The sequence below is a fragment of the Engystomops pustulosus genome, unplaced genomic scaffold, assembly GCF_040894005.1.
Source record: "Engystomops pustulosus unplaced genomic scaffold, aEngPut4.maternal MAT_SCAFFOLD_108, whole genome shotgun sequence".
Classification (NCBI taxonomy): Eukaryota; Metazoa; Chordata; class Amphibia; order Anura; family Leptodactylidae; genus Engystomops; species Engystomops pustulosus.
The window spans coordinates 89,697-161,785 of record NW_027284990.1 but is presented as its reverse complement, the minus strand read 5'-3'; the positions used below and the strand labels follow the sequence as shown (position 1 = coordinate 161,785).

At 48.3% G+C, this 72,089-nt stretch overlaps 1 protein-coding gene across 1 annotated transcript; it reads right to left on the bottom strand.

Moving 5' to 3' along the window:
• Positions 1-29,805: 29,805 nt before the first annotated feature.
• LOC140107058 (cilia- and flagella-associated protein 337-like) lies at positions 29,806-69,153 on the bottom strand. Its single transcript, XM_072131627.1, has 6 exons — positions 69,038-69,153; positions 68,821-68,958; positions 68,460-68,648; positions 68,190-68,381; positions 67,745-68,005; positions 29,806-30,294 (listed from the first exon to the last, which is right to left on the bottom strand). Exons 1-6 carry the CDS (start codon positions 69,116-69,118, stop codon positions 29,806-29,808), a joined length of 1,350 nt encoding a protein of 449 aa, XP_071987728.1. The 5' UTR covers positions 69,119-69,153.
• Between the last annotated feature and the right edge of the window lie 2,936 nt (positions 69,154-72,089).

The following is a 72,089-nucleotide window of genomic DNA, read 5'->3' as shown; positions in this document are numbered from 1 at the left end:
GGATACAGTATATTACTAAGCTGGGGGGATGTATATCGGATACAGTATATTACTAAGCTGGGGGGATGTATATGGGATACAGTATATTACTAAGCTGGGGGCATGTATATCGGATACAGTATATTACTAAGCTGGGGGGATGTATATGGGATACAGTATATTACTAAGCTGGGGGATGTATATGGGATACAGTATATTACTAAGCTGGGGGGATGTATATGGGATACAGTATATTACTAAGCTGGGGGATGTATATGGGGTACAGTATATTACTAAGCTGGGGGATGTATATGGGATACAGTATATTACTAAGCTGGGGGGGCTGTATATGGGATACAGTATATTACTAAGCTGGGGGGGCTGTATATGGGATACAGTATATTACTAAGCTGGGGGGATGTATATGGGATACAGTATATTACTAAGCTGGGGGGATGTATATGGGATACAGTATATTACTAAGCTGGGGGGATGTATATGGGATACAGTATATTACTAAGCTGGGGGGTGTATATGGGGTACAGTATATTACTAAGCTGGGGGGATGTATATGGGGTACAGTATATTACTAAGCTGGGGGGCTGTATATGGGATACAGTATATTACTAAGCTGGGGGATGTATATGGGATACAGTATATTACTAAGCTGGGGGGATGTATATGGGATACAGTATATTACTAAGCTGGGGGATGTATATGGGATACAGTATATTACTAAGCTGGGGGGTGTATATGGGGTACAGTATATTACTAAGCTGGGGGCTGTATATGGGGTACAGTATATTACTAAGCTGGGGGGATGTATATGGGATACAGTATATTACTAAGCTGGGGGGATGTATATGGGATACAGTATATTACTAAGCTGGGAGGGGGCTGTATATGGGATACAGTATATTACTAAGCTGGGGGATGTATATGGGGTACAGTATATTACTAAGCTGGGGGGCTGTATATGGGATATAGTATATTACTAAGCTGGAGGCTGTATATGGGATATAGTATATTACTAAGCTGGGGGGCTGTATATGGGATACAGTATATTACTAAGCTGGGGGGATGTATATGGGATACAGTATATTACTAAGCTGGGAGGATGTATATGGGATACAGTATATTACTAAGCTGGGAGGGGGCTGTATATGGGATACAGTATATTACTAAGCTGGGGGATGTATATGGTGTACAGTATATTACTAAGCTGGGGGGCTGTATATGGGATACAGTATATTACTAAGCTGGGGGCTGTATATGGGATACAGTATATTACTAAGCTGGGGGGCTGTATATGGGATACAGTATGTTACTAAGCTGGGGGATGTATATGGGATACAGTATATTACTAAGCTGGGGGATGTATATGGGATACAGTATATTACTAAGCTGGGGGGATGTATATGGGATACAGTATATTACTAAGCTGGGGGGCTGTATATGGGATACAGTATATTACTAAGCTGGGGCTGTATATGGGATACAGTATATTACTAAGCTGGGGGCTGTATATGGGATACAGTATATTACTAAGCTGGGAGGCTGTATATGGGGTACAGTATATTACTAAGCTGGAGGATGTATATGGGATACAGTATATTACTAAGCTGGGGGCTGTATATGGGATACAGTATATTACTAAGCTGGGGGGCTGTATATGGGATACAGTATATTACTAAGCTGGGGGCTGTATATGGGATACAGTATATTACTAAGCTGGGGGCTGTATATCGGGTACAGTATATTACTAAGCTGGGTGGATGTATATGGGGTACAGTATATTACTAAGCTGGGGGCTGTATATGGGATACAGTATATTACTAAGCTGGGGGGCTGTATATGGGATACAGTATATTACTAAGCTGGGGGGCTGTATATGGGATACAGTATATTACTAAGCTGGGGGATGTATATGGAGTACAGTATATTACTAAGCTGGGGGATGTATATGGGATACAGCATATTACTAAGCTGGGGGATGTATATGGGATACAGTATATTACTAAACTGGGGGGATGTATATGGGATACAGTATATTACTAAGCTGGGAGGGCTGTATATAGGATACAGTATATTACTAAGCTGGGGGATGTATATGGGGTACAGTATATTACTAAGCTGGGGGATGTATATGGGATACAGTATATTACTAAGCTGGGGGGATGTATATGGGATACAGTATATTACTAAGCTGGGGGGATGTATATGGGATACAGTATATTACTAAGCTGGGGGGATGTATATGGGGTACAGTATATTACTAAGCTGGGGGGCTGTATATGGGATACAGTATATTACTAAGCTGGGGGATGTATATGGGATACAGTATATTACTAAGCTGGGGGGCTGTATATGGGATACAGTATATTACTAAGCTGGGGGATGTATATGGGATACAGCATATTACTAAGCTGGGGGATGTATATGGGATACAGTATATTACTAAACTGGGGGGATGTATATGGGATACAGTATATTACTAAGCTGGGAGGGCTGTATATAGGATACAGTATATTACTAAGCTGGGGGATGTATATGGGATACAGTATATTACTAAGCTGGGGGCTGTATATGGGATACAGTATATTACTAAGCTGGAGGATGTATATGGGATACAGTATATTACTAAGCTGGGGGGCTGTATATGGGATACAGTATATTACTAAGCTGGGGGGATGTATATGGGATACAGTATATTACTAAGCTGGGGGGATATATATGGGATACAGTATATTACTAAGCTGGGGGGATGTATATGGGATACAGTATATTACTAAGCTGGGGGGATGTATATGGGATACAGTATATTACTAAGCTGGGAGGCTGTATATGGGATACAGTATATTACTAAGCTGGGAGGATGTATATGGGATACAGTATATTACTAAGCTGGGGGGATGTATATGGGATACAGTATATTACTAAGCTGGAGGCTGTATATGGGATACAGTATATTACTAAGCTGGGAGGATGTATATGGGATACAGTATATTACTAAGCTGGGGGGATGTATATGGGATACAGTATATTACTAAGCTGGGAGGCTGTATATGGGATACAGTATATTACTAAGCTGGGGGGCTGTATATGGGATACAGTATATTACTAAGCTGTGGGGCTGTATATGGGATACAGTATATTACTAAGCTGGGGGGATGTATATGGGATACAGTATATTACTAAGCTGGGGGGATGTATATGGGATACAGTATATTACTAAGCTGGGGGATGTATATGGGGTACAGTATATTACTAAGCTGGGGGATGTATATGGGATACAGTATATTACTAAGCTGGGGGGCTGTATATGGGATACAGTATATTACTAAGCTGGGAGGCTGTATATGGGATACAGTATATTACTAAGCTGGGGGGATGTATATGGGATACAGTATATTACTAAGCTGGGGGGCTGTATATGGGATACAGTATATTACTAAGCTGGGGGGCTGTATATGGGATACAGTATATTACTAAGCTGGGGGCTGTATATGGGATACAGTATATTACTAAGCTGGGGGCTGTATATGGGATACAGTATATTACTAAGCTGGGGGCTGTATATGGGATACAGTATATTACTAAGCTGGGGGGCTGTATATGGGATACAGTATATTACTAAGCTGTGGGGCTGTATATGGAGTACAGTATATTACTAAGCTGGGGGGCTGTATATGGGGTACAGTATATTACTAAGCTGGGAGGCTGTATATGGGGTACAGTATATTACTAAGCTGGGAGGATGTATATGGGATACAGTATATTACTAAGCTGGGGGGATGTATATGGGATACAGTATATTACTAAGCTGGGGGGATGTATATGGGATACAGTATATTACTAAGCTGGGGGGATGTATATGGGGTACAGTATATTACTAAGCTGGGGGATGTATATGGGGTACAGTATATTACTAAGCTGTGAGGATGTATATGGGATACAGTATATTACTAAGCTGGGGGATGTATATGGGATACAGTATATTACTAAGCTGGGGGATGTATATGGGATACAGTATATTACTAAGCTGTGGGGCTGTATATGGGATACAGTATATTACTAAGCTGGGGCATGTATATGGGATACAGTATATTACTAAGCTGGGGGGATGTATATGGGATACAGTATATTACTAAGCTTGGGGGATGTATATGGGATACAGTATATTACTAAGCTGGGGGGCTGTATATGGGATACAGTACATTACTAAGCTGGGGGGCTGTATATGGGGTACAGTATATTACTAAGCTGGGGGGATGTATATGGGATACAGTATATTACTAAGCTGGGGGGATGTATATGGGATACAGTATATTACTAAGCTGGGGGATGTATATGGGGTACAGTATATTACTAAGCTGTGAGGATGTATATGGGATACAGTATATTACTAAGCTGGGGGGCTGTATATGGGATACAGTATATTACTAAGCTGGGGGATGTATATGGGGTACAGTATATTACTAAGCTGGGGGGCTGTATATGGGATACAGTATATTACTAAGCTGGGGGGATGTATATGGGATACAGTATATTACTAAGCTGGGGGATGTATATGGGATACAGTATATTACTAAGCTGGGAGGGGGCTGTATATGGGATACAGTATATTACTAAGCTGGGGGGCTGTATATGGGATACAGTATATTACTAAGCTGGGGGGCTGTATATGGGATACAGTATATTACTAAGCTGGGGGATGTATATGGGGTACAGTATATTACTAAGCTGGGGGGGTGTATATGGGATACAGTATATTACTAAGCTGGGGGGATGTATATGGGATACAGTATATTACTAAGCTGGGGGGGCTGTATATGGGATACAGTATATTACTAAGCTGGGAGGATGTATATGGGATACAGTATATTACTAAGCTGGGGGGATGTATATGGGATACAGTATATTACTAAGCTGGGGGGCTGTATATGGGATACAGTATATTACTAAGCTGGGGGGCTGTATATGGGATACAGTATATTACTAAGCTGGGGGGCTGTATATGGGATACAGTATATTACTAAGCTGGGGGGTGTATATGGGATACAGTATATTACTAAGCTGGGGGATGTATATGGGATACAGTATATTACTAAGCTGGGAGGATGTATATGGGATACAGTATATTACTAAGCTGGGAGGATGTATATGGGGTACAGTATATTACTAAGCTGGGGGATGTATATGGGATACAGTATATTACTAAGCTGGGGGGATGTATATGGGGTACAGTATATTACTAAGCTGTGGGGCTGTATATGGGATACAGTATATTACTAAGCTGGGGGATGTATATGGGATACAGTATATTACTAAGCTGTGGGGCTGTATATGGGATACAGTATATTACTAAGCTGGGACGGGGCTGTATATGGGATACAGTATATTACTAAGCTGGGGGCTGTATATGGGATACAGTATATTACTAAGCTGGGGGCTGTATATCGGGTACAGTATATTACTAAGCTGGGGGGCTGTATATGGGATACAGTATATTACTAAGCTGGGGGGCTGTATATGGGATACAGTATATTACTAAGCTGGGGGCTGTATATGGGATACAGTATATTACTAAGCTGGGGGGATGTATATGGGGTACAGTATATTACTAAGCTGGGGGGATGTATATGGGATACAGTATATTACTAAGCTGGGGGCTGTATATGGGATACAGTATATTACTAAGCTGGGGGGCTGTATATGGGATACAGTATATTACTAAGCTGGGGGCTGTATATGGGATACAGTATATTACTAAGCTGGGGGGATGTATATGGGGTACAGTATATTACTAAGCTGGGGGGATGTATATGGAATACAGTATATTACTAAGCTGGGGGCTGTATATGGGATACAGTATATTACTAAGCTGGGGGGCTGTATATGGGATACAGTATATTACTAAGCTGGGGGCTGTATATGGGATACAGTATATTACTAAGCTGGGGGGATGTGTATGGGATACAGTATATTACTAAGCTGGGGGGATGTATATGGGATACAGTATATTACTAAGCTGGGGGGATGTATATGGGATACAGTATATTACTAAGCAGGGAGGATGTATATGGGGTACAGTATATTACTAAGCTGGGGGGATGTATATGGGGTACAGTATATTACTAAGCTGGGGGGCTGTATATGGGATACAGTATATTACTAAGCTGGGGGCTGTATATGGGATACAGTATATTACTAAGCTGGGGGATGTATATGGGATACAGTATATTACTAAGCTGGGGGCTGTATATGGGATACAGTATATTACTAAGCTGGGGGGCTGTATATGGGGTACAGTATATTACTAAGCTGGGAGGATGTATATGGGATACAGTATATTATTAAGCTGGGGGATGTATATGGGATACAGTATATTACTAAGCTGGGGGGATGTATATGGAATACAGTATATTACTAAGCTGGGGGCTGTATATGGGATACAGTATATTACTAAGCTGGGGGTGTATATGGGATACAGTATATTACTAAGCTGGGGGATGTATATGGGATACAGTATATTACTAAGCTGGGGGGATGTGTATGGGATACAGTATATTACTAAGCTGGGGGGATGTATATGGGATACAGTATATTACTAAGCTGGGGGGATGTATATGGGATACAGTATATTACTAAGCTGGGAGGATGTATATGGGATACAGTATATTACTAAGCTGGGAGGCTGTATATGGGATACAGTATATTACTAAGCTGGGGGGCTGTATATGGGATACAGTATATTACTAAGCTGGGGGCTGTATATGGGATACAGTATATTACTAAGCTGGGGGATGTATATGGGATACAGTATATTACTAAGCTGGGGGCTGTATATGGGATACAGTATATTACTAAGCTGGGGGGCTGTATATGGGGTACAGTATATTACTAAGCTGGGAGGATGTATATGGGATACAGTATATTATTAAGCTGGGGGATGTATATGGGATACAGTATATTACTAAGCTGGGGGGATGTATATGGGATACAGTATATTACTAAGCTGGGGGGATGTATATGGGATACAGTATATTACTAAGCTGGGGGTGTATATGGGATACAGTATATTACTAAGCTGGGGGATGTATATGGGATACAGTATATTACTAAGCTGGGGGGATGTATATGGGATACAGTATATTACTAAGCTGGGGGGATGTATATGGGATACAGTATATTACTAAGCTGGGGGGATGTATATGGGATACAGTATATTACTAAGCTGGGAGGATGTATATGGGATACAGTATATTACTAAGCTGGGAGGCTGTATATGGGATACAGTATATTACTAAACTGGGGGGCTGTATATGGGATACAGTATATTACTAAGCTGGGGGGCTGTATATCGGGTACAGTATATTACTAAGCTGGGGGGCTGTATATGGGATACAGTATATTACTAAGCTGGGGGGATGTATATGGGATACAGTATATTACTAAGCTGGGGAATGTATATGGGATACAGTATATTACTAAGCTGGGGGGGGCTGTATATGGGATACAGTATATTACTAAGCTGGGAGGCTGTATATGGGATACAGTATATTACTAAGCTGGGGGGCTGTATATGGGATACAGTATATTACTAAGCTGGGGGCTGTATATGGGATACAGTATATTACTAAGCTGGGGGATGTATATGGGGTACAGTATATTACTAAGCTGGGGGGCTGTATATGGGATACAGTATATTACTAAGCTGGCGGATGTATATGGGATACAGTATATTACTAAGCTGGGGGATGTATATGGGGTACAGTATATTACTAAGCTGGGGGATGTATATGGGATACAGTATATTACTAAGCTGGGGGGATGTATATGGGATACAGTATATTACTAAGCTGGGGGCTGTATATGGGATACAGTATATTACTAAGCTGGGGGGCTGTATATGGGATACAGTATATTACTAAGCTGTGGGGCTGTATATGGGGTACAGTATATTACTAAGCTGTGGGGCTGTATATGGGATACAGTATATTACTAAGCTGTGGGGCTGTATATGGGGTACAGTATATTACTAAGCTGGGGGGATGTATATGGGGTACAGTATATTACTAAGCTGGGGGGCTGTATATGGGATAAAGTATATTACTAAACTGGGGGGCTGTATATGGGATAAAGTATATTACTAAGCTGGGGGCTGTATATGGGATACAGTATATTACTAAGCTGGGGGGATGTATATGGGATACAGTATATTACTAAGCTGGGAGGATGTATATGGGGTACAGTATATTACTAAGCTGGGGGGCTGTATATGGGATACAGTATATTACTAAGCAGGGAGGATGTATATGGGGTACAGTATATTACTAAGCTGGGGGGATGTATATGGGATACAGTATATTACTAAGCTGGGAGGATGTATATGGGATACAGTATATTACTAAGCTGGGGGGATGTATATGGGATACAGTATATTACTAAGCTGGGGGGCTGTATATGGGATACAGTATATTACTAAGCTGGGGGGATGTATATGGGATACAGTATATTACTAAGCTGGGGGGCTGTATATGGGATACAGTATATTACTAAGCTGGGGGCTGTATATGGGGTACAGTATATTACTAAGCTGGGGGGCTGTATATGGGATACAGTATATTACTAAGCTGGGGGATGTATATGGGATACAGTATATTACTAAGCTGGGGGGATGTATATGGGATACAGTATATTACTAAGCTGGGGGGATGTATATGGGATACAGTATATTACTAAGCTGGGGGGATGTATATGGGATACAGTATATTACTAAGCTGGGGGATGTATATGGGATACAGTATATTACTAAGCTGGGGGCTGTATATGGGATACAGTATATTACTAAGCTGGGGGGATGTATATGGGATACAGTATATTACTAAGCTGGGGGGATGTATATGGGATACAGTATATTACTAAGCTGGGGGATGTATATGGGATACAGTATATTACTAAGCTGGGGGCTGTATATAGGATACAGTATATTACTAAGCTGGGGGGATGTATATGGGATACAGTATATTACTAAGCTGGGGGGATGTATATGGGATACAGTATATTACTAAGCTGGGGGATGTATATGGGATACAGTATATTACTAAGCTGGGGGATGTATATGGGGTACAGTATATTACTAAGCTGGGGGATGTATATGGGATACAGTATATTACTAAGCTGTGGGGATGTATATGGGATACAGTATATTACTAAGCTGGGAGGATGTATATGGGATACAGTATATTACTAAGCTGGGGGCTGTATATGGGATACAGTATATTACTAAGCTGGGGGATGTATATGGGGTACAGTATATTACTAAGCTGGGGGATGTATATGGGATACAGTATATTACTAAGCTGGGGGATGTATATGGGGTACAGTATATTACTAAGCTGGGGGATGTATATGGGGTACAGTATATTACTAAGCTGGGGGATGTATATGGGATACAGTATATTACTAAGCTGGGGGATGTATATGGGATACAGTATATTACTAAGCTGGGGGGATGTATATGGGATACAGTATATTACTAAGCTGGGGGGATGTATATGGGATACAGTATATTACTAAGCTGGGGGATGTATATGGGATACAGTATATTACTAAGCTGGGGGATGTATATGGGATACAGTATATTACTAAGCTGGGGGCTGTATATGGGATACAGTATATTACTAAGCTGGGGGCTGTATATCGGGTACAGTATATTACTAAGCTGGGGGATGTATATCGGGTACAGTATATTACTAAGCTGGGGGATGTATATGGGGTACAGTATATTACTAAGCTGGGAGGATGTATATGGGATACAGTATATTACTAAGCTGGGGGCTGTATATGGGATACAGTATATTACTAAGCTGGGGGGATGTATATGGGATACAGTATATTACTAAGCTGGGGGATGTATATGGGGTACAGTATATTACTAAGCTGGGGGGATGTATATGGGATACAGTATATTACTAAGCTGGGGGATGTATATGGGGTACAGTATATTACTAAGCTGGGGGGCTGTATATGGGATACAGTATATTACTAAGCTGGGGGGATGTATATGGGATACAGTATATTACTAAGCTGGGGGGATGTATATGGGATACAGTATATTACTAAGCTGGGAGGGGGCTGTATATGGGATACAGTATATTACTAAGCTGGGGGATGTATATGGGGTACAGTATATTACTAAGCTGGGGGGCTGTATATGGGATATAGTATATTACTAAGCTGGAGGCTGTATATGGGATATAGTATATTACTAAGCTGGGGGGATGTATATGGGATACAGTATATTACTAAGCTGGGGGGATGTATATGGGATACAGTATATTACTAAGCTGGGGGGATGTATATGGGATACAGTATATTACTAAGCTGGGGGGATGTATATGGGATACAGTATATTACTAAGCTGGGAGGATGTATATGGGATACAGTATATTACTAAGCTGGGAGGGGGATGTATATGGGATACAGTATATTACTAAGCTGGGGGATGTATATGGGGTACAGTATATTACTAAGCTGGGGGGCTGTATATGGGATACAGTATATTACTAAGCTGGGGGCTGTATATGGGATACAGTATATTACTAAGCTGGGGGATGTATATGGGGTACAGTATATTACTAAGCTGGGGGGATGTATATGGGATACAGTATATTACTAAGCTGGGGGGGCTGTATATGGGATACAGTATATTACTAAGCTGGGGGCTGTATATGGGATACAGTATATTACTAAGCTGGGGGGGCTGTATATGGGATACAGTATATTACTAAGCTGGGGGCTGTATATGGGGTACAGTATATTACTAAGCTGGGGGATGTATATGGGGTACAGTATATTACTAAGCTGGGGGGCTGTATATGGGATACAGTATATTACTAAGCTGGGGGCTGTATATGGGATACAGTATATTACTAAGCTGGGGGGCTGTATATGGGGTACAGTATATTACTAAGCTGGAGGATGTATATGGGATACAGTATATTACTAAGCTGGGGGCTGTATATGGGATACAGTATATTACTAAGCTGGGGGCTGTATATGGGATACAGTATATTACTAAGCTGGGGGCTGTATATGGGGTACAGTATATTACTAAGCTGGGGGGCTGTATATGGGATACAGTATATTACTAAGCTGGGGGGCTGTATATGGGATACAGTATATTACTAAGCTGGGGGGATGTATATGGGATACAGTATATTACTAAGCTGGGGGGATGTATATGGGGTACAGTATATTACTAAGCTGGGGGGATGTATATGGGATACAGTATATTACTAAGCTGGGGGATGTATATGGGATACAGCATATTACTAAGCTGGGGGGATGTATATGGGGTACAGTATATTACTAAGCTGGGGGGATGTATATGGGATACAGTATATTACGAAGCTGTGGGGCTGTATATGGGATACAGTATATTACTAAGCTGGCAGGATGTATATGGGATACAGTATATTACTAAGCTGGGGGGATGTATATGGGATACAGTATATTACTAAGCTGGGGGGATATATATGGGATACAGTATATTACTAAGCTGGGGGGATATATATGGGATACAGTATATTACTAAGCTGGGGGGATGTATATGGGATACAGTATATTACTAAGCTGGGGGGATGTATATGGGATACAGTATATTACTAAGCTGGGGGGATGTATATGGGATACAGTATATTACTAAGCTGGGGGCTGTATATGGGATACAGTATATTACTAAGCTGGGGGGATGTATATGGGATACAGTATATTACTAAGCTGGGGGATGTATATGGGATACAGTATATTACTAAGCTGGGGGGCTGTATATGGGATACAGTATATTACTAAGCTGGGGGCTGTATATGGGATACAGTATATTACTAAGCTGGGGGGATGTATATGGGATACAGTATATTACTAAGCTGGGGGGCTGTATATGGGATACAGTATATTACTAAGCTGGGAGGCTGTATATGGGATACAGTATATTACTAAGCTGGGGGGATGTATATGGGATACAGTATATTACTAAGCTGGGGGGCTGTATATGGGATACAGTATATTACTAAGCTGGGGGCTGTATATGGGATACAGTATATTACTAAGCTGGGGGCTGTATATGGGATACAGTATATTACTAAGCTGGGGGCTGTATATGGGATACAGTATATTACTAAGCTGGGGGGATGTATATGGGATACAGTATATTACTAAGCTGGGGGCTGTATATGGGATACAGTATATTACTAAGCTGGGGGGCTGTATATGGGATACAGTATATTACTAAGCTGTGGGGCTGTATATGGAGTACAGTATATTACTAAGCTGGGGGGCTGTATATGGGGTACAGTATATTACTAAGCTGGGAGGCTGTATATGGGGTACAGTATATTACTAAGCTGGGAGGATGTATATGGGATACAGTATATTACTAAGCTGGGGGGATGTATATGGGATACAGTATATTACTAAGCTGGGGGGATGTATATGGGATACAGTATATTACTAAGCTGGGGGGATGTATATGGGGTACAGTATATTACTAAGCTGGGGGATGTATATGGGATACAGTATATTACTAAGCTGGGAGGGGGCTGTATATGGGATACAGTATATTACTAAGCTGGGAGGATGTATATGGGATACAGTATATTACTATGCTGGGGGATGTATATGGGATACAGTATATTACTAAGCTGGGGGATGTATATGGGATACAGTATATTACTAAGCTGGGGGGATGTATATGGGATACAGTATATTACTAAGCTGGGGGGCTGTATATGGGATACAGTATATTACTAAGCTGGGGGATGTATATGGGATACAGTATATTACTAAGCTGGGGGGATGTATATGGGATACAGTATATTACTAAGCTGGGGGCTGTATATGGGATATAGTATATTACTAAGCTGGGAGGATGTATATGGGATACAGTATATTACTAAGCTGGGGGGATGTATATGGGATACAGTATATTACTAAGCTGGGGGGATGTATATGGGATACAGTATATTACTAAGCTGGGGGGCTGTATATGGGATACAGTATATTACTAAGCTGGGGGGCTGTATATGGGATACAGTATATTACTAAGCTGGGGGGTGTATATGGGATACAGTATATTACTAAGCTGGGGGATGTATATGGGATACAGTATATTACTAAGCTGGGAGGATGTATATGGGATACAGTATATTACTAAGCTGGGAGGATGTATATGGGGTACAGTATATTACTAAGCTGGGGGCTGTATATGGGATACAGTATATTACTAAGCTGGGGGGATGTATATGGGGTACAGTATATTACTAAGCTGGGGGCTGTATATGGGATACAGTATATTACTAAGCTGGGGGATGTATATGGGATACAGTATATTACTAAGCTGGGGGGATGTATATGGGATACAGTATATTACTAAGCTGGGGGATGTATATGGGATACAGTATATTACTAAGCTGGGGGGATGTATATGGGGTACAGTATATTACTAAGCTGTGGGGCTGTATATGGGATACAGTATATTACTAAGCTGGGGGATGTATATGGGATACAGTATATTACTAAGCTGTGGGGCTGTATATGGGATACAGTATATTACTAAGCTGGGAGGGGGCTGTATATGGGATACAGTATATTACTAAGCTGGGGGCTGTATATGGGATACAGTATATTACTAAGCTGGGGGCTGTATATCGGGTACAGTATATTACTAAGCTGGGGGATGTATATGGGATACAGTATATTACTAAGCTGGGAGGATGTATATGGGATACAGTATATTACTAAGCTGGGAGGATGTATATGGGATACAGTATATTACTAAGCTGGGAGGATGTATATGGGATACAGTATATTACTAAGCTGGGGGGCTGTATATGGGATACAGTATATTACTAAGCTGGGAGGATGTATATGGGATACAGTATATTACTAAGCTGGGGGGCTGTATATGGGATACAGTATATTACTAAGCTGGGAGGATGTATATGGGATACAGTATATTACTAAGCTGGGGGGCTGTATATGGGATACAGTATATTACTAAGCTGGGGGGATGTATATGGGATACAGTATATTACTAAGCTGGGAGGCTGTATATGGGGTACAGTATATTACTAAGCTGGGGGGCTGTATATGGTATACAGTATATTACTAAGCTGGGGGGATGTATATGGGATACAGTATATTATTAAGCTGGTGGGATGTATATGGGGTACAGTATATTACTAAGCTGGGGGGGGCTGTATATGGGATACAGTATATTACTAAGCTGGGGGGCTGTATATGGGATACAGTATATTATTAAGCTGGTGGGATGTATATGGGGTACAGTATATTACTAAGCTGGGGGGGGCTGTATATGGGATACAGTATATTACTAAGAAGGGGGCTGTATATCGGGTACAGTATATTACTAAGCTGGGAGGCTGTATATGGGGTACAGTATATTACTAAGCTGGGGGGGGCTGTATATGGGATACAGTATATTATTAAGCTGGTGGGATGTATATGGGGTACAGTATATTACTAAGCTGGGGGGGGGCTGTATATGGGATACAGTATATTACTAAGCTGGGGGGCTGTATATGGGATACAGTATATTATTAAGCTGGTGGGATGTATATGGGGTACAGTATATTACTAAGCTGGGGGGGGCTGTATATGGGATACAGTATATTACTAAGCTGGGGGCTGTATATCGGGTACAGTATATTACTAAGCTGGGAGGCTGTATATGGGGTACAGTATATTACTAAGCTGGGGGGCTGTATATGGTATACAGTATATTACTAAGCTGGGGGGATGTATATGGGATACAGTATATTACTAAGCTGGGGGGATGTATATGGGATACAGTATATTACTAAGCTGGGGGGCTGTATATGGGAGACAGTATATTACTAAGCTGGGGATGTATATGGGATACAGTATATTACTAAGCTGGGGGGATGTATATGGGATACAGTATATTACTAAGCTGGGGGGATGTATATGGGATACAGTATATTACTAAGCTGGGAGGATGTATATGGGATACAGTATATTACTAAGCTGGGAGGATGTATATGGGATACAGTATATTACTAAGCTGGGGGGATGTATATGGGATACAGTATATTACTAAGCTGGGAGATGTATATGGGATACAGTATATTACTAAGCTGGGGGCTGTATATGGGGTACAGTATATTACTAAGCTGGGGGGATGTATATGGGATACAGTATATTACTAAGCTGGGGGATGTATATGGGGTACAGTATATTACTAAGCTGGGGGATGTATATGGGATACAGTATATTACTAAGCTGGGGGGCTGTATATGGGATACAGTATATTACTAAGCTGGGGGATGTATATGGGATACAGTATATTACTAAGCTGGGGGGATGTATATGGGATACAGTATATTACTAAGCTGGGAGGATGTATATGGGATACAGTATATTACTAAGCTGGGGGATGTATATGGGATACAGTATATTACTAAGCTGGGGGGCTGTATATGGGGTACAGTATATTACTAAGCTGGGGGGTGTATATGGGATACAGTATATTACTAAGCTGGGGGGATGTATATGGGATACAGTATATTACTAAGCTGGGGGATGTATATGGGATACAGTATATTACTAAGCTGGGGGGATGTATATGGGATACAGTATATTACTAAGCTGGGGGGATGTATATGGGATACAGTATATTACTAAGCTGGGGGGCTGTATATGGGATACAGTATATTACTAAGCTGGGAGGATGTATATTGGATACAGTATATTACTAAGCTGGGGGGATGTATATGGGATACAGAATATTACTAAGCTGGGGGGATGTATATGGGGTACAGTATATTACTAAGCTGGGGGGCTGTATATGGGGTACAGTATATTACTAAGCTGGGGGGTATATATGGGATACAGTATATTACTAAGCTGGGGGATGTATATGGGATACAGTATATTACTAAGCTGGGGGGCTGTATATGGGGTACAGTATATTACTAAGCTGGGGGGTGTATATGGGATACAGTATATTACTAAGCTGGGGGGATGTATATGGGATACAGTATATTACTAAGCTGGGGGATGTATATGGGATACAGTATATTACTAAGCTGGGGGGATGTATATGGGATACAGTATATTACTAAGCTGGGGGGATGTATATGGGATACAGTATATTACTAAGCTGGGGGGCTGTATATGGGATACAGTATATTACTAAGCTGGGAGGATGTATATTGGATACAGTATATTACTAAGCTGGGGGGATGTATATGGGATACAGAATATTACTAAGCTGGGGGGATGTATATGGGGTACAGTATATTACTAAGCTGGGGGGCTGTATATGGGGTACAGTATATTACTAAGCTGGTGGGATGTATATGGGGTACAGTATATTACTAAGCTGGGGGGGGCTGTATATGGGATACAGTATATTACTAAGAAGGGGGCTGTATATCGGGTACAGTATATTACTAAGCTGGGAGGCTGTATATGGGGTACAGTATATTACTAAGCTGGGGGGGGCTGTATATGGGATACAGTATATTATTAAGCTGGTGGGATGTATATGGGGTACAGTATATTACTAAGCTGGGGGGGGCTGTATATGGGATACAGTATATTACTAAGCTGGGGGGCTGTATATGGGATACAGTATATTATTAAGCTGGTGGGATGTATATGGGGTACAGTATATTACTAAGCTGGGGGGGGCTGTATATGGGATACAGTATATTACTAAGCTGGGGGCTGTATATCGGGTACAGTATATTACTAAGCTGGGAGGCTGTATATGGGGTACAGTATATTACTAAGCTGGGGGGCTGTATATGGTATACAGTATATTACTAAGCTGGGGGGATGTATATGGGATACAGTATATTACTAAGCTGGGGGGATGTATATGGGATACAGTATATTACTAAGCTGGGGGGCTGTATATGGGAGACAGTATATTACTAAGCTGGGGATGTATATGGGATACAGTATATTACTAAGCTGGGGGGATGTATATGGGATACAGTATATTACTAAGCTGGGGGGATGTATATGGGATACAGTATATTACTAAGCTGGGAGGATGTATATGGGATACAGTATATTACTAAGCTGGGAGGATGTATATGGGATACAGTATATTACTAAGCTGGGGGGATGTATATGGGATACAGTATATTACTAAGCTGGGGGATGTATATGGGATACAGTATATTACTAAGCTGGGAGGATGTATATGGGATACAGTATATTACTAAGCTGGGGGATGTATATGGGATACAGTATATTACTAAGCTGGGGGGCTGTATATGGGGTACAGTATATTACTAAGCTGGGGGGTGTATATGGGATACAGTATATTACTAAGCTGGGGGGATGTATATGGGATACAGTATATTACTAAGCTGGGGGATGTATATGGGATACAGTATATTACTAAGCTGGGGGGATGTATATGGGATACAGTATATTACTAAGCTGGGGGGATGTATATGGGATACAGTATATTACTAAGCTGGGGGGCTGTATATGGGATACAGTATATTACTAAGCTGGGAGGATGTATATTGGATACAGTATATTACTAAGCTGGGGGGATGTATATGGGATACAGAATATTACTAAGCTGGGGGGATGTATATGGGGTACAGTATATTACTAAGCTGGGGGGCTGTATATGGGGTACAGTATATTACTAAGCTGGGGGGTATATATGGGATACAGTATATTACTAAGCTGGGGGGATGTATATGGGATACAGTATATTACTAAGCTGGGGGCTGTATATGGGATACAGTATATTACTAAGCTGTGGGGATGTATATGGGATACAGTATATTACTAAGCTGGGGGGATGTATATGGGATACAGTATATTACTAAGCTGGGAGGATGTATATGGGATACAGTATATTACTAAGCTGGGGGATGTATATGGGATACAGTATATTACTAAGCTGGGGGGCTGTATATGGGGTACAGTATATTACTAAGCTGGGGGATGTATATGGGATACAGTATATTACTAAGCTGGGGGGATGTATATGGGATACAGTATATTACTAAGCTGGGGGATGTATATGGGATACAGTATATTACTAAGCTGGGGGGATGTATATGGGGTACAGTATATTACTAAGCTGGGGCATGTATATGGGATACAGTATATTACTAAGCTGGGGGATGTATATGGGATACAGTATATTACTAAGCTGGGGGATGTATATGGGATACAGTATATTACTAAGCTGGGGGGCTGTATATGGGGTACAGTATATTACTAAGCTGGGGGATGTATATGGGATACAGTATATTACTAAGCTTGGGGGATGTATATGGGATACAGTATATTACTAAGCTGGGGGGATGTATATGGGATACAGTATATTACTAAGCTGGGGGATGTATATGGGATACAGTATATTACTAAGCTTGGGGGATGTATATGGGATACAGTATATTACTAAGCTGGGGGGCTGTATATGGGATACAGTATATTACTAAGCTGGGGGATGTATATGGGATACAGTATATTACTAAGCTGGGGGGCTGTATATGGGATACAGTATATTACTAAGCTGGGGGCTGTATATGGGATACAGTATATTACTAAGCTGGGAGGATGTATATGGGATACAGTATATTACTAAGCTGGGGGGCTGTATATGGGATACAGTATATTACTAAGCTGGGGGGATGTATATGGGATACAGTATATTACTAAGCTGGGGCATGTATATGGGATACAGTATATTACTAAGCTGGGGGGCTGTATATGGGGTACAGTATATTACTAAGCTGGGGGATGTATATGGGATACAGTATATTACTAAGCTGGGGGGATGTATATGGGGTACAGTATATTACTAAGCTGGGAGGATGTATATGGGATACAGTATATTACTAAGCTGGGGGGATGTATATGGGGTACAGTATATTACTAAGCTGGGAGGATGTATATGGGATACAGTATATTACTAAGCTGGGGGCATGTATATGGGATACAGTATATTACTAAGCTTGGGGGATGTATATGGGATACAGTATATTACTAAGCTGGGGGATGTATATGGGATACAGTATATTACTAAACTGGGAGGATGTATATGGGATACAGTATATTACTAAGCTGGGGGGATGTATATGGGATACAGTATATTACTAAGCTGGGGGATGTATATGGGGTACAGTATATTACTAAGCTGGGGGATGTATATGGGATACAGTATATTACTAAGCTGGGGAGCTGTATATGGAGTACAGTATATTACTAAGCTGGGGGGCTGTATATGGGATACAGTATATTACTAAGCTGCAGGGGCTGTATATGGGATACAGTATATTACTAAGCTGGGGGGCTGTATATGGGGTACAGTATATTACTAAGCTGGGGGGCTGTATATGGGGTACAGTATATTACTAAGCTGGGGGGCTGTATATGGGGTACAGTATATTACTAAGCTGGGGGGATGTATATGGGATACAGTATATTACTAAGCTGGGGGCTGTATATCGGGTACATTATATTACTAAGCTGGGGGGCTGTATATGGGATACAGTATATTACTAAGCTGGGGGGATGTATATGGGATACAGTATATTACTAAGCTGGGGGATGTATATGGGGTACAGTATATTACTAAGCTGGGGGGCTGTATATGGGATACAGTATATTACTAAGCTGGGGGGCTGTATATGGGATACAGTATATTACTAAGCTGGGGGGCTGTATATCGGGTACAGTATATTACTAAGCTGGGAGGCTGTATATGGGATACAGTATATTACTAAGCTGGGGGGCTGTATATGGGATACAGTATATTACTAAGCTGGGGGATGTATATGGGGTACAGTATATTACTAAGCTGGAGGGCTGTATATGGAGTACAGTATATTACTAAGCTGGGGGGCTGTATATGGGATACAGTATATTACTAAGCTGGAGGGCTGTATATGGGATACAGTATATTACTAAGCTGGGGGGATGTATATGGGGTACAGTATATTACTAAGCTGGGGGGCTGTATATCGGGTACAGTATATTACTAAGCTGGGAGGCTGTATATGGGATACAGTATATTACTAAACTGGGGGGCTGTATATGGGATACAGTATATTACTAAGCTGGGGGGCTGTATATGGGGTACAGTATATTACTAAGCTGGGAGGCTGTATATGGGATACAGTATATTACTAAGCTGGGGGGCTGTATATGGGATACAGTATATTACTAAGCTGGGGGGCTGTATATCGGGTACAGTATATTACTAAGCTGGGGGGCTGTATATGGGATACAGTATATTACTAAGCTGGGGGGCTGTATATCGGGTACAGTATATTACTAAGCTGGGGGGCTGTATATGGGATACAGTATATTACTAAGCTGGGGGGCTGTATATCGGGTACAGTATATTACTAAGCTGGGGTCTGTATATGGGATACAGTATATTACTAAGCTGGGGGGATGTATATGGGGTACAGTATATTACTAAGCTGGGGGATGTATATGGGATACAGTATATTACTAAGCTGGGGGGCTGTATATCGGGTACAGTATATTACTAAGCTGGGGGATGTATATCGGGTACAGTATATTACTAAGCTGGGGGGCTGTATATGGGATACAGTATATTACTAAGCTGGGGGATGTATATGGGATACAGTATATTACTAAGCTGGGAGGCTGTATATGGGGTACAGTATATTACTAAGCTGGGGGATGTATATCGGGTACAGTATATTACTAAGCTGGGGGGCTGTATATGGGATACAGTATATTACTAAGCTGGGGGATGTATATGGGATACAGTATATTACTAAGCTGGGAGGCTGTATATGGGGTACAGTATATTACTAAGCTGGGGGATGTATATCGGGTACAGTATATTACTAAGCTGGGGGGCTGTATATGGGATACAGTATATTACTAAGCTGGGGGGGGTGTATATGGGATACAGTATATTACTAAGCTGGGGGGATGTATATCGGGTACAGTATATTACTAAGCTGGGGGATGTATATCGGGTACAGTATATTACTAAGCTGGGGGGATGTATATGGGGTACAGTATATTACTAAACTGGGGATGTATATGGGATACAGTATATTACTAAGCTGGGGGATGTATATCGGGTACAGTATATTACTAAGCTGGGGGGATGTATATGGGGTACAGTATATTACTAAACTGGGGATGTATATGGGATACAGTATATTACTAAGCTGGGGGGCTGTATATAGGATACAGTATATTACTAAGCTGGGGGGATGTATATGGGATACAGTATATTACTAAGCTGGGGGGCTGTATATGGGATACAGTATATTACTAAGCTGGGGGGCTGTATATGGGATACAGTATATTACTAAGCTGGGAGGATGTATATGGGATACAGTATATTACTAAGCTGGGGGGATGTATATGGGATACAGTATATTACTAAGCTGGGGGATGTATATGGGATACAGTATATTACTAAGCTGGGGGGATGTATATGGGATACAGTATATTACTAAGCTGGGGGATGTATATGGGATACAGTATATTACTAACCTGGGAGGATGTATATGGGATACAGTATATTACTAAGCTGTGGGGCTGTATATGGGATACAGTATATTACTAAGCTGGGGGGATGTATATGGGATACAGTATATTACTAAGCTGGGGGGATGTATATGGGATACAGTATATTACTAAGCTGGGAGGATGTATATGGGATACAGTATATTACTAAGCTGGGGGGATGTATATGGGGTACAGTATATTACTAAGCTGGGGGATGTATATGGGGTACAGTATATTACTAAGCTGGGAGGATGTATATGGGATACAGTATATTACTAAGCAGGGGGGCTGTATATGGGATACAGTATATTACTAAGCTGGGGGGCTGTATATGGGATACAGTATATTACTAAGCTGGGGGATGTATATGGGATACAGTATATTACTAAGCTGGGGGATGTATATGGGATACAGTATATTACTAAGCTGGGGGGCTGTATATGGGATACAGTATATTACTAAGCTGGGGGGCTGTATATGGGATACAGTATATTACTAAGCTGGGGGATGTATATGGGATACAGTATATTACTAAGCTGGGGGATGTATATGGGATACAGTATATTACTAAGCTGGGGGGATGTATATGGGATACAGTATATTACTAAGCTGGGGGCTGTATATGGGATACAGTATATTACTAAGCTGGGGGGCTGTATATGGGGTACAGTATATTACTAAGCTGGGGGGCTGTATATAGGATACAGTATATTACTAAGCTGGGAGGGCTGTATATGGGATACAGTATATTACTAAGCTGGGGGCTGTATATGGGATACAGTATATTACTAAGCTGGAGGATGTATATGGGATACAGTATATTACTAAGCTGGGGGATGTATATGGGATACAGTATATTACTAAGCTGGGGGATGTATATGGGATACAGTATATTACTAAGCTGGGGGCTGTATATGGGATACAGTATATTACTAAGCTGGGAGATGTATATGGGATACAGTATATTACTAAGCTGGGGGGATGTATATGGGATACAGTATATTACTAAGCTGGGGGGATGTATATGGGGTACAGTATATTACTAAGCTGGGAGGATGTATATGGGATACAGTATATTACTAAGCTGGGGGGCTGTATATGGGATACAGTATATTACTAAGCTGGGGGGTGTATATGGGGTACAGTATATTACTAAGCTGGGGGCTGTATATGGGGTACAGTATATTACTAAGCTGGGGGCTGTATATGGGATACAGTATATTACTAAGCTGGGGGGATGTATATGGGATACAGTATATTACTAAGCTGGGAGGGGGCTGTATATGGGATACAGTATATTACTAAGCTGGGAGGATGTATATGGGATACAGTATATTACTAAGCTGGGGGATGTATATGGGATACAGTATATTACTAAGCTGGGAGGATGTATATGGGATACAGTATATTACTAAGCTGGGGGCTGTATATGGGGTACAGTATATTACTAAGCTGGAGGCTGTATATGGGATACAGTATATTACTAAGCTGGGAGGATGTATATGGGATACAGTATATTACTAAGCTGGGAGGCTGTATATGGGGTACAGTATATTACTAAGCTGGGGGGGGCTGTATATGGGATACAGTATATTACTAAGCTGGAGGCTGTATATGGGATACAGTATATTACTAAGCTGGGAGGATGTATATGGGATACAGTATATTACTAAGCTGGGGGCTGTATATGGGGTACAGTATATTACTAAGCTGGAGGCTGTATATGGGATACAGTATATTACTAAGCTGGGGGGATGTATATGGGATACAGTATATTACTAAGCTGGGGGGATGTATATGGGATACAGTATATTACTAAGCTGGGGGGCTGTATATGGGATACAGTATATTACTAAGCTGGGAGGATGTATATGGGATACAGTATATTACTAAGCTGGGGGATGTATATGGGATACAGTATATTACTAAGCTGGGGGGCTGTATATGGGATACAGTATATTACTAAGCTGGAGGCTGTATATGGGATACAGTATATTACTAAGCTGGGGGGCTGTATATGGGATACAGTATATTACTAAGCTGGAGGCTGTATATGGGATACAGTATATTACTAAGCTGGGGGGCTGTATATGGGATACAGTATATTACTAAGCTGGGAGGATGTATATGGGATACAGTATATTACTAAGCTGGGGGGCTGTATATGGGATACAGTATATTACTAAGCTGGGGGGGGCTGTATATGGGATACAGTATATTACTAAGCTGGGGGGATGTATATGGGATACAGTATATTACTAAGCTGGGGGGCTGTATATGGGATACAGTATATTACTAAGCTGGGGGATGTATATGGGATACAGCATATTACTAAGCTGGGGGGCTGTATATGGGATACAGTATATTACTAAGCTGGGAGAATGTATATGGGATACAGTATATTACTAAGCTGGGGGGCTGTATATGGGATACAGTATATTACTAAGCTGGGAGAATGTATATGGGATACAGTATATTACTAAGCTGGGGGGCTGTATATGGGATACAGTATATTACTAAGCTGGGAGAATGTATATGGGATACAGTATATTACTAAGCTGGGGGATGTATATGGGGTACAGTATATTACTGAGCTGGGAGGCTGTATATGGGGTACAGTATATTACTAAGCTGGGGGGATGTATATGGGATACAGTATATTACTAAGCTGGGGGCTGTATATGGGATACAGTATATTACTAAGCTGGGGGGTGTATATGGGGTACAGTATATTACTAAGCTGGGGGCTGTATATGGGGTACAGTATATTACTAAGCTGGGGGCTGTATATGGGATACAGTATATTACTAAGCTGGGGGGATGTATATGGGATACAGTATATTACTAAGCTGGGGGCTGTATATGGGATACAGTATATTACTAAGCTGGGAGGATGTATATGGGATACAGTATATTACTAAGCTGGGGGATGTATATGGGATACAGTATATTACTAAGCTGGGGGGATGTATATGGGGTACAGTATATTACTAAGCTGGGGGGATGTATATGGGATACAGTATATTACTAAGCTGGGGGCTGTATATGGGGTACAGTATATTACTAAGCTGGAGGCTGTATATGGGATACAGTATATTACTAAGCTGGGGGATGTATATGGGATACAGTATATTACTAAGCTGGGGGATGTATATGGGGTACAGTATATTACTAAGCTGGGGGCTGTATATGGGATACAGTATATTACTAAGCTGGGGGGATGTATATGGGATACAGTATATTACTAAGCTGGGGGCTGTATATGGGGTACAGTATATTACTAAGCTGGAGGCTGTATATGGGATACAGTATATTACTAAGCTGGGAGGATGTATATGGGATACAGTATATTACTAAGCTGGGGGATGTATATCGGGTACAGTATATTACTAAGCTGGGGGCTGTATATGGGATACAGTATATTACTAAGCTGTGGGGATGTATATCGGGTACAGTATATTACTTAGCTGCAGGGGCTGTATATGGGATACAGTATATTACTAAGCTGGAGGGATGTATATGGGGTACAGTATATTACTAAGCTGGGGGGCTGTATATGGGGTACAGTATATTACTAAGCTGGGAGGATGTATAAGGGATACAGTATATTACTAAGCTGGGGGGATGTATATGGGGTACAGTATATTACTAAGCTGGGGGATGTATATGGGATACAGTATATTACTAAGCTGGGGGATGTATATGGGATACAGTATATTACTAAGCTGGGGGGCTGTATAAGGGATACAGTATATTACTAAGCTGGGGGGATGTATATCGGGTACAGTATATTACTTAGCTGCAGGGGCTGTATATGGGATACAGTATATTATATGTATATAGATTTTATCCCTATATAATGAAGGGATGTGTTATATGTGGGGAGAGTGCGGTCAGTTGTGTTGTGAGGGGTATATATTATTTAAGAGCGCAGTGTTGTTTTCCAGGAGACTTCATACTGTAAGTGACTGTGGTATTTTTAGGGACGCCGGGTGGAGATGCTGCACGGAGCTGAAGATATCTGGCCATGAATTCAGCCGCGATACGTCATGGATTGGAGAACCCGGAATAAAGTCCTCCTGATGGAAGAGATTGTCATCTATAAGGTACTAGATGCCACTAATGTCTCCCAGATCCTGTAGTCAGTCACACAGTGTCAGGGAGCTGTCTGTGGGGATGTTAATTGTTAGTAAAGTTTAAGGATTTACTTAACAGGGAGTGGGGGGGGGGGCAGCATTTTAATATTCGCCTCAGGCAGCAAATATGCTAGAATCGGCCCTGGCTACAGCCACAGTACACGGCCATACGTGGAGCTACAGCCACAGTACACGGCCATACATGGAGCTACAGCCACAGTACACAGCCATACATGGAGCTACAGCCGCAGTACACAGCCATACGTGGAGCTACAGCCGCAGTACACAGCCATACGTGGAGCTACAGCCGCAGTACACAGCCATACGTGGAGCTACAGCCGCAGTACACAGCCATACATGTAGCTACAGGCACAGTACACAGCCATACATGGAGCTACAGCAGCGGTACACAGCCATACATGGAGCTACAGCCGCAGTACACAGCCACACATGGAGCTACAGCCACAGTACACAGCCATACATGGAGCTACAGCCACAGTACACAGCCATACATGGAGCTACAGCCACAGTACACAGCCATAGATGGAGCTACAGGTACAGTACACAGCCATACATGGAGCTACAGCCTCAGTACACAGCCATACATGGAGCTACAGCCACCATACACAGCCATACATGGAGCTACAGCCACAGTACACAGCCATACATGGAGCTACAGCCGCAGTACACAGCCATACATGGAGCTACAGCAGCAGTACACAGCCATACATGGAGCTACAGCCACAGTACACAGCCATACATGGAGCTACAGCCACAGTACACAGCCATACATGGGGCTACAGCCGCAGTACACAGTCATACATGGAGCTACAGCCGCAGTACACAGCCATACATGGAGTTACAGCCACAGTACACAGTCATACATGGAGCTACAGCCGCAATACACAGCCATACATGGAGCTACAGCCACAGTACACAGCCATACATGGAGCTACAGCCACAGTACACAGCCATACATGGAGCCACAGTCACAGTACACGGCCATACATGGAGCTACAGCCACAGTACACGGCCATACATGGAGCTACAGCCACAGTACACAGTCATACATGGAGCTACAGCCACAGTACACGGCCATACATGGAGCTATAGCCGCAGTACACAGCCATACATGGAGCTACAGCAGCATTACACAGCCATACATGGAGCTACAGGAGCAGTACACAGCCATACGTGGAGCTACAGGAGCAGTACACAGCCATACATGAGTACAGCCGCAGTACACAGTCATACATGGAGCTACAGCCGCAGTACACAGCCATACATGGAGCTACAGCCGCAGTACACAGCCATACATGGAGCTACAGCCACAGTACACAGCCATACATGGAGCTACAGCCACAGTACACAGCCATACATGGAGCTACAGGAGCAGTACACAGCCATACATGGAGCTACAGCCACAGTACACAGCCATACATGGAGCTACAGCCACAGTACACAGCCATACATGGAGCTACAGGAGCAGTACACAGCCATACATGGAGCTACAGCCGCAGTACATAGCCATACATGGAGCTACAGCCACAGTACACAGGCATACATGGAGCTACAGCCGCAATACACAGCCATACATGGAGCTACAGCCACAGTACACAGCCATACATGGAGCTACAGCCACAGTACACAGCCATACATGGAGCTACAGCCGCAATACACAGCCATACATGGAGCTACAGCCGCAATACACAGCCATACATGGAGCTACAGCAGCGGTACACAGCCATACATGGAGCTACAGCCGCAGTACACAGCCATACATGGAGCTACAGCCGCAGTACACAGCCATACGTGGAGCTACAGCCGCGGTACACAGCCATACATGGAGCTACAGCCGCAGTACATAGCCATACATGGAGCTACAGCCACAGTACACAGGCATACATGGAGCTACAGCCGCAATACACAGCCATACATGGAGCTACAGCAGCGGTACACAGCCATACATGGAGCTACAGCAGCGGTACACAGCCATACGTGGAGCTACAGCCGCAGTACACGGCCATACGTGGAGCTACAGCCGCAGTACACGGCCATACGTGGAGCTACAGCCGCAGTACACGGCCATACATGGAGCCACAGCCGCAGTACACAGCCATACATGGAGCTACAGCAGCAGTACACAGCCATACATGGAGCTACAGCAGCAGTACACAGCCATACATGGAGCTATATCAGCAGTACACAGCCATACATGGAGCTACAGCCACAGTACACAGCCATACATGGAGCTACAGCCGCAGTACACAGCCATACATGGAGCTGCAGCCACAGTACACAGGCATACATGGAGCTACAGCCGCAATACACAGCCATACATGGAGCTACAGCAGCGGTACACAGCCATACATGGAGCTACAGCCGCAGTACACAGCCATACGTGGAGCTACAGCCGCAGTACACAGCCATACATGGAGCTACAGCCGCAGTACACAGCCATACGTGGAGCTACAGCCGCAGTACATAGCCATACATGGAGCTACAGCCACAGTACACAGGCATACATGGAGCTACAGCCGCAATACACAGCCATACATGGAGCTACAGCAGCGGTACACAGCCATACATGGAGCTACAGCCGCAGTACACGGCCATACGTGGAGCTACAGCCGCAGTACACGGCCATACGTGGAGCTACAGCCGCAGTACACAGCCATACATGGAGCTACAGCCACAGTACACAGTCATACATGGAGCTACAGCCACAGTACACAGCCATACATGTAGCTACAGGCACAGTACACAGCCATACATGGAGCTACAGCCTCAGTACACAGCCATACATGGAGCTACAGCCACAGTGCACAGCCTTGAATGGAGCTACAGCCACAGTACACAGCCACGCATGGAGCTACAGTCACAGTACACAGCCATACATGGAGCTACAGCTGCAGTACACAGCCATACATGGAGCTACAGTCACAGTACACAACCATACATGGAGCTACAGCCACACTACACAGCCATACATGGAGCTACAGTCACAGTACACAGCCATACATGGAGCTACAGCTGCAGTACACAGCCATACATGGAGCTACAGCAGCAGTACACAGCCATACATGGAGCTACAGTCACAGTACACAGCCGTACATGGAGCTACAGCAGCAGTACACAGCCATACATGGAGCTACAGCCACAGTACACAGCCGTACATGGAGCTACAGCAGCAGTACACGGCCATACATGGAGCTATAGCCACAGCACACAGCCATACATGGAGCTACAGCCGCAGTACACAGCCATACATGGAGCTACAGCCACAGTACACAGCCATACATGGAGCTACAGCTGCAGTACACAGCCATACATGGAGCTACAGCCGCAGTACACAGCCATACATGGAGCTACAGCCGCAGTACACAGCCATACATGGAGCTACAGCAGCAGTACACAGTCATACATGGAGCTACAGCCACAGTACACAGCCATACATGGAGCTACAGCCACAGTCCACAGCCATACATGGAGCTACAGTCACAGTACACAGCCATACATGGAGCTACCGCACCAGTACACAGCCATACATGGAGCTACAGCCACAGTACACAGCCATACATGGAGCTACAGCCACAGTACACAGCCATACATGGAGCTACAGCCACAGTCCACAGCCATACATGGAGCTACAGCCACAGCACACAGCCATACATGGAGCTACAGCCGCAGTACACAGCCATACATGGAGCTACAGCCGCAGTACATAGCCATACATGGAGCTACAGCCACAGTACACAGCCATACATGGAGCTACAGCCACAGTACACAGCCATACATGGAGCTACAGCCGCAGTACACAGCCATACATGGAGCTACAGCCACATGACTGTTCGGCGCTGTTTGCTGGTGGTCTGGTGGAGCGAGTGTCTGGTTCTGCTTATCTAGAATAGTGAGTGACTGTCTTGGAGTATTTGTAGTAGTGTCTTTTCATGGTAGTCTATATAAATGGCTGTCTTTGGTGGCCGGGAGGAGTAAATGTCCCTGATTTTGCTGGATGTTTGTGAGTATCTGGTAGGCTGGATTTTCTTTCCCTGGTGGCTTAGAAGAGGGATTGTCTGTTTGTCTGTAGGTGTCTGTGTTACTGGTGGCCTGGAGAAGCGTCTCTCCCTGGTGGCCTGGAGAAGCGTCTCTCCCTGGCGGCCTGGAGAAGCGTCTGTCCCTGGCGGCCTGGAGAAGTGTCTGTCCCTGGCGGCCTGGAGAAGCGTCTGTCCCTGGTGGCCTGGAGAAGCGTCTGTCCCTGGTGGCCTGGAGAAGCGTCTGTCCCTGGTGGCCTGGAGAAGCGTCTGTCCCTGGTGGCCTGGAGAAGCGTCTGTCCCTGGTGGCCTGGAGAAGCGTCTGTCCCTGGTGGCCTGGAGAAGCGTCTGTCCCTGGTGGCCTGGAGTAGCGTCTGTCCCTGTGTTACCTTGATTGTCCCATCTCTGGCGCCGGTGAGCAGCTTCCTGTGTGACGGGTCCAGGGTCATACACGTGATCTCCTCGTCTCCATGAGCGTTCCGGAGAAGCAGGGACTTGTTTCCAGTTTCCACATCCCACACAATAATGGAGGAGTCGTCACTCGCTGTCACCACCTGCCAGGTGTGGATATAGTCAGGAAATGCAGTGACCCCACCGGGGCATGAACACAAGGAGCAGAGGGAATGTCATTGACATCTGTGGCCCCAACTGGCCTGGAGAAGGGGCCGGGACTGTGGGGGACTGTGGATGGTTCGCCTCTGGCGATTGGCCCCTCTTATCTCGGTGGTCACCTAAGAGGGGGGGGGGGGGCTCAGCTAGGGGAAGTGGGCCGCCCCCCGGCTATACAAAGCTCTTTCCTCCTTCCTTCAGGACCTTGAGATGTGAAGTCCCCCCCACCCTGCCCTCAGGTTAAGAAATTCTCATTTTCAGGTTTTCGTCCTTTTCGGTTTTGCTGCTTTCCTTTTGTTCTTCCCTAGATGTCAGAGCGACGGCGGAGGGGTGACATGCGCGGAGGCGAGGAAGGCGCCCGCATGCGCCACTTATGTTCATCCTACGGTTATTGCACAAACATTTAACACGTTCAGGTCTATTAAAGTTACCTGTAAATAAAATGGCTGCGGCCGAACCACATTCCCAGCCAAGAAGAGGGGGAGGCCGCACCCCTGGGACACCGATGGGGAGACACTTGCAGGTCAGTAACAGACTGGGGCTCATTACCTTATAGAGTCACTCGAGTTCAGTAAAAGTCTTATTTCCGTGTATTATGCTGCGAGCGGCGATTCACTAAGATCGTGCACCAGAAATCATAAATCTGCCGCTCAGGTCCCCGGAGTTCACCATCTTTTATGTGGAGCACCTTTAACATAAGGCGTGCAACACATTTTGAAAGTTACACCTATAGCACCTATACAGGGAGCGGGTCACACCTATAGCAGGGAGCAGGTCACACCTATAGCAGGGAGCAGGTCACACCTATAGCAGGGAGCGGGTCACACCTATAGCAGGGAGCGGGTCACACCTATAGCAGGGAGCGGGTCACACCTATAGCAGGGAGCGGGTCACACCTATAGCAGGGAGCGGGTCACACCTATAGCAGGGAGCGGGTCACACCTATAGCAAGGAGCGGGTCACACCTATAGCAAGGAGCGGGTCACACCTATAGCAGGGAGCGGGTCACACCTATAGCAGGGAGCGGGTCACACCTATAGCAGGGAGCAGGTCACACCTATAGCAGGGAGCAGGTCACACCTATAGCAGGGAGCAGGTCACACCTATAGCAGGGAGCAGGTCACACCTATAGCAGGGAGCAGGTCACACCTATAGCAGGGAGCAGGTCACACCTATAGCAGGGAGCAGGTCACACCTATAGCAGGGAGCAGGTCACACCTATAGCAGGGAGCAGGTCACACCTATAGCAGGGAGCAGGTCATACCTATAGCAAGGAACAGGTCACACCTATAGCAGGGAGCAGGTCACACCTATAGCAGGGAGCAGGTCACACCTATAGCAGGGAGCAGGTCACACCTATAGCAGGGAGCAGGTCACACCTATAGCAGGGAGCAGGTCACACCTATAGCAGGGAGCAGGTCACACCTATAGCAGGGAGCAGGTCACACCTATAGCAGGGAGCAGGTCACACCTATAGCAGGGAGCAGGTCACACCTATAGCAGGGAGCAGGTCACACCTATAGCAGGGAGCAGGTCATACCTATAGCAAGGAACAGGTCACACCTATAGCAGGGAGCAGGTCACACATATAGCAGGGAGCAGGTCACACCTATAGCAGGGAGCAGGTCACACCTATAGCAAGGAGCAGGTCACACCTATAACAAGGAGCAGGTCACACCTATAGCAGGGAGCAGGTCACACCTATAGCAGGGAGCAGGTCACACCTATAGCAGGGAGCAGGTCACACCTATAGCAGGGAGCAGGTCACACCTATAGCAAGGAGCAGGTCACACCTATAGCAGGGAGCAGATCACACCTATAGCAGGGAGCAGGTCACACCTATAGCAGGGAGCAGGTCACACCTATAGCAGGGAGCAGGTCACACCTATAGCAGGGAGCGGGTCACACCTATAGCAGGGAGCGGGTCACACTTATAGCAAGGAGCGGGTCACACCTATAGCAGGGAGCAGGTCACACCTCTAGCAGGGAGCAGGTCACACCTATAGCAAGGAGCAGGTCACACCTATAGCAGGGAGCAGGTCACACCTATAGCAGGGAGCAGGTCACACCTATAGCAGGGAGCAGGTCACACCTATAGCGAGAAGTAGGTCACACCTATAGCAGGGAGCAGGTCACACCTATAGCAGGGAGCAGGTCACACCTATAGCAGGGAGCAGGTCACACCTATAGCAGGGAGCAGGTCACACCTATAGCAGGGAGCAGGTCACACCTATAGCATGGAGCAGGTCACACCTATAGCAAGGAGCGGGTCACACCTATAGGGAGGAGCGGGTCACACCTATAGGGAGGAGCAGGTCACACCTATAGCAAGGAGAAGGTCACACCTATAGCAGAGAGCAGGTCACACCTATAGCAGGGAGCAGGTCACACCTATAGCAGGGAGCAGGTCACACCTATAGCAGGGAGCAGGTCACACCTATAGCGAGAAGTAGGTCACAACTATAGCAGGGAGCAAGTCACACCTATAACAGAGAGCAGGTCACACCTATAGCAAGGAGCAGGTCACACCTATAGCAGGGAGCAGGTCACACCTATAGCAGGGAGCAGGTCACACCTATAGCAGGGAGCAGGTCACACCTATAGCAGAGAGCAGGTCACACCTATAGCAAGGAGTAGGTCACACCTATAGCAGAGAGCAGGTCACACCTATAGCAAGGAGCAGGTCACACCTATAGCAGGGAGCAGGTCACACCTATAGCAGGGAGCAGGTCACACCTATAGCAAGGAGTAGGTCACACCTATAGCAGAGAGCAGGTCACACCTATAGCAAGGAGCAGGTCACACCTATAGCAGGGAGCAGGTCACACCTATAGCAAGGAGCAGGTCACACCTATAGCAAGGAGCAGGTCACACCTATAGCAGGGAGCAGGTCACACCTATAGCAGGGAGCAGGTCACACCTATAGCAGGGAGCAGGTCACACCTATAGCAAGGAGCAGATCACATTTATAGCAGGGAGCAGGTCACACCTATAGCAGGGAGCAGGTCACACCTATAGCAGGGAGCAGGTCACACCTATAGCAAGGAGCAGGTCACACCTATAGCAGGGAGCAGGTCACACCTATAGCAGGGAGCAGGTCACACCTATAGCAGGGAGCAGGTCACACCTATAGCAAGGAGCAGGTCACACCTATAGCAGGGAGCAGGTCACACCTATAACAGAGAGCAGGTCACACCTATAGCAAGGAGCGGGTCACACCTATAGCAGGGAGCGGGTCACACCTATAGCGAGAAGTAGGTCACACCTATAGCAGGGAGCAGGTCACACCTATAACAGAGAGCAGGTCACACCTATAGCAAGGAGCAGGTCACACCTATAGCAGGGAGCAGGTCACACCTATAGCAGGGAGCCGGTCACACCTATAGCAAGGAGCAGGTCACACCTATAGCAGGGAGCAGGTCACACCTATAGCAGGGAGCAGGTCACACCTATAGCAGGGAGCAGGTCACACCTATAGCAGGGAGCAGGTCACACCTATAACAGGGAGCAGGTCACACCTATAGCAGGGAGCAGGTCACACCTATAGCAGGGAGCAGGTCACACCTATAGCAGGGAGCAGGTCACACCTATAGCAGGGAGCAGGTCACACCTATAGCAACGAGCAGGTCACACCTATAGCAACGAGCAGGTCACACCTATAGCAAGGAGCGGGTCACACCTATAGCAGGGAGCGGGTCACACCTATAGCAAGGAGCGGGTCACACCTATAGCAGGGAGCAGGTCACACCTATAGCAGGGAGCAGGTCACACCTATAGCAGGGAGCAGGTCACACCTATAGCAGGGAGCAGGTCACACCTATAGCAGGGAGCAGGTCACACCTATAGCAAGGAGCAGATCACACCTATAGCAGGGAGCAGGTCACACCTATAACAGAGAGCAGGTCACACCTATAGCAGGGAGCAGGTCACACCTATAGCAGGGAGCAGGTCACACCTATAGCAGGGAGCAGGTCACACCTATAGCAGGGAGCAGGTCACACTTATAGCAAGGAGTAGGTCACACCTATAGCAAGGAGCAGGTCACACCTATAGCAAGGAGCAGGTCACACCTATAGCAAGGAGCGGGTCACACCTATAGCAGGGAGCGGGTCACACCTATAGCGAGAAGTAGGTCACACCTATAGCAGGGAGCAGGTCACACCTATAACAGAGAGCAGGTCACACCTATAGCAAGGAGCAGGTCACACCTATAGCAGGGAGCAGGTCACACCTATAGCAGGGAGCCGGTCACACCTATAGCAAGGAGCAGGTCACACCTATAGCAGGGAGCAGGTCACACCTATAGCAGGGAGCAGGTCACACCTATAGCGAGAAGTAGGTCACAACTATAGCAGGGAGCAGGTCACACCTATAGCAGGGAGCAGGTCACACCTATAGCAGGGAGCAGGTCACACCTATAGCAAGGAGCAGGTCACACCTATAGCAAGGAGCAGGTCACATCTATAGCAAGGAGCAGGTCACACCTATAGCAGGGAGCAGGTCACACCTATAGCTAGGAGCAGCTCACACCTATAGCTAGGAGCAGCTCACACCTATAGCAGGGAGCAGGTCACACCTATAGCAGAGAGCAGGTCACACCTATAGCAGAGAGCAGGTCACACCTATAGCAAGGAGTAGGTCACACCTATAGCAGAGAGCAGGTCACACCTATAGCAAGGAGCAGGTCACACCTATAGCAAGGAGCAGGTCACACCTATAGCAGGGAGCAGGTCACACCTATAGCAGGGAGCGGGTCACACCTATAGCAAGGAGCGGGTCACACCTATAGCAGGGAGCAGGTCACACCTATAGCAGGGAGCAGGTCACACCTATAGCAGGGAGCAGGTCACACCTATAGCAGGGAGCAGGTCACACCTATAGCAAGGAGCAGATCACACCTATAGCAGGGAGCAGGTCACACCTATAACAGAGAGCAGGTCACACCTATAGCAGGGAGCAGGTCACACCTATAGCAGGGAGCAGGTCACACCTATAGCAGGAAGCAGGTCACACCTATAGCAGGGAGCAGGTCACACCTATAGCAGGGAGCAGGTCACACCTATAGCAGGGAGCAGGTCACACCTATAGCAGGGAGCAGGTCACACCTATAGCAGGGAGCAGGTCACACTTATAGCAAGGAGCAGGTCACACCTATAGCAAGGAGCAGGTCACACCTATAGCAAGGAGCAGGTCACACCTATAGCAAGGAGCAGGTCACACCTATAGCAAGGAGCGGGTCACACCTATAGCAGGGAGCGGGTCACACCTATAGCGAGAAGTAGGTCACACCTATAGCAGGGAGCAGGTCACACCTATAACAGAGAGCAGGTCACACCTATAGCAAGGAGCAGGTCACACCTATAGCAGGGAGCAGGTCACACCTATAGCAGGGAGCCGGTCACACCTATAGCAAGGAGCAGGTCACACCTATAGCAGGGAGCAGGTCACACCTATAGCAGGGAGCAGGTCACACCTATAGCGAGAAGTAGGTCACAACTATAGCAGGGAGCAAGTCACACCTATAACAGAGAGCAGGTCACACCTATAGCAAGGAGCAGGTCACACCTATAGCAGGGAGCAGGTCACACCTATAGCAGGGAGCAGGTCACACCTATAGCAGGGAGCAAGTCACACTTATAGCAAGGAGCAGGTCACACCTATACCAGGGAGCGGGTCACACCTATAGCAGGGAGCGGATCACACATATAGCAAGGAGCAGGTCACACCTATAGCAGGGAGCAGGTCACACCTATAGCAGAGAGCAGGTCACACCTATAGCAAGGAGTAGGTCACACCTATAGCAGAGAGCAGGTCACACCTATAGCAAGGAGCAGGTCACACCTATAGCAAGGAGCAGGTCACACCTATAGCAGGGAGCAGGTCACACCTATAGCAGGGAGCGGGTCACACCTATAGCAAGGAGCGGGTCACACCTATAGCAGGGAGCGGGTCACACCTATAGCAGGGAGCAGGTCACACCTATAGCAGGGAGCAGGTCACACCTATAGCAGGGAGCAGGTCACACCTATAGCAAGGAGCAGATCACACCTATAGCAGGGAGCAGGTCACACCTATAACAGAGAGCAGGTCACACCTATAGCAGGTAGCAGGTCACACCTATAGCAGGGAGCAGGTCACACCTATAACAGAGAGCAGGTCACACCTATAGCAAGGAGCAGGTCACACCTATAGCAGGGAGCAGGTCACACCTATAGCAGGGAGCAGGTCACACCTATAGCAGGGAGCAGGTCACACCTATAGCAGGGAGCAGGTCACACCTATAGCAGGAAGCAGGTCACACCTATAGCAGGGAGCAGGTCACACCTATAGCAGGGAGCAGGTCACACCTATAGCAGGGAGCAGGTCACACCTATAGCAGGGAGCAGGTCACACCTATAGCAAGGAGCAGGTCACACCTATAGCAGGGAGCAGGTCACACCTATAGCAGGGAGCAGGTCACACCTATAGCAGGGAGCAGGTCACACCTATAGCAAGGAGCAGGTCACACCTATAGCAGGGAGCAGGTCACACCTATAACAGAGAGCAGGTCACACCTATAGCAAGGAGCGGGTCACACCTATAGCAGGGAGCGGGTCACACCTATAGCGAGAAGTAGGTCACACCTATAGCAGGGAGCAGGTCACACCTATAACAGAGAGCAGGTCACACCTATAGCAAGGAGCAGGTCACACCTATAGCAGGGAGCAGGTCACACCTATAGCAGGGAGCAGGTCACACCTATAACAGAGAGCAGGTCACACCTATAGCAAGGAGCAGGTCACACCTATAGCAGGGAGCAGGTCACACCTATAGCAGGGAGCCGGTCACACCTATAGCAAGGAGCAGGTCACACCTATAGCAGGGAGCAGGTCACACCTATAGCAGGGAGCAGGTCACACCTATAGCAGGGAGCAGGTCACACCTATAGCAGGGAGCAGGTCACACCTATAACAGGGAGCAGGTCACACCTATAGCAGGGAGCAGGTCACACCTATAGCAGGGAGCAGGTCACACCTATAGCAGGGAGCAGGTCACACCTATAGCAGGGAGCAGGTCACACCTATAGCAACGAGCAGGTCACACCTATAGCAACGAGCAGGTCACACCTATAGCAAGGAGCGGGTCACACCTATAGCAGGGAGCGGGTCACACCTATAGCAAGGAGCGGGTCACACCTATAGCAGGGAGCAGGTCACACCTATAGCAGGGAGCAGGTCACACCTATAGCAGGGAGCAGGTCACACCTATAGCAGGGAGCAGGTCACACCTATAGCAGGGAGCAGGTCACACCTATAGCAAGGAGCAGATCACACCTATAGCAGGGAGCAGGTCACACCTATAACAGAGAGCAGGTCACACCTATAGCAGGGAGCAGGTCACACCTATAGCAGGGAGCAGGTCACACCTATAGCAGGGAGCAGGTCACACTTATAGCAAGGAGCAGGTCACACCTATAGCAAGGAGCAGGTCACACCTATAGCAAGGAGCAGGTCACACCTATAGCAAGGAGCGGGTCACACCTATAGCAGGGAGCGGGTCACACCTATAGCGAGAAGTAGGTCACACCTATAGCAGGGAGCAGGTCACACCTATAACAGAGAGCAGGTCACACCTATAGCAAGGAGCAGGTCACACCTATAGCAGGGAGCAGGTCACACCTATAGCAGGGAGCCGGTCACACCTATAGCAAGGAGCAGGTCACACCTATAGCAGGGAGCAGGTCACACCTATAGCAGGGAGCCGGTCACACCTATAGCAAGGAGCAGGTCACACCTATAGCAGGGAGCAGGTCACACCTATAGCAGGGAGCAGGTCACACCTATAGCGAGAAGTAGGTCACAACTATAGCAGGGAGCAAGTCACACCTATAACAGAGAGCAGGTCACACCTATAGCAAGGAGCAGGTCACACCTATAGCAGGGAGCAGGTCACACCTATAGCAGGGAGCAGGTCACACCTATAGCAGGGAGCAAGTCACACTTATAGCAAGGAGCAGGTCACACCTATACCAGGGAGCGGGTCACACCTATAGCAGGGAGCGGGTCACACATATAGCAAGGAGCAGGTCACACCTATAGCAGGGAGCAGGTCACACCTATAGCAGGGAGCAGGTCACACCTATAGCAGGGAGCAGGTCACACCTATAGCAAGGAGCAGGTCACACCTATAGCAAGGAGCAGGTCACATCTATAGCAAGGAGCAGGTCACACCTATAGCAGGGAGCAGGTCACACCTATAGCAGGGAGCAGGTCACACCTATAGCTAGGAGCAGCTCACACCTATAGCAGGGAGCAGGTCACACCTATAGCAGAGAGCAGGTCACACCTATAGCAAGGAGTAGGTCACACCTATAGCAGAGAGCAGGTCACACCTATAGCAAGGAGCAGGTCACACCTATAGCAAGGAGCAGGTCACACCTATAGCAGGGAGCAGGTCACACCTATAGCAGGGAGCGGGTCACACCTATAGCAAGGAGCGGGTCACACCTATAGCAGGGAGCAGGTCACACCTATAGCAGGGAGCAGGTCACACCTATAGCAGGGAGCAGGTCACACCTATAGCAGGGAGCAGGTCACACCTATAGCAAGGAGCAGATCACACCTATAGCAGGGAGCAGGTCACACCTATAACAGAGAGCAGGTCACACCTATAGCAGGGAGCAGGTCACACCTATAGCAGGGAGCAGGTCACACCTATAGCAGGAAGCAGGTCACACCTATAGCAGGGAGCAGGTCACACCTATAGCAGGGAGCAGGTCACACCTATAGCAGGGAGCAGGTCACACCTATAGCAGGGAGCAGGTCACACCTATAGCAGGGAGCAGGTCACACCTATAGCAGGGAGCAGGTCACACTTATAGCAAGGAGCAGGTCACACCTATAGCAAGGAGCAGGTCACACCTATAGCAAGGAGCAGGTCACACCTATAGCAAGGAGCAGGTCACACCTATAGCAAGGAGCGGGTCACACCTATAGCAGGGAGCGGGTCACACCTATAGCGAGAAGTAGGTCACACCTATAGCAGGGAGCAGGTCACACCTATAACAGAGAGCAGGTCACACCTATAGCAAGGAGCAGGTCACACCTATAGCAGGGAGCAGGTCACACCTATAGCAGGGAGCCGGTCACACCTATAGCAAGGAGCAGGTCACACCTATAGCAGGGAGCAGGTCACACCTATAGCAGGGAGCAGGTCACACCTATAGCGAGAAGTAGGTCACAACTATAGCAGGGAGCAAGTCACACCTATAACAGAGAGCAGGTCACACCTATAGCAAGGAGCAGGTCACACCTATAGCAGGGAGCAGGTCACACCTATAGCAGGGAGCAGGTCACACCTATAGCAGGGAGCAAGTCACACTTATAGCAAGGAGCAGGTCACACCTATACCAGGGAGCGGGTCACACCTATAGCAGGGAGCGGATCACACATATAGCAAGGAGCAGGTCACACCTATAGCAGGGAGCAGGTCACACCTATAGCAGAGAGCAGGTCACACCTATAGCAAGGAGTAGGTCACACCTATAGCAGAGAGCAGGTCACACCTATAGCAAGGAGCAGGTCACACCTATAGCAAGGAGCAGGTCACACCTATAGCAGGGAGCAGGTCACACCTATAGCAGGGAGCGGGTCACACCTATAGCAAGGAGCGGGTCACACCTATAGCAGGGAGCAGGTCACACCTATAGCAGGGAGCAGGTCACACCTATAGCAGGGAGCAGGTCACACCTATAGCAGGGAGCAGGTCACACCTATAGCAAGGAGCAGATCACACCTATAGCAGGGAGCAGGTCACACCTATAACAGAGAGCAGGTCACACCTATAGCAGGTAGCAGGTCACACCTATAGCAGGGAGCAGGTCACACCTATAACAGAGAGCAGGTCACACCTATAGCAAGGAGCAGGTCACACCTATAGCAGGGAGCAGGTCACACCTATAGCAGGGAGCAGGTCACACCTATAGCAGGGAGCAGGTCACACCTATAGCAGGGAGCAGGTCACACCTATAGCAGGAAGCAGGTCACACCTATAGCAGGGAGCAGGTCACACCTATAGCAGGGAGCAGGTCACACCTATAGCAGGGAGCAGGTCACACCTATAGCAGGGAGCAGGTCACACCTATAGCAGGGAGCAGGTCACACCTATAGCAGAGAGCGGGTCACACCTATAGCAGGGAGCAGGTCACACCTATAGCAGGGAGCAGGTCACACCTATAGCAGAGAGCGGGTCACACCTATAGCAAGGAGCAGGTCACACTTATAGCAAGGAGCAGGTCACACCTATAGCAAGGAGCAGATCACATTTATAGCAGGGAGCAGGTCACACCTATAGCAGGGAGCAGGTCACACCTATAGCAGGGAGCAGGTCACACCTATAGCAGGGAGCAGGTCACACCTATAGCAAGGAGCAGATCACACCTATAGCAGGGAGCAGGTCACACCTATAACAGAGAGCAGGTCACAACTATAGCAGGGAGCAGGTCACACCTATAACAGGGAGCAGGTCACACCTATAGCAGGGAGCAGGTCACACTTATAGCAAGGAGCAGGTCACACCTATAGCAAGGAGCAGGTCACACCTATAGCAAGGAGCAGGTCACACCTATAGCAAGGAGCGGGTCACACCTATAGCAGGGAGCGGGTCACACCTATAGCGAGAAGTAGGTCACACCTATAGCAGGGAGCAGGTCACACCTATAACAGAGAGCAGGTCACACCTATAGCAAGGAGCAGGTCACACCTATAGCAGGGAGCAGGTCACACCTATAGCAGGGAGCCGGTCACACCTATAGCAAGGAGCAGGTCACACCTATAGCAGGGAGCAGGTCACACCTATAGCAGGGAGCAGGTCACACCTATAGCAGGGAGCAGGTCACACCTATAGCAGGGAGCAGGTCACACCTATAGCAGGGAGCAGGTCACACCTATAGCAGGGAGCAGGTCACACCTATAGCAGGGAGCAGGTCACACCTATAGCAGGGAGCAGGTCACACCTATAGCAGGGAGCAGGTCACACCTATAGCAGGGAGCAGGTCACACCTATAGCAACGAGCAGGTCACACCTATAGCAAGGAGCGGGTCACACCTATAGCAGGGAGCGGGTCACACCTATAGCAAGGAGCGGGTCACACCTATAGCAGGGAGCAGGTCACACCTATAGCAGGGAGCAGGTCACACCTATAGCAGGGAGCAGGTCACACCTATAGCAGGGAGCAGGTCACACCTATAGCAAGGAGCAGATCACACCTATAGCAGGGAGCAGGTCACACCTATAACAGAGAGCAGGTCACACCTATAGCAGGGAGCAGGTCACACCTATAGCAGGGAGCAGGTCACACCTATAGCAGGGAGCAGGTCACACTTATAGCAAGGAGCAGGTCACACCTATAGCAAGGAGCAGGTCACACCTATAGCAAGGAGCGGGTCACACCTATAGCAGGGAGCGGGTCACACCTATAGCGAGAAGTAGGTCACACCTATAGCAGGGAGCAGGTCACACCTATAACAGAGAGCAGGTCACACCTATAGCAAGGAGCAGGTCACACCTATAGCAGGGAGCAGGTCACACCTATAGCAGGGAGCCGGTCACACCTATAGCAAGGAGCAGGTCACACCTATAGCAGGGAGCAGGTCACACCTATAGCAGGGAGCAGGTCACACCTATAGCAGGGAGCAGGTCACACCTATAGCAGGGAGCAGGTCACACCTATAACAGGGAGCAGGTCACACCTATAGCAGGGAGCAGGTCACACCTATAGCAGGGAGCAGGTCACACCTATAGCAGGGAGCAGGTCACACTTATAGCAGGGAGCAGGTCACACCTATAGCAACGAGCAGGTCACACCTATAGCAACGAGCAGGTCACACCTATAGCAACGAGCAGGTCACACCTATAGCAAGGAGCGGGTCACACCTATAGCAGGGAGCGGGTCACACCTATAGCAAGGAGCGGGTCACACCTATAGCAGGGAGCAGGTCACACCTATAGCAGGGAGCAGGTCACACCTATAGCAGGGTGCAGGTCACACCTATAGCAGGGAGCAGGTCACACCTATAGCAGGGAGCAGGTCACACCTATAGCGAGAAGTAGGTCACACCTATAGCATATGGGGCGCCGTTTGTTCAGAATGTATTCTGTGCAATAAAATGTGTTCAGTGGCACAAAATTAATTTTGTGATTACAGAATTCATTCTATGGACACAGAATTCAATGTTGTCATCACAAAATCTGTTTTGTGCTTACAAAAGTAATATTTATCGACCCAAATTGCCTTTTGTCATTACAAAAATCATTTTTGTGTGCACAAAATCAATTAGACTTTCACAGAATGCACAAAAATAATTTTGTGATGCAGTTTATTTTGTGTGAACAGAATGTATTTTGTGTCACAAAATATAATTGTTTGACTACAAAATGCCATTTTGTCGCACAAAATACGATTTTGTGTCACACACAATATTATTTTGCCATACAGAATTCATTTTGTCTCACAAAATGCATTCTGTCACACAGAATTTATTCTGTCTCACAAAATGCATCTTGTCATACAAAATTCACAAAATGCATTCAGTCACACAGAATTAATTTTGTTACACAAAATGCATTTTGTCATACAATATTCACAAAATGTATTCTGTAACACAGAATTAATTTTGTCTCACAAAATGCATTCTGTCACACAAAATGCATTTTGTCACACAAAATGCATTTTGTCATACAAAATTCACAAAATACATTCTGTCACACAGAATTATTTTTGTCAGACAAAATGCATTTTGTCATACAAAATTCACAAAATGTATTCTGTCACACAGAATTAATTTTGTCTCACAAAATGCATTCTGTCACACAAAATGCATTTTGTCATACAAAATTCACAAAATGTATTCTGTAACACAGAATTAATTTTGTCACACAAAATGCATTTTGTCATACAAAATTCACAAAATACATTCTGTCAAACAGAATTAATTTTGTCAGACAAAATGCATTTTGTCATACAAAACTCACAAAATGTATTCTGTCACACAAAATGCATTCTTTCACTGTGAAATTTTTTGTTGCATCAAAAAGTTAGTAATTACAAAATTACCAAATTAATGAAGTAATTAACCCCTTGCTAATACGGCGCTGGCTCCCAGGGATTAGCGCTCATCACTGTTCTAGTATGGCGCAAGTGCACCAGGGCTATCCCATGCCACCATGTCACGTGATGTGGTGACATCACGATGAGATGCAGGTGACTGAGGCAGTAGAACCTCCAGCCAACATCACCCAACCAATCGGATCAGTCCCGCCCGTTGATCGCTGCGATTGCAGCGTTTTTGGGCTAAAAAACGTGTTTTTAGCGCCTTCCTCTAGCGCCCCCATTCTGGTTTGGTACCGCTGGAGAGATGAGCAGAGCGTTACTGTGTGCACCAAAACACATTTTTCCTATCTTATCTCTATTGATCCCTATCTGTTCCCTCCTGCATCCTTTGTTTTCCCTGTGTGATCACACTTGTCTTCCGTTTTTCCCTGTCTGTCCCTTCTGAACCCAAACACACTTTTCAGTGCGCTGTGTTAGCGTTGTTCTGTACTGGATGCACTGATCAGTGCGCTGTGTTAGCATTGTTCTGCACCGGACACACTTTTCAGTGCGCTGTGGTAGCGTTGTTCTGCTCTGGACGCACTTTTCAGTGCGCCGTGTAAATAGCGCTGCACAGTATCTTTAGCGGTAGTTAGTTTGTCTTAGGGCAGCTAGGTGCATCTGTAGCGCAATTTTGCACGGTGCACATAGGGTTTTTTTGTGCCTGGTATTATTTTTTTCCGGAGCGCCGTAGGTGTACCCGTAGGAGGGTGCACTTATCTATTTTTTGTGTGTGCCATCTGTGCGGATTGTCTGTGTACGTTCTCTAGTTTTTTTCTGGTGCACACTTATTTATTTGCGTGCAGTGTCTCAGAAGACGTGCGCCGTGCTGGAGACATACAACATGCGGCCTCTGACCATCCTCCTGCTCATCCCCCAGTGACCTGGAAGGACCCCGAGAAGGTGCCGTAGGGTTCCTGTGCCTGGGACTTCTGCAGGAGAAGTGTCTGGGGCTTCCACTGACCCCACATGGGTAGCCCCAGATAATTATACCCCTCAGGTCCTCGACTTTTTGGACCAACCTGGAATTAAATTTGACACGGCAGGGCTCAGAGCTTTGGACTTTTTAAAGTTTTCTTTTTGATGAGGAGCTGTTGAATTTAATTGTAGTCCAGACCAATCTCTACGCTGCGCAGCATATGCCCAAAACCCCTCATCATTTTATGCCCAACCCTAGAGGTGGACCCCTGTCACTGCAGCAGAGATGCACAAGTATTGGGGCATAATACTCCTTATGGGGATAGTAAAGAAGCCATCGATCTGGGACTACTGGAGCACAGATATACTGGACCGCACCCCCATGTTCCGCATGGCAATGAGCAGGAAGCGCTCTGAAGCCATCCATAAGTTTTTGCACTACACCGACAACACACAGCGCCCACCCAGAGACGACCCCAGTTATGATCGTTTATTTAAGGTCAGGCCCATACTAGATAATCTTAGTGCCAAGTTTGCCCAGGAATATACCCCCGCCCAACATGTGAGCATAGACGAGTCCCTGGTACAATTCAAATTCAAATCTGACCAATCACAATCCTTGTAATATAAACAATGTAATCTCTAGGGGGGAAAGGGAAATGCACATTTGTTATAGCCTTTCTAGGAACGGTTTAAGGCTACATTCACTCGAAGGTATGGAGGACGTATATACAGCCGATGTACACTCACCGGCCACTTTATTAGGTACACCTGTCCAACTGCTCGTTAACACTTAATTTCTAATTAGCCAATCACATGGCGGCAGTGCATTTAGGCATGTAGATATGGCCAAGACAATCTCCTGCAGTTCTCCCGAGCATCAGTATGGGGAAGAAAGGTGATTTGTGGCCTGTGAACGTGGCATGGTTGTTGGTGCCAGAAGGGATTTTCACGCACAACCATCTCTTGGGTTTACAGAGAATGGTCCGAAAAAGAAAAAACATCCAGTGAGCGGCAGTTCTGTGGGCGGAAATGCCTTGTTGATGCCAGAGGTCAGAGGAGAATGGGCAGACTGGTTCGAGCTGATAGAAAGGCAACAGTGACTCAAATCGACACCCATTACAACCAAGGTAGGCAGAAGAGCATCTCTGAACACACAGTACGTCCAACTTTGAGGCAGATGGGCTACAGCAGCAGAAGATCACACCGGGTGCCACTCCTTTCAGCTAAGAACAGGAAACTGAGGCTACAATTTGCACAAGCTCATCGAAATTGGACAGTAGAAGATTGGAAAAACGTTGCCTGGTCTGATGAGTCTCAATGTCTGCTGCGACATTCGGATGGTAGGGTCAGAATTTGGCGTCAACAACATGAAAGCATGGATCCATCCTGCCTTGTATCAGCGGCTCAGGCTGGTGGTGGTGGTGTCATGGATCCATCCTGCCTTGTATCAGCGGCTCAGGCTGGTGGTGGTGGTGTCATGGATCCATCCTGCCTTGTATCAGCGGGTCAGGCTGGTGGTGGTGGTGTCATGGATCCATCCTGCCTTGTATCAGCGGGTCAGGCTGGTGCTGGTGGTGTCATGGATCCATCCTGCCTTGTATCAGCGGCTCAGGCTGGTGGTGGTGGTGTCATGGATCCATCCTGCCTTGTATCAGCGGCTCAGGCTGGTGGTGGTGGTGTCATGGATCCATCCTGCCTTGTATCAGCGGGTCAGGCTGGTGGTGCTGGTGTCATGGATCCATCCTGCCTTGTATCAGCGGGTCAGGCTGGTGGTGGTGGTGTCATGGATCCATCCTGCCTTGTATCAGCGGGTCAGGCTGGTGGTGGTGGTGTCATGGATCCATCCTGCCTTGTATCAGCGGCTCAGGCTGGTGGTGCTGGTGTCATGGATCCATCCTGCCTTGTATCAGCGGGTCAGGCTGGTGGTGCTGGTGTCATGGATCCATCCTGCCTTGTATCAGCGGCTCAGGCTGGTGGTGGTTGTAGTGTCATGGATCCATCCTGCCTTGTATCAGCGGCTCAGGCTGGTGGTGGGGGTGTCATGGATCCATCCTGCCTTGTATCAGCGGCTCAGGCTGGTGGTGGTGGTGTCATGGTGTTGTTGCTGCCCATGTCCATCCCTTTATGAGCACAATGTACCCTGTAACATCTGATGGCTACTTTCAGCAGGATAATGCGCCATGTCATAAAGCTGGAATCATCTCAGACTGGTTTCTTGAACATGACAATGAGGTCACTGGACACAAATGGCCTCCACAGTCACCAGATCTCAATCCAATAGAGCATCTTTGGGATGTGGTGGAACGGGAGATTCGCATCATGGATGTGCAGCCGACAAATCTGCGGCAACTGTGTGATGCCATCATGTCAATATGGACCAGAATCTCTGAGGAGCTTCCAGCACCTTGTTGTATCTATGCCACGAAGAATTGAGGCAGTTCTGAAGGCAAAAGGGGGTCCAACCCGTTACTAGCATGGTGCACCTAATAAAGTGGCCGGTGAGTGTATATACACCACATATATACGTTCCCCATACATTTCAATCGCCTCACGGCAGCCGTATGCTATCTGAGATTTGTTAAAGGAAACCTATCATAATAGATCTACCTAAAAAGATCTTTATCAAGGGGAGGGGAGGCATATAGCATGGCTGACTGTGTGTGTGAGATGTAGCAGAGCTGAGAGTGTCATTGGGGAAGATTTATCGAGCTGTCTAAAAGTCAGAATATTCCTATCACAGCTCCCCTTTAAAATATTCATGAGCACTGGTGAAATTAAAGCTGAGCTATAATTGGTTGCCCTGGGCAACTAGGAATATTCTGACTTTTAGACAGCTTGATAAATCAGCCCCATTGTGTGTAATAGGCATCTCATGGATCTCATCATCTCTGATCTGTCTCATCTCTCTCTATGTGTCAGATACTAGTAGAATGCTCAGAAGGTAAATGAAAGTGTAGATAAACCCTGTACCCTTATAATCTAAGCACATTGTAAACTCACAGGAACTCACAACACAGATGACTCATAAAGTGTCTGCTCAGAGAGTCCCCGCTCACAGCACAGAGGGATCATGAAGTGTCTGCTCAGAGAGTCCCCGCTCACAGCACAGAGGGATCATGAAGTGTCTGCTCAGAGAGTCCCCGCTCACAGCACAGATGACTCATAAAGTGTCTGCTCAGAGAGACCCCGCTCACAGCACAGAGGGATCATGAAGTGTCTGCTCAGAGAGTCCCCGCTCACATCACAGAGGGATCATGAAGTGTCTGCTCAGAGACTCCCCGCTCACAGCACAGAGGGATCATGAAGTGTCTGCTCAGAGAGTCCCCACTCACAGCACAGAGGGATCATGAAGTGTCTGCTCAGAGAGTCCCCGCTCACAGCACAGATGACTCATAAAGTGTCTGCTCAGAGAGTCCCCGCTCACAGCACAGAGGGATCATGAAGTGTCTGCTCAGAGAGTCCCCGCTCACAGCACAGAGGGATCATGAAGTGTCTGCTCAGAGAGTCCCCACTCACAGCACAGAGGAATCATGAAGTGTCTGCTCAGAGAGTCCCCGCTCACAGCACAGAGGGATCATGAAGTGTCTGCTCAGAGAGTCCCCGCTCACAGCACAGAGGGATCATGAAGTGTCTGCTCAGAGAGTCCCTACTCACAGCACAGAGGAATCATGAAGTGTCTGCTCAGAGAGTCCCCGCTCACAGCACAGAGGAATCATGAAGTGTCTGCTCAGAGAGTCCCCGCTCACAGGACAGAGGGATCATGAAGTGTCTGCTCAGAGAGTCCCCGCTCACAGCACAGAGGGATCATGAAGTTTCTGCTCAGAGAGTCCCCGCTCACAGCACAGAGGGATCATGAAGTGTCTGCTCAGAGAGTCCCCGCTCACAGCACAGAGGGATCATGAAGTTTCTGCTCAGAGAGTCCCCGCTCACAGCACAGAGGAATCATGAAGTGTCTGCTCAGAGAGTCCCCGCTCACAGCACAGAGGGATCATGAAGTGTCTGCTCAGAGAGTCCCCGCTCACAGCACAGAGGGATCATGAAGTGTCTGCTCAGAGAGTCCCCGCTCACAGCACATAGGGATCATGAAGTGTCTGCTCAGAGAGTCCCCGCTCACAGCACAGAGGGATCATGAAGTGTCTGCTCAGAGAGTCCCCGCTCACAGCACAGAGGGATCATGAAGTGTCTGCTCAGAGAGTCTCCGCTCACAGCACAGAGGATCATGAAGTGTCTGCTCAGAGACTCCCCGCGCACAGCACAGAGGAATCATGAAGTGTCTGCTCAGAGAGTCCCCGCTCACAGCACAGAGGAATCATGAAGTGTCTGCTCAGAGAGTCCTCACTCACAGCACAGAGGGATCATGAAGTGTCTGCTCAGAGAGTCCCCGCTCACAGCACAGAGGAATCATGAAGTGTCTGCTCAGAGAGTCCCGGCTCACAGCACAGAGGGATCATGAAGTGTCTGCTCAGAGAGACCCCACTCACAGCACAGAGGGATCATGAAGTGTCTGCTCAGAGAATCCCCGCTCACAGCACAGAGGGATCATGAAGTGTCTGCTCAGAGAATCCCCGCTCACAGCACAGAGGGATCATGAAGTGTCTGCTCAGAGATTCCCCGCTCACAGCACAGAGGGATCATGAAGTGTCTGCTCAGAGAGTCCCCGCTCACAGCACAGAGGGATCATGAAGTGTCTGCTCAGAGAGTCTCCGCTCACAGCACAGAGGAATCATGACGTGTCTGCTCAGAGAGTCCCCGCTCACAGCACAGAGGAATCATGAAGTGTCTGCTCAGAGATTCCCCGCTCACAGCACAGAGGGATCATGAAGTGTCTGCTCAGAGAGTCCCCGCTCACAGCACAGAGGGATCATGAAGTGTCTGCTCAGAGAGTCCCCGCTCACAGCACAGAGGGATCATGAAGTGTCTGCTCAGAGAATCCTCGCTCACAGCACAGAGGGATCATGAAGTGTCTGCTCAGAGAGTCCCCGCTCACAGCACAGAGGGATCATGAAGTGTCTGCTCAGAGAGTCCCCGCTCACAGCACAGAGGGATCATGAAGTGTCTGCTCAGAGAATCCTCGCTCACAGCACAGAGGGATCATGAAGTGTCTGCTGAGAGAGTCCCCGCTCACAGCACAGAGGAATCATGAAGTGTCTGCTCAGAGAGTCCCCGCTCACAGCACAGAGGGATCATGAAGTGTCTGCTCAGAGAGTCCCCGCTCACAGCACAGAGGGATCATGAAGTGTCTGCTCAGAGAGTCCCCGCTCACAGCACAGAGGAATCATGAAGTGTCTGCTCAGAGAGTCCCCGCTCACAGCACAGAGGAATCATGAAGTGTCTGCTCAGAGAGTCCTCGCTCACAGCACAGAGGGATCATGAAGTGTCTGCTCAGAGAGTCCTCGCTCACAGCACAGAGGGATCATGAAGTGTCTGCTCAGAGAGTCCCCGCCCACAGCACAGAGGAATCATGAAGTGTCTGCTCAGAGAGTCCCTGCTCACAGCACAGAGGGATCATGAAGTGTCTGCTCAGAGAGTCCCCGCTCACACTCTGGAGTCTTACACCGACCATCACTGAGTGATAGGAGCTAAAACACCAATAACACTGAGTAACATTGTACAATAAGGGGTTAAACATGATCTTTATTGTGTAAACATTGAGATGTGAGAACTTTATTTCATGGGAAAACCCCTTTAACCCCTTAACGCTCTGCGCCGTAGCTCTACGGCGCAGAGGTGTAAGGAGTGTATGAAGAGGGCTCACGGGCTGAGTCCTCTTCATACAAAGGTGGGGGTTTTTGCATATTGCACAAAACCCCCACCGCTAATAACCGCGGTCGGTGCTTGCACCGATCGCGGCTATTAACCCCTTCAACGCCGCCGGCAAAGTCGCCGGCGGCGTTTAAAAGACGGCGGCGCGCGGGCGCCGCCATCTTTTTTCCGATCGCCACGCCCCCGAACGTCATCGGGGGGCGGCGATCGGTTGCCATGGTAGCCTCGTGTCTTCTTTTGACACGAGGCTATCTGGCAGCTGCAGATTCGTTACAATGAGCCAGTGGCTCATTGTAATGAATGTGCTGCAAAAATGCCATATATTGCAATACAGAAGTATTGCAGTATATGGTAGCAGCGATCTGACCATCTAGGGTTAATGTACCCTAGATGGTCTAAAAGATAGTGAAAAAAAAAAGAAAAAAAAAAGTTTAAAAAATAAAAAAAATTAATAAAATATTAAAAGTTCAAATCACCCCCCTTTCCCTAGAACGGATATAAAACATAATAAACAGTAAAAATCACAGACATATTAGGTATCGCCGCGTCCCAAAATGCCCGATCTATCAAAATATTAAAACGGTTACAGGCGGCGGTGACCTCCGAGGCGGGAAATGGCGCCCAAATGTCCGAAATGCGACTTTTACACCTTTTTACATAACATAAAAAATGAAATAAAAAATGATCAAAATGTCGCACAGACCTCAAAATGGTAGCAATGAAAACGTTGCCTCATTTCGCAAAAAATGACCCCTCACACATCTCCGTGCGCCAAAGTATGAAAAAGTTATTAGCGTCAGAAAATGGCAAAAAAATTTTTTTCTTTTTTGTACACATTCGTTTAATTTTTGAAAATGTATTAAAACACAATAAAACCTATAAATCTGGTGTCACCGCGATCGCACCAAACCAAAGAATAAAGTAGGCGTGTTATTTGGAGCGAAGAGTGAAAGTCGTAAAAACTGAGCCCACAAGAACGTGACGCATGTGCGGTTTTTTTTCAATTTTTCCACATTTGGAATTTTTTTTCAGCTTCGCAGTACACGGCATGTTAAAATAAATAACATCACGGGAAAGTAAAATTTGTTACGCACAAAATAAGCCTCACACAGGTCTGTACACGGAAAAATGAAAAAGTTATGGATTTTTGAAGTTGGAGAGCGAGAAAAGAGCCGGAAAACCCTCCGTCCTTAAGGGGTTAAGGAGATCTCTTACTACCCAAAACCTTGTGGGCTCAGGGACCGGGTTTTGCCATCCAGCATTTAGTTTGCTTTATATAAAGGATGATAAATCCTAATGGGCTAAAGAAGCGGCTCCCCCTATCCACCAGGACCTACCTGCACCCCACATTACATCCATGTCACCCTGCACCCCCACATTACATCCATGTCACCCTGCACCCCCACATTACATCCATGTCACCCTGCACCCCCATACTACATCCATGTCACACTGCACCCCCACATTACATCCATATCACCCTGCACCCCCACATTACATCCATGTCACCCTGCACCCCCACATTACATCCATGTCACCCTGCACCCCCACATTACATCCATGTCACCCTGCACCCCCACATTACATCCATGTCACCCTGCACCCCCACATTACATCCATGTCACCCTGCACCCCCACATTACATCCATGTCACCCTGCACCCCACATTACATCCATGTAACCCTGCACCCCCACATTACATCCATGTCACCCTGCACCCCCACATTACATCCATGTCACCCTGCACCCCCACATTACATCCATGTCACCCTGCACCCCACATTACATTCATGTCACCCTGCACCCCCACATTACATCCATGTCACCCTGCACCCCACATTACATCCATGTCACCCTGCACCCCCACATTACATCCATGTCACCCTGCACCCCACATTACATCCATGTCACCCTGCACCCCCACATTACATCCATGTCACCCTGCACCCCCACATTACATCCATGTCACCCTGCACCCCCACATTACATCCATGTCACCCTGCACCCCCACATTACATCCATGTCACCCTGCACCCCACATTACATCCATGTCACCCTGCATCCCCACATTACATCCATGTCACCCTGCATCCCCACATTACATCCATGTCACCCTGCACCCCACATTACACCCATGTCACCCTGCACCCCACATTACACCCATGTCACCCTGCACCCCACATTACACCCATGTCACCCTGCACCCCCACATTACATCCATGTCACCCTGCACCCCCACATTACATCCATATCACCCTGCACCCCCACATTACATCCATGTCACCCTGCACCCCACATTACATCCATGTCACCCTGCTCCCCACATTACACCCATGTCACCCTGCACCCCACATTACATCCATGTCACCCTGCACCCCACATTACATCCATGTCACCCTGCACCCCACATTACACCCATGTCACCCTGCACCCCACATTACATCCATGTCACCCTGCACCCCCACATTACATCCATGTCACCCTGCACCCCACATTACACCCATGTCACCCTGCACCCCACATTACATCCATGTCACCCTGCACCCCCACATTACACCCATGTCACCCTGCACCTCACATTACATCCATGTCACCCTGCACCCCCACATTACATCCATGTCACCCTGCACCCCCACATTACATCCATGTCACCCTGCACCCCACATTACATTCATGTCACCCTGCACCCCCACATTACATCCATGTCACCCTGCACCCCACATTACATCCATGTCACCCTGCACCCCCACATTACATCCATGTCACCCTGCACCCCACATTACATCCATGTCACCCTGCACCCCCACATTACATCCATGTCACCCTGCACCCCCACATTACACCCATGTCACCCTGCACCTCACATTACATACATGTCACCCTGCACCCCACATTACACCCATGTCACCCAATACCCCACATTACATCCATGTCACCCTGCACCCCCACATTACATCCATGTCACCCTGCACCCCCACATTACATCCATGTCACCCTGCACCCCACATTACATCCATGTCACCCTGCACCCCACATTACATCCATGTCACCCAATACCCCACATTACATCCATGTCACCCTGCACCCCCACATTACATCCATGTCACCCTGCACCCCCACATTACATCCATGTCACCCTGCACCCCACATTACATCCATGTCACCCTGCACCCCCACATTACATCCATGTCACCCTGCACCGCACATTACATCCATGTCACCCTGCACCCCCACATTACATCCATGTCACCCTGCACCCCACATTACATCCATGTCACCCTGCACCCCCACATTACATCCATGTCACCGTATACCCCACATTACATCCATGTCACCCTGCACCCCACATTACATCCATGTCACCCTGCACCCCACATTACATCCATGTCACCCTGCACCCCACTTTACATCCATGTCACCCTGCACACCACATTACACCCATGTCACCCTGCACCCCACATTACATCCATGTCACCCTGCACCCCACATTACATCCATGTCACCCTGCACCCCACATTACATCCATGTCACCCTGCACCCCACATTACATCCATGTCACCCTGCACACCACTTTACATCCATGTCACCCTGCACCCCCACATTACACCCATGTCACCCTGCACCCCACATTACATCCATGTCACCCTGCACCTCACATTACATCCATGTCACCCTGCACCCCACATTACACCCATGTCACCCTGCACCCCACATAACATACATGTCACCCTGCACCCCACTTTACATCCATGTCACCCTGCACACCACATTACACCCATGTCACCCTGCACCCCACATAACATACATGTCACCCTGCACCCCACATAACATCCATGTCACCCTGCACCCCACATTACATCCATGTCACCCTGCACCCCACATTACATCCATGTCACCCTGCACCCCACATTACATCCATGTCACCCTGCACCCCACATTACATCCATGTCACCCTGTACCCCCACATTACATCCATGTCACCCTGCACCCCCACATTACATCCATGTCACCCTGCACCCCACATTACATCCATGTCACCCTGCACCCCACATTACATCCATGTCACCCTGCATCCCCACATTACATCCATGTCACCCTGCACCCCACATCACATCCATGTCACCCTGCATCCCCACATTACACCCATGTCACCCTGCACCCCACATTACATCCATGTCACCCTGCACCCCCACATTACATCCATGTCACCCTGCACCCCACATTACATCCATGTCACCCTGCACCCCACATTACATCCATGTCACCCTGCACCCCCACATTACATCCATGTCACCCTGCACACCACATTACATCCATGTCACCCTGCACCCCCACATTACATCCATGTCACCCTGCACCCCACATTACATCCATGTCACCCTGCACCCCCACATTACATCCATGTCACCCTGCACCCCACATTACATCCATGTCACCCTGCACCCCCACATTACATCCATGTCACCCTGCACCCCACATTACATCCATGTCACCCTGCACCCCACATTACACCCATGTCACCCTGCACCCCCACATTACATCCATGTCACCCTGCACCCCACATTACACCCATGTCACCCTGCACCCCCACATTACATTCATGTCACCCTGCACCCCACATTACATCCATGTCACCCTGCACCCCCACATTACACCCATGTCACCCTGCACCCCACATTACATCCATGTCACCCTGCACCACCACATTACATCCATGTCACCCTGCACCCCCACATTACATCCATGTCACCCTGCACCCCCACATTACATCCATGTCACCCTGCACCCCCACATCACATCCATGTCACACTGCACCCCCACATTACATCCATGTCACCCTGCACCCCACATTACATCCATGTCACCCTGCACCCCACATTACATCCATGTCACCCTGCACCCCACATTACATCCATGTCACCCTGCACCCCACATTACATCCATGTCACCCTGCACCCCACATTACATCCATGTCACCCTGCACCCCACATTACATCCATGTCACCCTGCACCCCACATTACATCCATGTCACCCTGCTCCCCACATTACATCCATGTCACCCTGCACCCCCACATTACATCCATGTCACCCTGCACCCCCACATTACATCCATGTCACCCTGCACCCCACATTACATCCATGTCACCCTGCACCCCCACATTACATCCATGTCACCCTGCACCCCCACATTACATCCATGTCACCCTGCACCCCACATTACATCCATGTCACCCTGCACCTCACATTACACCCATGTCACCCTGCACCCCCACATTACATCCATGTCACCCTGCACCTCCACATTACATCCATGTCACCCTGCACCTCCACATTACATCCATGTCACCCTGCACCCCACATTACATCCATGTCACCCTGCACCCCACATTACATCCATGTCACCCTGCACCCCCACATTACATCCATGTCACCCTGCACCCCCACATTACATCCATGTCACTCTGCACCCCACATTACATCCATGTCACCCTGCACCGCACATTACATCCATGTCACCCTGCACCCCCACATTACATCCATATCACCCTGCACCCCACATTACATCCATGTCACCCTGCACCCCACATTACATCCATGTCACCCTGCACCCCCACATTACATCCATGTCACCCTGCACCTCCACATTACATCCATGTCACCCTGCACCCCACATTACATCCATGTCACCCTGCACACCACATTACATCCATCTCACCCTGCACCCCACATTACATCCATGTCACCCTGCACCCCACATTACATCCATGTCACCCTGCACCCCACTTTACATCCATATCACCCTGCACCCCCACATTACATCCATGTCACCCTGCACCCCACATTACATCCATGTCACCCTGCACACCACATTACATCCATGTCACCCTGCTCCCCACATTACATCCATCTCACCCTGCACCCCACATTACATCCATGTCACCCTGCACCCCACATTACATCCATGTCACCCTGCACCCCACATTACATCCATGTCACCCTGCACCCCCACATTACATCCATGTCACCCTGCACCCCACATTACATCCATGTCACCCTGCACCTCACATTACATCCATGTCACCCTGCACCCCCACATTACATCCATGTCACCCTGCACCCCCACATTACATCCATGTCACCCTGCACCCCCACATTACATCCATGTCACCCTGCACCCCACATTACATCCATGTCACCCTGCACCTCACATTACATCCATGTCACCCTGCACCTCACATTACATCCATGTCACCCTGCTCCCCATATTACATCCATGTCACCCTGCACCCCACATTACATCCATGTCACCCTGCACCCCCACATTACATCCATGTCACCCTGCACACCACATTACATCCATGTCACCCTGCACACCACATTACACCCATGTCACCCTGCACCCCACATTACATCCATGTCACCCTGCACCCCCACATTACATCCATGTCACCCTGCACCCCCACATTACATCCATGTCACCCTGCACCCCCACATTACATCCATGTCACCCTGCACCCCCACATTACATCCATGTCACCCTGCACCCCACATTACATCCATGTCACCCTGCACCCCACATTACATCCATGTCACCCTGCACCCCACATTACATCCATCTCACCCTGCACCCCCACATTACATCCATGTCACTCTGCACCCCTCTCCCTGACTCCCCATCTTCTCCTCTCCCTGCTCCCCACCTTCTCCTCCTCTCCCTGCTCCCCACCTTTTTCTCTCCCTGACTTCCCACCTTCTCCTCTCCCTGTACCCCACCTTCTCCTCTCCCTGCTCCCCACCTCCTCCTCTCCCTGCACCCCACCTTCTCCTCTCCCCGCTCCCCACCTTCTCCTCCTCTCTATGCTCCCCACCTTCTCCTCTCCCTGCTCCCCACCTTCTCCTCTCCCTGCTCCCCACCTTCTCCTCTCCCTGTACCCCACCTTCTCCTCTCCCTGCTCCCCACCTCCTCCTCTCCCTGCACCCCACCTTCTCCTCTCCCCGCTCCCCACCTTCTCCTCCTCTCTATGCTCCCCACCTTCTCCTCTCCCTGCTCCCCACCTTCTCCTCTCCCTGCTCCCCACCTCCTCCTCTCCCTGCTCCCCACCTCCTCCTCTCCCTGCTCCCCACCTCCTCCTCTCCCTGCTCCCCACCTTCTCCTCCTCTCCCTGCACCCCACCTCCTCCTCTCCCTGCTCCCCACCTCCTCCTCCTCTCCCTGCTCCCCACCTTCTCCTCTCCCTGCACCCCACCTCCTCCTCTCCCTGCTCCCCACCTCCTCCTCCTCTCCCTGCTCCCCACCTTCTCCTATCCCTGCTCCCCACCTTCTCCTCTCCCTGCTCCCCACCTCCTCCTCTCCCTGCTCCCCACCTTCTCCTCTCCCTGCTCCCCACCTTCTCCTCTCCCTGCACCCCACCTTCTCCTCTCCCTGCTCCCCACCTCCTCCTCTCCCTGCTCCCCTCCTCCTCCTCTCCCTGCTCCCCACCTCCTCCTCCTCTCCCTGCACCCCACCTTCTCCTATCCCTGCTCCCCACCTTCTCCTCTCCCTGCACCCCACCTTCTCCTCTCCCTGCTCCCCACCTCCTCCTCTCCCTGCTCCCCACCTTCTCCTCTCCCTGCTCCCCACCTTCTCCTCTCCCTGCACCCCACCTTCTCCTCTCCCTGCACCCCACCTTCTCCTCTCCCTGCTCCCCTCCTCCTCCTCTCCCTGCTCCCCACCTCCTCCTCTCCCTGCTCCCCACCTCCTCCTCCTCTCCCTGCTCCCCACCTTCTCCTATCCCTGCTCCCCACCTTCTCCTCTCCCTGCACCCCACCTTCTCCTCTCCCTGCACCCCACCTTCTCCTCTCCCTGCTCCCCACCTCCTCCTCTCCCTGCTCCCCACCTCCTCCTCTCCCTGCTCCCCACCTTCTCCTCTCCGTGCTCCCCACTTCTCCTCTCCCTGTACCCCACCTTCTCCTCTCCCTGCTCCCCACCTTCTCCTCTCCCTGCTCCCCACCTTCTCCTCTCCCTGCACCCCACCTTCTCCTCTCCCTGCACCCCACCTTCTCCTCTCCCTGCTCCCCACCTCCTCCTCTCCGTGCTCCCCACCTTCTCCTCTCCGTGCTCCCCACCTTCTCCTCTCCCTGCACCCCACCTTCTCCTCTCCCTGCACCCCACCTTCTCCTCTCCCTGCTCCCCACCTCCTCCTCTCCCTGCTCCCCACCTTCTCCTCTCCGTGCTCCCCACCTTCTCCTCTCCCTGCACCCCACCTTCTCCTCTCCCTGCACCCCACCTCCTCCTCTCCCTGCTCCCCACCTCCTCCTCTCCCTGCTCCCTCCTCCTCCTCTCCCTGCTCCCCACCTTCTCCTCCTCTCCCTGCACCCCACCTCCTCCTCTCCCTGCTCCCCACCTCCTCCTCTCCCTGCTCCCTCCTCCTCCTCTCCCTGCTCCCCACCTCCTCCTCCTCTCCCTGCTCCCCACCTCCTCCTCCTCTCCCTGCTCCCCACCTCCTCCTCTCCCTGCTCCCCACCTCCTCCTCTCCCTCTATTACTCCCTTCTATTCCTCAGGGCTGCAGCTTCTACCAGCGATCTCCATGGTTTCTGTGTAACTCTAGAGTTGCTCCTCCCACACAAGTCACATGGCGATGACGTCATCAAAGGTCCTTTACACCACGAGGAAATATCATGTACAGTAATTTCTTAGAGCAGACACTTTCCTGTGTATATACAATGTGCAGGAGATCAACACAATCCAATCCCTGTCCCATCTATAGACCACAACCAGAGCAGACCAGGGAGACCTCACAACCTCCAGCCTGAGAGCAGAGCTGGGGCTTCACTGCTGTCTCCAGGACCTGGCAATAAAGGAAGCATTTCATTGGTTGGCTGGTCTGTTTGACTGACAGATATTTCTCACAGAATAAGAATTCTGTCGCACAGAATAGTATTTTGTAGTACAGAAGTAGAATTCTGTCGCACATAATGCCATTTTGTAGTACAGAAGTAGAATTCTGTGGCAGAGAATGGTATTTTGTAGTACAGAAGTAAAAATCTGTCGCACAGAATAGTATTTTGTAGTACAGAAGTAGAATTCTGTTGCACATAATGCCATTTTGTAGTACAGAAGTAGAATTCTGTCACACAGAATAGTGTTTTTGTAGTACAGAAGTAGAATTCTGTCGCACAGAATAGTATTTTGTAGTACAGAAGTAGAATACTGTCGCACAGAATAGTATTTTGTTGTACAGAAGTAGAATTCTGTCGCACAGAATGGCATTTTGTAGTACAGAAGTAGAATTCTGTCGCACAGAATGGCATTTTGTAGTACGGAAGTAGAATTCTGTCGCACAGAATGGCATTTTGTAGTACGGAAGTAGAATTCTGTCGCACAGAATGGCATTTTGTGGTACCGAAGTAGAATTCTGTCGCACAGAATGGCATTTTGTAGTACGGAAGTAGAATTCTGTCGCACAGAATGGCATTTTGTAGTACGGAAGTAGAATTCTGTCGCACAGAATAGTATTTTGTAGTACAGAAGAAGAATTTTGTCAAACAGAATGGTATTTTGTAGTACAGAAGTAGAATTTTGTCAAACAGAATGGTATTTTGTAGTACAGAAGTAGAGTTCTTTCACACAGAATAAGAATTCTGTCACACAGAATGTCATTTTGTAGTACAGAAGTAAAATTCTGTCACACAGAATGGTATTTTGTAGTACAGAAGTAGAATTCTGTTACACAAAATTATATTTTGTATCACAGAAATAGTTTTTGTTGTACACAATAAGAGTTTTGTCTCACAGAATGGCATTTTGTAGTACAGAAATGTAATTTTGAAAAGACTCTTATACAAAAGTCATTTTGTTAAAAAAAATTATTCTGTGCCACAAAATAAAAAATCTGTGTCACAGGACAAGTTTCGTGTCTACAAAATTTAATTCTGTGTCACAAAAAATTATTCTGTAAACACAAAATCATTTTTTTGTTCACATAATCTAATATGTATGCACAAAATAAATTTGGTGTTCACTAAAAGATGTGTAGTTTTGTGCAAGTGTAATGTATTTTGTCTTCAAGCAGAATATTTTGTGAACACAAAATTATTCTGTGCTTACAAAATGGATTCTGTGTCACAAAATACACTGTGAACAAACGGCGCCCCATAATAGCAGGGAGCAGGTCTCACCTATAACAGAGAGCAGGTCACACCTATAGCAAGGAGCAGGTCACACCTATAGCAGGGAGCAGATCACACCTATAGCAGGGAGCAGATCACACCTATAGCAGGGAGCGGGTCACACCTATAGCAGAGAGCAGGTCACACCTATAGCAAGGAGCAGGTCACACCTATAGCAGGGAGCAGGTCACACCTATAGCAGGGAGCAGGTCACACCTATAGCAAGGAGCAGATCACACCTATAGCAGGGAGCAGGTCACACCTATAACAGAGAGCAGGTCACACCTATAGCAGGGAGCAGGTCACACCTATAGCAGGGAGCAGGTCACACCTATAGCAAGGAGCAGGTCACACCTATAGCAAGGAGCAGGTCACACCTATAGCAGGGAGCAGGTCACACCTATAGCAGGGAGCAGATCACACCTATAGCAGGGAGCAGATCACACCTATAGCAAGGAGCAGGTCACACCTATAGCAGGGAGCAGGTCACACCTATAGCAAGGAGCAGGTCACACCTATAGCAGGGAGCAGGTCACACCTATAGCAGGGAGCAGGTCACACCTATAGAAAGGAGCAGGTCACACCTATAGCAGGGAGCAGGTCACACCTATAGCAGGGAGCAGGTCACACCTATAGCAGGGAGCAGGTCACACCTATAGCAGGGAGCAGGTCACACCTATAGCAGGGAGCAGGTCACACCTATAACAGGGAGCAGGTCACACCTATAGCAGGGAGCAGGTCACACCTATAGCAAGGAGCAGGTCACATCTATAGAAAGGAGCAGGTCACATCTATAGCAAGGAGCAGGTCACACCTATAGCAAGGAGCAGGTCACACCTATAGCAAGGAGAAGGTCACACCTATAGCAAGGAGAAGGTCACACCTATAGCAGAGAGCAGGTCACATCTATAGCAAGGAGCAGGTCACACCTATAGCAGGGAGCAGGTCACACCTATAGCAGGGAGCAGGTCACACCTATAGCAGGGAGCAGGTCACACCTATAGCAGGGAGCAGGTCACACCTATAGCAGGGAGCAGGTCACACCTATAGCGAGGAGCAGGTCACACCTATAGCAGGGAGCAGGTCACACCTATAGCAAGGAGAAGGTCACACCTATAGCAGAGAGCAGGTCACATCTATAGCAAGGAGCAGGTCACACCTATAGCAGGGAGCAGGTCACACCTATAGCAGGGAGCAGGTCACACCTATAGCAAGGAGCAGATCACACCTATAGCAGGGAGCAGGTCACACCTATAGCAAGGAGCAGGTCACACCTATAGCAAGGAGCAGGTCACACCTATAGCAAGGAGCAGGCCACACCTATAGCAAGGAGCAGCTCACACCTATAACAGAGAGCAGGTCACACCTATAGCAGGGAGCAGGTCACACCTATAGCAAGGAGCAGATCACACCTATAGCAGGGAGCAGGTCACACCTATAGCAAGGAGCAGATCACACCTATAGCAGGGAGCAGGTCACACCTATAGCAGGGAGCAGGTCACACCTATAGCAAGGAGCAGGTCACACCTATAGCAAGGAGCAGGTCACACCTATAGCAAGGAGCAGGTCACCTATAGCAAGGAGCAGGTCACACCTATAGCAGGGAGCAGGTCACACCTATAGCAGGGAGCAGGTCACACCTATAGCAGGGAGCAGGTCACACCTATAGCAAGGAGCAGGTCACACCTATAGCAAGGAGCAGGTCACACCTATAGCAAGGAGCAGGTCACACCTATAGCAAGGAGCAGGTCACACCTATAGCAGGGAGCAGGTCACACCTATAGCAGGGAGCAGGTCACACCTATAGCAAGGAGCAGGTCACACCTACAGCAAGGAGCAGGTCACACCTATAGCAGGGAGCAGGTCACACCTATAGCAAGGAGCAGGTCACATCTATAGCAGGGAGCAGGTCACACCTACAGCAAGGAGCAGGTCACACCTATAGCAGGGAGCAGGTCACACCTATAGCAGGGAGCAGGTCACACCTATAGCAAGGAGCAGGTCACATCTATAGCAGGGAGCAGGTCACACCTATAGCAGGGAGCAGGTCACACCTATAGCAAGGAGCAGGTCACATCTATAGCAGGGAGCAGGTCACACCTATAGCAGGGAGCAGGTCACACCTATAGCAGGGAGCAGGTCACACCTATAGCAGGGAGCAGGTCACACCTATAGCAGGGAGCAGGTCACACCTATAGCAGGGAGCAGGTCACACCTATAGCAGAGAGCAGGTCACACCTATAGCAGGGAGCAGGTCACACCTATAGCAAGGAGCAGGTCACACCTATAGCAAGGAGCAGGTTACACCTATAGCAGAGAGCAGGTCACACCTATAGCAAGGAGCAGGTTACACCTATAGCAGAGAGCAGGTCACACCTATAGCAAGGAGCAGGTCACACCTATAGCAGAGAGCAGGTCACACCTATAGCAAGGAGCAGGTCACACCTATAGCAGGGAGCAGGTCACACCTATAGCAAGGAGCAGGTCACACCTATAGCAGGGAGCAGGCCACACCTATAGCAAGGAGCAGGTCACACCTATAGCAGGGAGCAGGCCACACCTATAGCAGGGAGCAGGTCACACCTATAGCAAGGAGCAGGTCACACCTATAGCAAGGAGCAGGTCACACCTATAGCAAGGAGCAGGTCACCTATAGCAAGGAGCAGGTCACACCTATAGCAGGGAGCAGGTCACACCTATAGCAGGGAGCAGGTCACACCTATAGCAGGGAGCAGGTCACACCTATAGCAAGGAGCAGGTCACACCTATAGCAAGGAGCAGGTCACACCTATAGCAAGGAGCAGGTCACACCTATAGCAAGGAGCAGGTCACACCTATAGCAGGGAGCAGGTCACACCTATAGCAGGGAGCAGGTCACACCTATAGCAAGGAGCAGGTCACACCTACAGCAAGGAGCAGGTCACACCTATAGCAGGGAGCAGGTCACACCTATAGCAGGAAGCAGGTCACACCTATAACAGAGAGCAGGTCACGCCTATAGCAGGGAGCAGGTCACACCTATAGCAGGGAGCAGGTCACACCTATAGCAGGGAGCAGGTCACACCTATAGCAGGGAGCAGGTCACACCTATAGCAGGGAGCAGGTCACACCTATAGCAGGGAGCAGGTCACACCTATAGCAGGAAGCAGGTCACACCTATAGCAGGGAGCAGGTCACACCTATAGCAGGGAGCAGGTCACATCTATAGCAAGGAGCAGGTCACACCTATAGCAGGGAGCAGGTCACACCTATAGCAGGGAGCAGGTCACACCTATAGCAGGGAGCAGGTCACACCTATAGCAAGGAGCAATTTATGCAGCCAGAACCTCCAGAACCTGATTGGAGCTGGACAACTTCTGGGAATTAACCCCTCATGGTGCAGAACAACAAGGCACAATCGCAGACACCATGCAGAGGTACCACAACTCCCAGCAGTCCAGAACACAACTCCTAGACAGCGCAAGGTCTTAGCAGCCGCTGCCTGGGGCGTGCACCAGAGACCGCTGGTAGCGGACGAGAGGTGCAGTTTGCGCGGAGATGCACAGGAGGTCGGAGAACCTAATCCTGACACTTATTTAAGTGCAAGATAAATTTTCTGTACATGCTATGGCAGGAACTAGTCTTCAGCGCGGCAGCAGCTCTGCTACATTAGTAGCAAAAAATAATCCTGGAGCTGTATCAGCTCTGCTACATTATCAGCACCAATCATCCTGGAGCTGTATCAGCTCTGCTACATTATCAGCACTAATCATCCTGGAGCTGTATCAGCTCTGCTACATTATCAGCACCAATCATCCTGGAGCTGTATCAGCTCTGCTACATTATCAGCACAAATCATCCTGGAGCTGTATCAGCTCTGCTACATTATCAGCACAAATCATCCTGGGGCTGTATCAGCTCTGCTACATTATCAGCACAAATCATCCTGGGGCTGTATCAGCTCTGCTACATTATCAGCACAAATCATCCTGGGGCTGTATCAGCTCTGCTACATTATCAGCACAAATCACCCTGGAGCTGTATCAGCTCTGCTACATCATCAGCACCAATCATCCTGGAGCTGTATCAGCCCTGCTACATTATCAGCACAAATCACCCTGGAGCTGTATCAGCTCTGCTACATTATCAGCACCAATCATCCGGGAGCTGTATCAGCTCTGCTACATCATCAGCACCAATCATCCTGGAGCTGTATCAGCTCTGCTACATTATCAGCACAAATCATCCTGGAGCTGTATCAGCTCTGCTACATTATCAGCACTAATCATCCTGGAGCTGTATCAGCTCTGCTACATTATCAGCACCAATCATCCTGGAGCTGTATCAGCTCTGCTACATTATCAGCACTAATCATCCTGGGGCTGTATCAGCTCTGCTACATCATCAGCACAAATCATCCTGGAGCTGTATCAGCTCTGCTACATTATCAGCACAAATCATCCTGGAGCTGTATCAGCTCTGCTACATCATCAGCACAAATCATCCTGGAGCTGCATCAGCTCTGCTACATCATCAGCACAAATCATCCTGGAGCTGTATCAGCTCTGCTACATTATCAGCACAAATCATCCTGGGGCTGTATCAGCTCTGCTACATTATCAGCACAAATCATCCTGGAGCTGTATCAGCTCTGCTACATTATCAGCACAAATCATCCTGGAGCTGTATCAGCTCTGCTACATTATCAGCACAAATCATCCTGGAGCTGTATCAGCTCTGCTACATCATCAGCACAAATCATCCTGGAGCTGTATCAGCTCTGCTACATTATCAGCACAAATCATCCTGGGGCTGTATCAGCTCTGCTACATTATCAGCACAAATCATCCTGGAGCTGTATCAGCTCTGCTACATTATCAGCACAAATCATCCTGGAGCTGTATCAGCTCTGCTACATTATCAGCACAAATCATCCTGGAGCTGTATCAGCTCTGCTACATTATCAGCACAAATCATCCTGGAGCTGTATCAGCTCTGCTACATTATCAGCACAAATCATCCTGGAGCTGTATCAGCTCTGCTACATTATCAGCACAAATCATCCTGGAGCTGTATCAGCTCTGCTACATCATCAGCACCAATCATCCGGGAGCTGTATCAGCTCTGCTACATTATCAGCACAAATCATCCTGGAGCTGTATCAGCTCTGCTACATTATCAGCACAAATCATCCTGGGGCTGTATCAGCTCTGCTACATTATCAGCACAAATCATCCTGGAGCTGTATCAGCTCTGCTACATTATCAGCACAAATCATCCTGGGGCTGTATCAGCTCTGCTACATTATCAGCACAAATCATCCTGGAGCTGTATCAGCTCTGCTACATCATCAGCACCAATCATCCTGGAGCCCTTCCCTCATCTATACACAGGACAGACCCGGGGCCCTTCCCTCATCTATACACAGGACAGACCCGGGGCCCTTCCCTCATCTATACACAGGACAGACCCGGGGCCCTTCCCTCATCTATACACAGGACAGACCCGGGGCCCTTCCCTCATCTATACACAGGACAGGCCCGGGGCCCTTCCCTCATCTATACACAGGACAGACCCGGGCCCTTCCCTCATCTATACACAGGACAGACCCGGGGCCCTTCCCTCATCTATACACAGGACAGACCCGGGGCCCTTCCCTCATCTATACACAGGACAGGCCCGGGGCCCTTCCCTCATCTATACACAGGACAGGCCCGGGGCCCTTCCCTCATCTATACACAGGACAGGCCCGGGCCCTTCCCTCATCTATACACAGGACAGACCCGGGGCCCTTCCCTCATCTATACACAGGACAGGCCTGGGGCCCTTCCCTCATCTATACACAGGACAGACCCGGGGCCCTTCCCTCATCTATACACAGGACAGGCCCGGCCGGGGCCCTTCCCTCATCTATACACAGGACAGACCCGGGGCCCTTCCCTCATCTATACACAGGACAGACCCGGGCCCTTCCCTCGTCTATACACAGGACAGACCCGGGGCCCTTCCCTCATCTATACACAGGACAGACCCGGGCCCTTCCCTCGTCTATACACAGGACAGACCCGGGGCCCTTCCCTCATCTATACACAGGACAGACCCGGGCCCTTCCCTCGTCTATACACAGGACAGACCCGGGGCCCTTCCCTCATCTATACACAGGACAGGCCCGGGCCCTTCCATCATCTATACACAGGACAGACCTGGGGCCCTTCCCTCATCTATAAACAGGACAGACCCGGGGCCCTTCCCTCATCTATACACAGGACAGACCTGGGGCCCTTCCCTCATCTATACACAGGACAGACCTGGGGCCCTTCCCTCATCTATACACAGGACAGACCCGGGGCCCTTCCCTCATCTATACACAGGACAGACCCGGGGCCCTTCCCTCATCTATACACAGGACAGACCCGGGGCCCTTCCCTCATCTATACACAGGACAGACCCGGGGCCCTTCCCTCATCTATACACAGGACAGGCCTGGGGCCCTTCCCTCATCTATACACAGGACAGGCCTGGGGCCCTTCCCTCATCTATACACAGGACAGGCCCGGGGCCCTTCCCTCATCTATACACAGGACAGGCCCGGGGCCCTTCCCTCATCTATACACAGGACAGGCCTGGGGCCCTTCCCTCATCTATACACAGGACAGACCCGGGCCCTTCCCTCATCTATACACAGGACAGGCCCGGGGCCCTTCCCTCATCTATACACAGGACAGACCCGGGGCCCTTCCCTCATCTATACACAGGACAGACCCGGGCCCTTCCATCATCTATACACAGGACAGACCCGGGCCCTTCCCTCATCTATACACAGGACAGGCCCGGGGCCCTTCCCTCATCTATACACAGGACAGACCCGGGGCCCTTCCCTCATCTATACACAGGACAGACCCGGGGCCCTTCCCTCATCTATACACAGGACAGACCCGGGGCCCTTCCCTCATCTATACACAGGACAGACCCGGGGCCCTTCCCTCATCTATACACAGGACAGACCCGGGGCCCTTCCCTCATCTATACACAGGACAGGCCCGGGGCCCTTCCCTCATCTATACACAGGACAGACCCGGGGCCCTTCCCTCATCTATACACAGGACAGACCTGGGGCCCTTCCATCATCTATACACAGGACAGACCCGGGGCCCTTCCCTCATCTATACACAGGACAGACCTGGGGCCCTTCCCTCATCTATACACAGGACAGACCCGGGGCCCTTCCCTCATCTATACACAGGACAGACCCGGGCCCTTCCCTCATCTATACACAGGACAGACCCGGGGCCCTTCCCTCATCTATACACAGGACAGACCTGGGGCCCTTCCCTCATCTATACACAGGACAGGCCCGGGGCCCTTCCCTCATCTATACACAGGACAGACCCGGGCCCTTCCCTCATCTATACACAGGACAGACCTGGGGCCCTTCTCCTGTCCAGGTTCTCACCTGATGAAAGAAGCCGTTGTAGAGGAGCGTGGAGAGAGGAGCTTCATGTGTGGTCCGGTTGTCCTCGCTGGGGTCATTTTGGGACAACTTCAGCAATCCAATGTAATCAGAGTATGTGACAACTAGACACCGCGGGCTGCAGGACGTCAGTAAGAAGGAGAATCCTCCATGTTCCTTTAAGTGTCCGAACTCAATGCAAGGGAACTTCACCACCAATGTCTGAATACACCTGCACGACGAGAGGTCCCACACCTTCAGCACCTGGTGGAGAGAAGAAGCCTCTGAGAGGAGCCTGAGGGCAACCAGGTGACAGTACCAAGGTGACCGGCCCAAAATAGAGATCCCCAGCGCACCCAGGACTAGGAGAGAAGCAGCCAAGGTCTCACATGTAGCCTCGGAGATCGTCTACTGATGTGTATGAGTGCAAGCACTTGGTCTCACTCACCGAGTCCTTGGAGTAGCTGAAGACTTGCATCAGGGGCTCATATATGGTCACATCTGAGATGGCGGTGGTATGTTCTGAGAGGATGGCTGTGGGGCGGCTTGGGACATACTGGTTCCATAGCCTAACCTTGTGGTCCAGCCCCCCCGTCACCAGCAGGCTGAGGGTCTTGCAGTAGTCAAAGCATTGCACCCCCTGTCACAGGATGAGGAAATGAGGAGTGAAAATTGGGGTCTTTATAAAAACCTCCATACATGGACGACCTTCACCCACCTTCCTGATCCTCCAGGTGTAAACGTTCCCTCTTTGGTGAATATCCATGATGACTACTGAGTTGTGAGAGCTTCCACAGGACGTAACTAAGAGTTCCTGACTGGCCACATACATGACTTTAGTGATGGCTTCTGAGTGGACGTCTGGAATGGACTGATAACTCAGAAAATCGTTGTGGAGCTTCAGATCCTGTAGGACAGAATGGAAGGGAGAAGAGACGGTGGTAGTCCTAACTTTCGACAACCATGAACAGCTGGACACTCATCTCCTGAAGCTCCAGAAGTGATAGAAGCTACTGAAGTCTACATGACCACCCTACACTGGCACTGAAGCCCATAGACCCATAGAGGATTGTACCCACCTGCATGTAGACCTCGGATGGGCCAGACCGGTGGGTGAACGGCTTCTCAAACAATCCAGACTTGGGTTTCAGCAGCCACAGAAGACTTATGCCACCCTTCTCGTCACCCCATAGGAGCAGTGACCGCCCACCAGTGGACTATAAGAAGAAGATTGTGGTGAGTGGCAGTCATCAGGTGGAGGGACAGGCAAGCAGAACCATAGAGGTCCATGTGTACCTGAGTATCATACCAGTAGTAGAAACAGGTGGCAGTATGCGTCAGAGCTGCAAAAGAAGAGGGATCACTGGAAGTCATCATGTACACAACTCACAGAAAGCTCCAGATGATGTGACTGCTGCCACCAGCCTACCAAACAGGTGGACCTCCTCCATGAAGCTGACCGTAGACACATCATAGAAATGAATGTCTCGGCTGGTAGTGGCCACAGCAACCTTCTGCACATCGGGCATGTACACTGCATCCGTCACCCAGGACTTAAACCTCCTTTTTCCAACCCGTGAGTCTGTAGAATGCATCTGCCATGAAGATGAAGGGTCTTAGGAGAAAATGGACCAACCTAAGCCTGACCTGTTATGTCCTGCCAGGTGAGCCCATTCCTCTTAGTTGTCTGCAGCATCTGTCAACTCCTTCTCTTGTTACCTACCTCATAGTACTTCTGGGGGTGTAGGGTGGCATCCCACAGAGTAAAGACCCCCCCTTTACTGACACTCAGGAACCAGAGTGATGGGAGACAGCTGATGGCCAGGACCCGGCAGGTAGGCTCTTGCTGTGGGAACAAATAGGTTAATACCTGGTCTGTAAATATGGGCCACCACCTAATATCTACTGGTCGCCCCATAATGTGTGATCACACTGACCTTATTACGCGAGCACAGTCTTATGGTGGGCTCTCCAACAAATGTGACCCTTTGTGCTGCCATGTAGTCTCGCTCCTTGTACTGTAGAAGTAGGTAGGTACAGAACTCACTCCAGTCAATGAATCCATCACAGGAGGTGTCCACCTGAGAAGAGATGCCATAAGTCAGCCATTATGTGTAGCCACGCTGTGTTTTGTGAGACTGTGTACCTTGTTAAACAGAAGCTCCATATTCTCTTCCCAGGACTCCAGCTTAAAGAGTCCAGCAAGAACCTCCTGAAACTCCCTCAGAGTCATGTTCCCGGGCTGGCGAGATGCTTTGTGGTGCTTCTTCTTGTTCTGGAGCGATACATGAGGTTCCTCCAGGTTCTCCGCCTTCTCTATTTGCACACTGTGATTGCTGAAGACCTTCTCCAACCTCAGTAAATCTTCCAGAGTAAACTTTTCCTCCAGACGCATGTGGTGACATTGGTCAAAGCTAGAGAAGCAAAAACAAAGCAGAAGACATATATAAAGGTAAAGGGACCTATCCCGTCTCCACAATGGTGCACCCCTGGGCACAGAGCAGACTGCAGGGAGTCATCATCCTAACCATGTGATGATCGTGGGGCATTCCTCTTCATATTCCTGGAATCTTGCCTCCATCCTGGACATGTCCCGTGTCCTGCTCTATGTTGACTTTATATTGGTTACTCCTGGTAACAGTCGTGTATACCTGGCTTGGCCGCCATGGTCCATTACCCTGGTCATAGAGGGTGACAGGGGCCGTGATCAGCAAAGCTGACAGCTGCATCAGAGATCTTCAGTAATGTGATCATCCTGCTCATGACTGACCATATATTAATGACCCCTGTACTCGAGCACTGGTCTAGAGAAGGGACCTGGAGCCCAAAAGAGGTTGGGGGGGTCACCATATTCTAATGAAAGTGGTGACAAGCTGAGGAGATCTGGGAGTGCACACCGAGTCATTGATGGACCACTGCCCAGGATGGGGGTTCTGACCACAGCAGGTCCCCAGGTGGATGTCAGCACTTACCTTACAATGTTCTCCTCTTGGCTGGAGCTCTCACGACCTCCATCAGATTGTTGAACTCCCTGAACAAAAGAGTGTGATGTAGTTACAGATGTGCGGCTCCAGGTCTCACGAGGCGTCCATCATGGTGCTCTCTATGTGGGTGGATGTACATCTCTACCCCCAGTGACTATATCAGCACTGTCACTTCTTCTTCATAGATTTTAAGCTCTTGTGATTTTGTCTCTCGTTATTTATTTATTTTTTTTTACAGTTTATACAGTTTAATTTAGTTGCTATTGGATTTGTACAGAAGTTTGATTCTCCTGAATCAGATGGACCTTTCCTCTCCTCCAGGATCTCTCGGGGTGTGTGGGGGTCGGTGGAGGTCTCTCGTTACTGTTTCATATGACAATCTAATTGCTCTGCAATGTCTATCTCTGTCTGTCTATGTCTGTATATGACACAGAGACAAAAGAGAGACAGAGAGAAACACATAGAAAGAGCCGAGAGACAGAGCTGACAGAGAGAGCTACAGAGAGAGACACAGAGAGAAACAGAGCGAAAAAGAATAGAAAGAGGGGGGCGAGAGAAATAGAGAGCAGAGAGAAGGGGAGAGAAAAGAAAGGGAGAATTGAGAAGGGTCGAGAGAAAGATCAAGCAAAAAGGGGAACGAGAGAAAGAGAGAGGGGAAGAGGGGGGGCAGAGAAAGAGAGAGGGGAAGAGGGGGGGCAGAGAAAGAGAGGGGAAGAGGGGGGGCAGAGAAAGAGAGAGGGGAAGAGAGGGGGGGCAGAGAAAGAGAGAGGGGAAGAGGGGGGGCAGAGAAAGAGAGAGGGGAAGAGGGGGGGCAGAGAAAGAGAGAGGGGAAGAGGGGGGGCAGAGAAAGAGAGGGGAAGAGAAAGGGGGGCAGAGAGAGAGAGGGGAAGAGAAAAGGGGCGAGAGAAAGAGAGAGAGGGGAAGAGAAAAGGGGCGAGAGAAAGAGAGAGAGGGGAAGAGAAAAGGGGCGAGAGAAAGAGAGAGGGGAAGAGAAAGGGGCGAGAGAAAGAGAGAGGGGAAGAGAAAGGGGGCGAGAGAAAGAGAGAGGGGAAGAGAGGGGGGGCAGAGAAAGAGAGAGGGGAAGAGAAGGGGGGGCAGAGAAAGAGAGAGGGGAAGAGAAGGGGGGGCAGAGAAAGAGAGAGGGGAAGAGAAAGGGGGGCAGAGAAAGAGAGAGGGGAAGAGAAAGGGGGGCAGAGAAAGAGAGAGGGGAAGAGAAAGGGGGGCAGAGAAAGAGAGAGGGGAAGAGAAAAGGGGGGCAGAGAAAGAGAGAGGGGAAGAGAAAAGGGGGGCAGAGAAAGAGAGAGGGGAAGAGAAAAGGGGGGCAGAGAAAGAGAGAGGGGAAGAGAAAAGGGGGGCAGAGAAAG

Bases quoted from the DNA above. Each gene is read 5' to 3' on its own strand.
- LOC140107058 (XM_072131627.1), bottom strand. From the start codon at position 69,118: ATGATGACTTCCAGTGATCCCTCTTCTTTTGCAGCTCTGACGCATACT. The intron at 68,959-69,037 runs GTACACATGGAC...TTCTTCTTATAG, and splicing joins ACTACTGGTATGATACTCAG to TCCACTGGTGGGCGGTCACT. The intron at 68,649-68,820 runs GTGGGTACAATC...TCTGTCCTACAG, and splicing joins CATCCGAGGTCTACATGCAG to GATCTGAAGCTCCACAACGA.